Here is a 70,415-nt window from a genome sequence, read left to right as displayed (position 1 = left end):
ATAATTAACATACAAAAAAATGCGTGCTCCGTTAAAACTAACGGCGCCGTTTTAACCGCGGTGCACGATATAACGATCGAATGTGGTGCAACAATTATACTGTGGACCATGGTCCAAACCGATAGACACTACAGTGTATCTAAACTGAAAATGTCTCACGTATTATTTTTATTATATTATCAAATGAAACTGCAATTGAATTGAAATGAAACTGCAGTGTATACAAAATGGAACTCGATAACAATTTCACCTATTTGAATGTGTATTGTCCAACAAAACTGTAATTATGTCAAAATAATATTGTAATTGTGTTGAAATGAAACTTCAGTGCATATTTAATGCTTGGAGCACGTACAATGTATTGTGAAACGCAGTCCACAGTATAATTTGCCAATGTGGTTTATGGTAGGTACTTAAATGTATTTTCCATAGTTAGGAGATACCAAAAACAATTGTTCATATTTTCCTAAATAATCGGAGGGCCTCCATTATCGTTTGCGTATAAATTTTTAAAATCTAATTACCCTAGTTAAATATAGATTACTTTAACATTCGTTACTCACAATGTCGTCATAATTCAACGATCACCGTCCACTTGTCATTACTCTTTACCTTTTCGAGCATTGCATGTCTTTGCATGTCGCCATGCTACTACCACTTTTTAACAACTTAAATCACATACACAATCCTATATATATATATACACCGCTTCTTCTCAGACTAAATTCTACCGCTACAATTCTCCACTTTTTTTCTCCCTTAAATCTCTCTCCAGCAATGAAAAAGATTTTGGTTTTTGTGGGTTTGATCTTGTTAGTTAGTCCCATTCTCGTTTCCGCCGATGATGATGATTGCAGCGATTCCGGTTTGGATGATCGGAATAAGACCGAAGCGTTGAAATTCAAGTTGATTGCGGTGGCGTCGATTCTCGTCGCCGGAGCTTTGGGGGTTTCTTTGCCGTTCATTGGGAAGGTGGTTCCGGCGTTACGGCCGGAGAGCAACATGTTTTTCTTCATTAAGGCGTTTGCCGCCGGCGTGATTCTGGCTACCGGCTTCGTCCACATCTTGCCGAATGCTTTCGAGACCCTCTCCAGCCCCTGCCTGCCGGAGAAGCCGTGGCGGAGCTTCCCGTTTCCCGGCCTGGTGGCGATGCTCGCCGCCATCGGAACCATGATGGTGGACTTGGTGGCGACGAGTTGTTACCAGAAAGCCCACTCCGATCACAAGCCCAAACCCGTTGACGACGATGAGAAATTGGTCGAGCATCATGGTCACGTCCATGTTCATACGCACGCCACTCACGGGCATTCCCACGGCGCCGTGCCTTCTCCGGTGGTGGTTTCCGGCGAGCCCGATTTATCTCGGCGGCGCGTTATCTCACAGGTAATCTGCAGTATTAGCTTAATTAATTAGCTCGGATTAAGGGTTATAAAGTAAAATCAAGGTAATCTGCAGTATTAGCTTAATTAATTAGCTCGGATTAAGGGTTATTAAAGTAAAATCAAACTTAATTAGTTCGGATTAAGGGTTATTAAAGTAAAGTCCAGCTTGCATTCAAAAAAGTAAAGTCCAGATTAGTTAGCTCGGATTATTAAGGGGTATTAAAGTAAAAGCCAAATATTAATTAAATGATTAATTATTACTCGAAGTGGTCACTAACTTAGAAAGTACGCTATAAATAACTTGTTGACAATGCTTTCAAAGTCAATACGTTTTTAGTTTGATTAGCGTCACTAACCATGTACTCTTATCTTTAAGAGAGTTCGAACCATTTTTCGTATAAAAAAATTAATTTGGCCCTTAATAGGACCAGTTCGATGCAAATGGAATTAGTCTGAATATGATACGGGTGAAATTATCTAAATATGTACGAGCTTAAAGGTACTTCTTACTGTTAGGACCTTTAGGTGCCTTCTACCGCAAGGGTGTTTAGTATCTTCTTGATAAAATATACTTTTATTTTTAATTTAATGGTATAAAAATTAGTTATAAAAGTAATAAAAATCTATATACTGTTGATATTGCAGACACGTGACACTTAATACTTATAGGAAAGTGTGTTTGAATTTTACTTTTGTATTATTATAATGTTATTATATTATATTTGTTTTAATTTCTAGTTTTAAAAAATATTTTACTTTTAATTTACAGGTTCTGGAATTAGGGATTATGGTTCATTCGGTAATTATTGGGATTTCTTTGGGGGCATCTGTGTCTCCTAGTACAATTGAACCCCTTGTTGTGGCTTTGACTTTCCACCAGTTTTTTGAAGGCATGGGACTCGGAGGTTGCATTGCCGAGGTATACAAAATTACAAATTCAACCCCAAACTTCTCTAAGTTTCTTATTAAATCTTCCAATAAATGCCAAATAATTAATGATTTTGACTCTTTGTTTGAAAAATCTCTCTTTTCAACACCATATAAATACGGAGTAACATTTATGACAAAAAAGGTCAAATACTTGTGGGGCCATGTACTGTAGTGTTTTGTTCAATTTATAAGTTTCTTATTATCGTTAATTGTTTCACTTTTTGAAGTATATGGATTAAATTGAACAAAATTAAGGTAGAATGACTAAATTGAACAAAACACTATAGTACGGGAATCTCATAGATACTTTGACCCAAAATAACAGTACGTTTTGTAATTTATTTACTTGCTCGAAAAGGTTGAATCCCGACCACACTCTAGTTGACAAAGTATTTAAAAGGATGTAAATTACTGAAATTCAGTGGCTCAACATGTTAATGGATTTACTTACATTGACATAAACCTCATATTTATTACTGTCGAGTTCGAGTTTTAAATACTGTTGAATTTTGAATCCTAATCTCTTGTTTCAAATACTGTTTACTAAACCAGTGAGTTAGGCCTGTGTAGGCCACTTTATAATTTATTGAAACTCATAAATTGTGTTTTTGCAGGCTCGATTCGAAGCTCAAGCAACAACTATAATGGCGATATTCTTCTCCCTCACAACTCCGGTTGGAATTGCGATTGGTTTCGGGATCTCAAATATGTACAATGAAAACAGTCCCAGAGCCCTAATTGTGGAGGGCATTTTCAATTCTACATCTGCTGGTATACTGATATACATGGCTCTGGTAGACTTGATTGCTGCAGATTTCATGAGTGCAAGAATGCAACGTAGTTTCCAGTTGCAGATCGGAGCTAACGTTTCACTTTTACTGGGTGCGGGGTTGATGTCGCTCTTGGCAATTTGGGCATAATTATTAGAGCTACACAAAATTAGAATTTAGGACTTTAAAAAAAATTATGTGTCTTTTGAGGCTAGAGAAATCAATATAATTGCTACTTTAGTAGCACTTGTAACCATTATATTTTCTTTAATTTTGGAGAGGTATATTGTTCTAATGTGTTCTTTCAACTGCACTTTTAAGTGCAGTGAATACTAGTATTGGATGTAATAGCTTACCCCAAGGGAATCAAAATGGAAAATGCATATTAAATCAAGGTGATAAGTTGTAGGTCGGTAGGAAATTTTTAATTATGAAATATTCTTAAAATTCTTTTTTTTTTTTTTAAGTGGCAATTTTTTAGGATGAATACAAGAGTGTGTGATTTGGCAAACTCGCATCCAACTCAAATCACTTTTCAATATGGAATAAATGTTACGGAGCTAGTACTTAAAAAAATTTTCGAAGTCCATTTTTCTCAACTCGATGAGTAAAATTTGAGAATCAAACGTCTCTTTGGTTTGTTATTTATTCGAATCCATTTTGACCTAACACAAATTGAAAGTGGACTCTGAGGGAGGATATGGGACCCTAAGGGTCCATTTTATTGAGAAAGTCTTGACCCAACGGTCAAGCGGGGTGTCCATCTTTACGGGTAGAATTCTATTGGGCTAAGGAAATAAGGAAACTTGGAGCAAAATATTATTAAAATTAGTACTAGGGAGTATCAACAGTATAAATAGGCACCCTTCCCTCCTTTTTAAAGGCACTCTTAGCTTGCCAAACCCCTCTCGGTCCATTGGTCTAAGTCTTCAACCCCGTGTTGGCACACCAGGGTTCGAGTCTTATTGGTAACATATTTAGTTTTATTTTATTTATTAGTTCCCTTAACTTGTTTAGTTATTATTTTGGGACATATTCCATACGACATTATATCGTGCACGACACTACAGTGTGTCTAAATCGACACTGTCAAAATGACATCGTTTTATTTAATGAAAAGAAACAGAATCTTCGCAAAAAATAACTCTGTTCTTCAGTTTCATTTTGTATACATTGCAGTTTCAGTTGAACACAACTACATTTTCATTTCGATAACTATAGTTTCATTCAATATTTATACACTCAAATATGTGAAAATGTTATTTAATTTTATTTTATATACACTATAATTTCATTAAAACACAACTACATGATCATTTGAATATAATTACAGCTTCATTGTACAATATACACTCAAATATGTGAAATGTTATTCGGTTTCATTTTATATATACTGTAGTTTCATTTCACAACAACTACAATATCATTTTGATATAACTGTAGTTTCATTTGATAATATAAAAATAATACGTGAGCCAGTGTCGGTTTAGACACACTGTAGTGTCTGACGCGCGGTGCATAATCGATTATGCACCCGGTGCACGATATAACGACCCCTATTCCATTCATTGGGCCATGATCTTTGTATTTGGGCTGCCATTCTGGGCCTGTACCTCGTATTTTGTACGTACCATTTTGGGCCTAGCGCCACAGGTAATAAAACTATTATTTGCCTACCGCTGTTCTATATTCCTATATCTGGTTTATGTAGGACCCGGTCTCAATAAAACCATCAGACTCCACTAAAAATTATACCACAAAATGATCACTTAAAATATCAATTTATGTTAATTTTTTTAAAGAATTAATGCTCAAATATGTCATTGAACTATATGCGGAAACGCAATTGGACCATCTAACTAAAAAAGTTTCAATTGAACTCCTAAACAATCCAAAACCATACAACTAAACTAAAATTAACATGTTTACCTGGTGAATACTTATGTAGCGACGTCTCATTAAAAACTATTTTTAATTTATTATAATAATTTTAAATAAAATAAATTTAAAAAATACCCAACTCCTCATCTTCGTCTTCAAGCCGGAGATGAAGTCGTTTCCTTCATTTCCAACCGCAGACGAAGATAGAGAGGTGTGATTTTTTTTTTGTTTATTAAATGTATTTTATTTACAATTATTATAGTAAATTAGAAATAATAATTTTTAATGATATGACCGCCACATTAGTAGTAATCGGAACATTATGTCAATTTTGATTTAATTACAAGGTTTTGAATTGTTCAAAAGCTCAATTTTTTTTTAATTAGCACCTATTTGAGTATTATTATTATTATTATTATTATTATTATTATTATTATTATTATTATTATTATTATAATAAGTATGCTCATTAATTGGAGAGATTTGTTAAGAAGGATTGAAGCGAATGTAATCTCTTACGCCCTTAGATCGACACGTTAGAAAGAAAAGGAGACAAAAAGTTCAAAGAAAAAGATTGAATTCATATCATATCAAATCAATCTCCACAAGACAGTAAAAATAGTGATGCAGTAATCACATTTATTCAACCTCATTCAATGTAGCCCAACGAAGACTTGTTTTCCTCCAGCCATAGTGTTGCACTGCATATTCTCAATCCCGGGGTTCAGAGATGGGTATCCAAAGTGGGTAAAAGCCTAGTTTGGCTGCCTATTTACTAGCTGCTTTCAAGGATGATTGCCTAAATCTTGCAAAATCTTAAAAAGTGAAAAAGTATATCCATAATCCATGCTAGTGAAACATCATAAAAGGAAAATCGTATATGTATTTTTATTTTCTACACTTAACTTTTACTTTCACATACAATTTTTGAAGTAGACACTTATATTGGGATTTACATAGAAAAAATTTAACTTATCAGAGCCCACCATATCTGAGAGTAAAATTGAATGAGTAAGATTTGAGAGTACATGTAGTGAAACTCTAGTTAAAATTCAACACTATATTTATAACAACACGTTTGGTTCAAGGAATGAGAATATAAATGCTATTCCACAGGGAATGGAATAGGCAAGGAATAGAAAAGAAATTGTATTCTATTGTTTGGTTCGCTGAAAGAATAGATTTTAGAAATTGTATTACAGTATTTGGTTGGTTAAAGAAATATAAATGGAATATGTTTTAAAGATATAAATACCCTTATACAAAATAATAATAATAATGATGATTATGATTATGATATACTAAATGTTATATATATATATATATATATATATATATATATATATATATATATATATATGTGCATTCAAATACAAATCCCCTTAAAATACAAACTTGAGCTCGTGCACACATTAACATACTTACATGCACACAGGGCGCACAGCTAACAATTTTTTATATTAGCTCGTGCACACATTAACATACTTACATGCACACATCGCGTAGGATGAAAAATCACAACCATCCATCAAAGCTCGCACACACATTAACATAATTACATGCACACTAAGCACACTGCCAACAATATCTGGGATTAGCTCGTGCACACATTAACATACTTACAGGCACACAGTTTATATTTTAATGAGGGTTTGTATTTGAAAATAATCATATATATATATATATATATATATATATATATATATATATATATATATATATATATATATATATATATATATAGTCGAGTTCAGGTGCGGTCGCGCCTTCCCGTGGAGAGAGAATAACAACTACAACAACAATAATTATAATATAAAATTATTATTATTACTCCATATTATAATAAAAAATATATATTTATATTAAAGAGTTAATAATTAAGGACAACTCAAATATAAACAAGGGTGTTGCTATTTGCACCCCCCTTTGACCAAAATGGGGTAAAAAGTGCATTAAAAATATAAAAAGTTAAAAACTTATAATAAATACATAGGTGGTGCAAATAGCTTAATGAGTGGTCAAAATGCTATTTGCACAACCTTAATTAAATCACATTTATTAGGTTTAAATAATAATTAATTAATTCAATTTAAAAAAAAAACGAAAAAAAAAAGAAAAAAAAAAGAAATCCCGCCTTCTCCGGTGCCTTCTCACTGGAGAAGGCAACTGGGTTGCCTTCTCCAGAAGGCAACCCAGGGGTCGCCTTCTCACCGGAAGGCGAGAAGGCGACCCCTGGGTTGCCTTCTGGAGAAGGCAACCCAGTTGCCTTCTCCAGTGAGAAGACATGTCCATCGCCGGAAATCAGCACGAGCAGAAGGCGAAGAAACACAAGCCCGAGACAGTAACTGCTGCCGTTCCCATCTCCAGCGCAAAGATGGAAGATCCTTACCACGCCTCGCCCAAACCAATCATGTCGTCTGCCCCGTTGTTCCGCGCAGATAACTAGTCCGCGTTGCCCCAACCGACAGACTCTAGAAATAAATCCACTGACATTAATATCACACTGCCTGCATAAGGCTGAGTATTTTTGGATAGTAGGTGTAGATGGATAAATCATCCATATCATAAACCGTGCATGATATATCAATGAACATTAATTAACACAATATCGGAAAAGGAAAAAAATAGTTATTCACGGCCAGGCCTGGATAATGGAAACGACATCGGAAGTATGGGTGACAGTGTATGATTTGAATCCAGCGGCAGTAAGAACGTGCGACCATTGTTTTTCAGTCCTTTCCAAACCTTTCCCAGTGTGAGCCATCATCACCATATCTAACATCAACCCCACTTCATCACTATTATTATTATTAATATTATGGTCTTTCTCCTGCAGCTTCGAATTCTTAGTGTTGGTGTTGTTCTTCAGCTTCATCCTAGTGCCTTGATAATCATTGATCATTTCCGGGTGATCCGTGAGTATTACCTCCGCTATTATCACTTTCCCAGTTTCCTCTGGAATTGCCTCTCTGCACTTGCTCAATATCTGGACGCACTCTTGGTCTCCCCAATCATTCAACACCCACCGTACTCGACCGATCGATCAGCCCCAACATAACCGCCAGCCATGCAGCCATGAGGAAATTAAATTAAATTAAAACATCCAAATGATGAAACATCGGAGAAGGCGATAGATTCCATCGTAGAAGGTGACGGGAGGCTTGTTTGTTTGTTTTTTTAAAAATTTTTTTTTTTTTAATATTTTTAATTTAAAAAAAATGAAAAACAAATAATAATCTTTGACCATATTTAATGCTGGTGGTGTAAATAGTAAATTTACATTTACACCACCTATAAAGCTATTTGACCTACTAAATAGGTGGTGCAAATAATAAAATAGGTGGTGTAAATAGAATTTCCCATAAACAAACATACATGTGTGTATGTATGCATATATAGTGAAAATAACTATTGTTATTAATGTGTGTGTGTCTATAATATAGACACACACACACATTAATAACACTATATACATATATAATTTATTTAAATATATATATATTTATTAATAGATAAAAATTATAAGTAATTAAATATATATATATATATATATATATATATATATATATATATATATTTATATTTATATAATACATTATATTTATTAAATATAAATATTAAATAATGTGCAAATAATATTTTTCGTATTTGTGATATAAAAGATATTTCCAAGAGCGTTGAAATAACTAATACCAAATGTCCCCTTAGCCCCTACGAATGATTATTCCCCTTGCAAAAGTAATAACTCATTCCTATGAATGTTATTTCAATGATAAAATAATGAACCAAACAATGTAATAGGTCTATTTCAAGAAATGTTATTTCATTCTTGACCTATTCCATGAACCAAATATACCATAAGTAAAAATGGGCCCCGTATATGACTCATTCTTAAACTATTTATAAATTAAAACTTAAAAGTAAATTTCAAAAATTAAAACTTTAACAATTCATTTTATCCAAAAAAAAAAAAAAAAAAAAAGGTTAACAATTCATAATACAAATTATAAACATCTATACTGATATTTAAAATGCAAGTTAAAGTTTCAATTTTAGAGTTTGACTGAGGTTTTTTTTTTTTTTTTTGTTTTTTTTTTTTTAATTTTATTTTATTTGATTTAGTGGTTCATTTTTTTTACTACTTAGCGTTTAGCATTTACCAGATTAAAATTTTAATTTTTTTCATTGATTTTTTAAAGTTTATCAAGGTTTACATATTTAGTTATTACATATTACATATTTAAGTGTTCAAGTTCGCAAAGTGTAGTTGACAATAATTACGAATATACCACTACATTTAAAAAAAAAAAATCTAATATGATTCGTCTAATTTTTACAAATGTAAGACTAAATTTGTTCTTAGTTTTCTCTCGGGGTGTGCTCTACTACATATACTCTCAAATTCTAATCCCTCACTTTTACTCCATGATATGACAAATAAAAATTGGATATTTTCATCATGTGATTGTCAGAAAATGTGTCTACATCAAGAATTTGTGTGAGAGAGTAAAAATTGAGACTAAAAAATGGTAGTCCTTATAGTATTTTCCATATATATATATATATATATATATATATATAATGGACCAATACTCCAATGCTGTATTGGTTAAATTCTGCCAAAGCCCAATAACCCATGCCCATCTAAATATCCAATAGCCCAAATATACAAAACAAAATACGGAGTAGAAATTAAAAAATGCATAGCCCATAATCCCCAAACCCCTAATCCCAGAAATTCTGCCATTCATAATTCATTCCCTAATCGTCGGTTCTCCGGTTTGCTTCTCCTTCTGCAGTTCTGCTTTTCCGGTCTCCGCGACGCACGACGTTCTCCAGTTCTCCGGTCTCTTTGCTCGACGGTTCTCCGGTTTTGCCCGACGCAGTGACGCACGACGATCCTCCGGCCTCTCTCTATAGCCTCGTCCCAGACGCCCCTCAGCCAATCACTGTAAGGTAATTTTTTATTTTTTACATATTAAAATCAATAAGTATTTCATACAGCATATGCTGCCTGCCATTGATTTAATTTTTCATTAATATTTGCAATTTTAATGTGTTTGGATAATGTGTTATTGTAAAATTTATGTAATTTTTTGTACAGTGTGTTCTAAATATTTGGATGGTGTGTTTGAAATATTTTATGTAAAGTTTTGTACTGTGGGTTGAAATATTTGGAATTAGTGAATTACGAAGTATTTTAACTATTAATTGTTTTTTATTCAAATATGCTACCTAATACAAATTTAATTATCAATTTACTTGATCTCCATTGTTACTTTGTCTTTATTTTCATTTTTAAGGGATTTAGAAAGCTCTTTATATGAATTACAATTAGAGTGATTGGAATACTAAACTGCTCATATATATAATAGAAATTTTAACTGGAAAAGTAGAACTCGGTAAGAAGTATATCATGATATAATGAAAGTGATCTAACTTTTTCATTCTCACTACTCTCCCAAAGGCACAGTTGAAATTTGCAAGTTACTGACCACTCAAAAATGAACTGAAATTAGCACAATTTCCAGCGTTTATGACCACTTTGCTAGCTAGTTGGAAAAACTCATTACCTTAGAAGAAAAGGTGGTCGGAAATTTATACCAACAAAATAAATGTTACAATTTTAACTAATGTGATGCAAGTAACCACTTTGTTTGTTGTTGTTGTTTTTTTTGTTTTTGTTTTTTTTTTTTTTTTAATGGTTGGAAAGAGTAGTTGAAATTCCCCACGTTATATTAAGAAAATCCTACAAGGTTTTGATGGAATATTGTAACATTTTTATAAAAACTTGCATCACATTAGTTAACTTCAGAATACATGATATCTATGCTTTTCTTGCCCCTGATTTAGAATGTACAAAATTACTCTTCATTTTAGTAAACAATATATGTTGTGTGTGAACTTGAGTGTTGGTAATATTTTTAATATTTAAGGTATTTCCACATGATTTTAAGACTATCAAGCATGAGTTTAAGAAAAAACTTACATCATTTTTAAAAATTTAACACTATTATGTACTAATATATTCATGTCTTCATGTATTTAACCCACATCACCTGCCAAACCTACATACAAAAAAAAAAAAAAAAAAATACTAAATGGCTGGCTGTAAATCTGTAATGAAAGACTTGCGATAATACCTTTTAATGCTCCTAATCTGTAAATCTGGATTTTTCAGGGGCAAATGGCTACTGGCAAGCAAATATATGTTATATTATAGGGAGATACCCTAGCTTCAGCAAATTTCCCAAAAGAATCCGCTTGTGTATGCAACGAATTGGGATTTAGACATGAGACACAGCTGGGGAAAGCTTCCACGCTGCTACACAATCTCCGCCCGGCAATCTTTCATTTCTTCCTCATTCTCAACTTCCTCTGGCGGCGGCGGCGGATGGGGCCGAGGTCGTGGAGGTGGTGGATTTGGCTCCGACAACTCCCCCATCTTTGGATTTACTCCTAACAATGATGCGAAGGATGATAAGTCAGCTGCTGCCCCACAGCCACCGAGTGGAATTGGGCACGGCCGTGGAAGCGGTAAGCCCTTCCCCTCCTCCTTCTCCTCCTCAGATCAGTTTGTGGCGGATAATGCTTCTGCCGCCGCCCCCGCTGGCCGCGGCCGAGGTGTTCCCGGACCAATTTCTGTTCCATCACCATCCCAACAGCGGATGTCACTGCAACAACCGCAACATAAGTTCTTCGTGGCAGGAGAAGAGTCTTCGGATTCCCAAACCAAAGCGTCTGCGGATTCCAGTCTCCCTTCGAGTATCCTTTCTGTGCTATCCGGTGCTGGGCGTGGAAAGCCCACAGTAACACCTCCTGTTTCAGAAAAACCTAAGGAAGAAAACCGGCATCTAAGGGTGAGGAAAACTCCTCAAGCTGAATCTAGCAAGCCTCCCAGCCCGAGATTGAGTAGGGAGGAAGCAGTTAAAAAGGCAGTTGGGATACTGTCTAGAGGTGATGATGATGGTGGGGGGGGAAGAGGGGCAATGGCTCCACGGGGTGGACGCGGGTTCAGTGCACGAGGGAGAGGGGGAAGAGGAAGGGGGGAAGGAGGGGGAAGAGGAAGAGGAAGAATGGGAAGGGGAGAAGGTATACATCAAGATAGTGGTGATGAATATGGTGATGTCTTTGAAGTTGGTGATGATGCTGCTGCTGAGAAATTGGCTCAAGAGGTTGGTCCTGAAATCGCGAATCAATTGGCTGAAGGCATTGAAGAGATGGGTCCTAGGGTATTCCCATCTCTGATTGAGGATGCTTATCTCGATGCACTTGATACCAACCTAAAGGTACGACATTATTGTTTGATCACATTGTATTGGAATGGACCACATTTCTGCAGTTGTTTTTTGGTACTTAAATGGTTCTTGCTTTGTATGATTTTACCTTTAGATTGAATGTGAAGAAGAGTACATGATGGGGGAGTTTGACATGAATCCTGATATTGACGAGAAACCTCCAATTCCTCTTCGTGATGCTCTTGAGAAGATGAAACCATTCCTTATGGTGTATGAAGGAATCGAAAGCCAAGAAGAGTGGGAGGTAGGTCAAAGTAGTTTGCTTTTGTTAGCTTGCAATTATAATTTCGTAATGTTTCAAGTATCCTTGAGATTTGAGAATCATCACGATTGCTGATTGGAATTTCATTGTATGGCAGTATCATTTACATTTTTTCTGAGCCTGCCTTACTGGGATTTTTGTATTGTATGATAAGACTTAAGAGACTAACAAACACATAAAGTTGCAATTTTATGAATTCCTATCCACCCATGGCTGTAAGTCTGTATGATTTATTTCTCTGTCAGTTTGTTATGATTTGAACTGATTGTATCTTCCTAGATGGTACCAGTGGATTTAAGTTGCAAATTTTCTTATGAAGTACATGCTCTACTACTTAAGACTGCTTTATATGCCATTGTTTTTACATTATTTTATTATTATTGTTTCCCAGGAAGTCATGCAAGAAACCATGGAGGTGAGGCTCCCCATTATTAAAGAGATTGTTGATCACTACAGTGGCCCTGACAGAGTAACAGCAAAGCAGCAGCACGAGGAGTTGAACAGAGTTGCAGCAACTCTCCCACAAAGTGCACCCACTTCTGTGAAGCTGTTCACGGAGCGTGCTGTTCAGTCACTGCAGGTTAATTTCTACTTACACGATTCTTTTCTTTCTTTCGACTTTACTTGATCTTAAAAATGGAGTAGTCACCTACTGTTACAGGCCCGTGTTTATCATAATGATGAAGTGGCATCTCTTGGTGATTTCTCTAAATATAAATGTTGACAATTGAGCATAAACTATGTTTATGAAACCATTCGTGTTTATACCTAGAATAAGTAACCTTTTTTTTTTGAACACCCTAGAATAAGTAACCTAAGACACAGACATTTCTGGATTTGGAGAATCTATGTACACTTTTTACCATAACCAACATCTTTCACCAAAACCCTTCATTTGTGAAGAATGGGGTGGCTATGCAAAAATCTCAAATTTTCTGACATTGAAAAGGGAAATGTCTCTTGTAAGTTCAAGCAGTATAAGTCTTGAATAAAATCTAAAAAAGGAAGAATATAATAGTCAGTTGTTCATGTTTCGTTTGCTTTCTTCTTTCTGTCCATTTGTAAGCAAATATGCTTAATGAAACATACTACCGACCTACATAAGAATGCTTCTGAAATTGGATTTATAATAACATTCTTCAGACTTTGATTTGAGAGAGTTCTTTTCGTGGTTAAGCTCTCAGTCTCTTGTGTGTTTCCTTATATTTTCTTCAAGATTCAAAATTTTAACCTTTTCAATCCATTTACAGCAAGAACATATGTATTCTGATTTCTGACATTTATACATTTTCCCAAGAGCAATCCAAGTTGGGGATTCCACAAAAAATGCCAGTTCATGGATAAGCTTGTGTACCAGGTTTCCCAGCAATACAAGTGAACACGCGAGAACACTCGTAACCTTATGAGTTCCGAATTCTTATAAAGATCATAAGGTGAACCTCGGTTAAACATGCCAAGACAAGTCTTGCATTTTCTGGCAGAGTGAATGCTGCTTCATTTTTATGTTACCTCGAGCAAACACCATAACTTTTATAACAAGCTTTCTTTCCCGTTCAAAGCGATGGAATTGAATATATACATAATACAGTTTTCAGCTGAATCTTTTCAACTGTTTTGTTGTTTCCATTGCATGATTCTCATTTCTATTAACCATTTTATATGCTTTGAGACCCTGTTATTTTCCAACCTTGACTCTCTTCATTGTACTCTTCTAGCATCAATAAGGTTTCAAGCTCTCTTCCCCTTGATTCTAGCATATATCATATTCAAGAAAGCCATTTCAGTATCTCCATTGCCTCCATATATAGCTATACTACAATTAATCATTATGTATTGTCATTGAGAAAAAGGATTAATACTGTCTCTGTTCATTGTTATTTTTTGTATATATTCTTATACTATGTAGTCTATGTTCTAGTTCGTTGGATATATAGAAAATATCGTTGTCATTTGGTATCTTGAGAAAAATGATTATTTAATATTTATATATCAAGACAAAAAAAAAAAGTAATTTTTTTGTATCTTTTAACTAATTTTATATTGTTCTTACTTGAAGAAAGAAACAAATTGATATTTATTTTTAAAATAGGAAAAATTCTGGATAAATGATAATTGATAGGTATTTTGGTATTGGTGTATTTACAAATAAAAACTCGAAATATATATATATTAGAGTTAATAAGCATTTAGATCCCTCAATTATTTCTTTAGTTGTCAGTCCCTAGTTTCAATTTTGACTAATATGTAATTGGCAATTATCTAAGAAACAAAAGATTCGGGCGGAAGAAGTGTTCCTGGTTAACAATTCTCAAGTTGCGGAATAAGAGCAGCCACCTACAAAAGCAACAGAATCGGAACTTCTCAAAAGAAATGTATATCAGTATACCGTAATTGCGGAATTGAAAATGCCCTTCACAATTAGAGTTGTGAGGGAGACCCGAACCCAATCACGATTGAAAATTTGGAATTGCGATTTTACAATGAGAACAATCCCACAGCTCTAATTGTGGAAGACATTTTAAATTCTGCATCAGCCTGCAGTTTTGCTGATCGGAACTAACATTTCACTTCTATTAGGTGCGGGGTTGATGTGTTTCTTGGCACATAATTATAGCTGCACAAAATTAGGACTTTTGCTTTTAAAAAAATTATGTGTCTTTTGAGGGGACAAAGACTGTGATGGGAGAAAAAATAGAAGTGTTCACAAAAATATAACACTTTTACAAATTGGAAAAACAAAAATATATATTTTGGCGAATGCGTTTGTTGTCAGATGTTTGTATTTAATTTTTTGCAGTCAAACAGACACGCAAGTAGGACTTGTGTATCAGCCATTTTTTAGAAAAAAAAGTTTGGTCGCCAGATACCAACTTTTTTTTTTAAATGCTGATATGCAAGTCCCAATTGCTTGTCTGTTTCACGAAAAAAAAATCTGACAACATACGCATTTGTCAAAAGATCTTTTTTCTATTTTTGTCTAATTTTTAAAAGTGTCATATTTTTTTCAACACTTTTTGTTTTAGTTCCATTACAACCTGCGTCCCGTCCCGTCTTTTGAGCATGATTGCAGTAGGCGCTAGACGCTAGTTTGGTAGTAGAGTAAGGCCTTGCGACTAAATGGCCTATATATGACGAGTTAACTCAATCGAGTTCGCAGCCAACTTGGTCAAGATGGCCGTATTTGACGCTTAGACGACCGATCGCATAAACAGTCGTCTTGTGGGAAAATCGCCACAACTTAGGGGTGCCTAGCGCCTAGACAGCCCCTAAGTCGATTTTTTGCAACAGTACTTTTGAGGCACGAGAAATCAATATAATTGCTACTTTAGTTGCACTAATATTGTATTTTCTTTATTTTTGAGAGGTATATTGTTGTTATGTTGTAATGTGTTCTTTCAATTGCACTCTAAGAACAGTAAATACAAGTATCAGTTGTAATAGTTTAATTTTTCCAAGGACATCAATGGAAAATGCATATTAAACCAAGGTGATAAGTTGTAAGTCGGTAAGAAATTTTATTATGAAATATTCTTATTGACTCTATTATATTACAAGGTATAATATAATATACTTTCACTATCTAATTCAAATTATTTTTTATATTAGGAATGAATATTACTTAAAAAAACTTTTGGTCTTTTTCAAAAAAAAAAAAAAAAAAAAACTTTTCAGGGCCCATTTTTCTCAAGTGGATGAGTAAAATTTTAAAAATTAATTTATCTTTCATTCGTTTTCTATTTTGAACATATAATATATCAAACTCATAATCTCAACTAGGAAAATCTAAATCCATTTTAATTATGTTATTTTTAAAAAAATAATAATGCTCAAATAAGTCATTAAACTATATGAAAAAAATTTGCAATTGAGCTCTTAAGGTATACTAAGATATTTCGGCAAATTGGTGCACACGGTTGCAAAAACGGCGTCATTTTACTTTTAAAAAAATCATTTTCAATTGTTGTTAGTTACGTAAATATATGTTCATAATTTTATAATTTCACATTCTGAATGTATAGTTATAAAGTTATGAATGTGTGGTTATACAATTCTAAATATATAGTTATGAAGTTACGGATGTATAGTTCAAATTATACACAACATAACATCGTTAACAGTAATCGAAACCTAATTTTATTTTTATTATAATCGCTATACTTCTTATTTTGACACGTTATTATGATCAAGTCAGCGATATAAATATAGTACGTGTCATATATTTGAATTCTAAGTATTAGTAAATTAAAAGTTATGTCAAGCACATAACTTAACCACTCAGATCACCCCATTTTACCAACTCATCTGGTGGTTGCAAATGCAGTCTTTGCCACACTTTCTTTGTAAAAGTAAAATTACAAAAAGACTTAATTCCAGCAATGGTCTTCCGACTATATTGATTTTTCATAATTAGTCTTCAACTTTTAATTTGAAAACTTTAGGTTCCCTGACTTTTAATTTCTTCTCAATTGTGATCATTTCGTTAAATTACGGTAAAATGAACTTTAAATGAAGGTATTTATACTTTATTTTATTCTTACAATCAATTAAGTTGGCGTAGCTTTTTCTTCATTTTATCACACTCTTGTGGAGACGCAATATATAATATCTATATTTGGTTAGGCATTACTGTTGCCGTTACACGTCTCCTTCAGCATTGCATCATGCAATTTACATGGCTATGCATGTCGCCCTGCTATATATATATATATATATATATATATATATATATATATATATGCGATGCACAGTCATTAATTTTGTTTTTCTCACATTTCAAATAGTATCACTGTTATTTTTATAATGTACATAAATATTTTTAATATAATATATTTAACATGTATTAAAATTTAAATATATTATTTCAAAAAAAAAAGTAAATATATAATATTTTGAATTAAAATATACTCCGTATTATTTAAAGGGAAAACGGTACTTTTGACCTCTCAATTGTTTTACTTTTGAAAATTTAGCCCTTGTCAATTGATTTGAACAAATCTAATCCTTTAATTGTTCATAATGTGGTACATTTGGTCCCTCATATTATATCATTAGAATTGTTTTTCAATAATTTATATAATTTATTTATTCAAAATTAAAAATATTTTTTATTATAAATAAATACATAAATAATTTTTTTTTTTAAAAAAAAACCCACCGGCTGTCCTTGCCGAACAGCAGATGACTGTCTTCTTCACGGAGACGGCCATGGAACGAGGGCAGTGGCGGAGGCCGTAACCCTCGTTCCAAATCTAGAAGACGGCCATGGTCGTCTTCCTTCATCGGTCATGGCCGTCCTGTCAGACAGCCACGACTGTCCGTGAAGAAGACAGCCGGTGGCTGTTTTTTTTTTTTTTTTTTTTTTTTTTTTTTTCCATAAAGAATTGTTTATATTATGTATTATTTATAATAAAAAATATTTTTAATTTTAAATAAATAAATTATATAAATTATTAAAAACAATTCTAATTATATAACATGAGGGACCAAATGTGCTACATTATGAACAATTAAAGGGTTAGATTTGCTCATCAAATCAATTGACAGGGGCTAAATTTCTAAAAGTAAAACAATTGAGGTGTCAAAAGCGCCGTTTTCCCTTATTTAAATAAGTAACATCAGTTATATATATATATATATATATATATATATATATATATATATATATATATATATATATATATATATATATATATATATATATAATTGTAAAAAATGCTCCTCTATAATATGTCAATTATCAATGTCACCCTTGAATTATGAGTGGTGTAAATGTTGCCCCTCAATTATCAAAATAGTGCACATATAGACATGTGGTTCCCCACCGCTATCCATCGCTGGTACTTCGAATTGAGGGAAGGAAAAAACAACTAAATTACATATTTACTCCGACTTAACGGTGTCGTACACTAACGGGGAACCACATGTCCGTTACGGGAAGGGCTATATGTGCACCGTTTTGATAATTGAGGGCAACATTTACACCACCCATAATTCAGGGGTGACATTGATAATTGACATATTATAGAGGGATATTTTTTACAATTTTCCCATATATATATATATATATATATATATATATATATATATATATATATATATATGGCCATTAACTCCTAACTGTTGAACATTGCAGAATAAATGATATTGAAAAAGGAGATATATATATATATATATATATATATATATATATATATATATATATATATTTTGTTGTGGGAGATTATGCCCGATGGTCATTAACTCCTAACTGTTGAACATTGCAGAATAGATGATATTGAAAAAGGAGAAAGAGAAAAGAAAATATATATGTAGAGATAAAGTAACAATACTCATGACTTAACATTTAAAACTCGTGCATGCATGTCAAGCACATGACTTAACTACTCACCCCATTCTACCAACTGATCTGGTGGTTACAATTGTAAAAATACAATTATAAAAAACATGAAGCAAGGTCGTCTCAGGCTCCAGTCTACAAATAGGGCAATTAACTCTTCAACATCAACCCTTCTTTGTGTCAAGCACAATGTAGTACGAAGAACCTCCCTAGCACCTCTATCTCCATATAAAATTCCTACGCTTCTTCTAATACCAAATTCTAAAGGTCCATTTCTCCACTTTTTTTTTTCTTTTAAAAAATTTCAATTAAATCTATCTCGAGCTATAAATTGAAGTTGCTGGAGAGATAAGAGATTTAAGAACTTTTTTATGAGAAAACAGAAGTAGAGAAATGCAGCGAACATGCTTGCATATTAATAGGATAGTTGGTTAGGCTAATAATTGACTCAAGTGTTAGAGTCCTATTAGCTAATTAAATAGTTAGCTGGTAAGACTCTACACTTGAGTCAGTTATTAGCCTAACCAACTATCCTATTAATATGCAAGAGCTTCGCTCCATTTCTCTACTTTTGTTTTCTCATAAAAAGTTCTTAAATTTTATCTCTCCAGCAATGAAGTTTGTAGTCTTTTTGTGGGTTTAATGTTGTTTGCATGTTTATGGGGATGACTGCAACAATTCCGACATGATCGGAAGTTGATCACTCAGGCAACAATCTCAGGTATTTGCAGTATTAAGCTTAATTAATTAGCTTGGATTAAGGGTTATTAAAGTAAAACCCTTAAATTAATGTATATATATGTATATATTTTGGATTATACCAGATATTGTATAAACAGAGTATATAAGTGTTGATCAGTATCGGGATCGAGAATACCTGAGGGCCCAAATCAGACCAAGAAAACATGCATAAGTATTAGGGTTCTTGGAAAGTTTGATACAAACAACTTTCATCAACGCCGTGTACGACGGCCCAATATTCGTCGGAGCCGCCGGCGTTTCAACGGCGGCAGCGGCCTCCGCATTTCCCTCGAGATCTCTCCCTATCTCAATCGACGGCGGCGGCCGCGCATTTAAGTATTTATACTATAAGTAGTAAATTCATTCTAAATAATACGGTTATTAATTAGCTTGGATTAAGGGTTATTATAATTATAATTGTTTTAATTTTCTTTTTAAAAATATTATTTTTAATTTGCAGGTTCGGGAATTGGGGATTGTGGTTCATTCCATAATTATTGGGATTTCTTTGTGGGCATCTGTGTCTCCCTGGCGTTGAGTTTCCATCAACTTTTTGAAGGCATGGGGTTTTGTCAAGGTACCTTTTACTTTTCAAACATCTTATATAATTTATTGAAACTCAAAAAAATATAATTTATTGAAATGTCTCCATTTTTGTAGGCTCGATTTCAAACTCGAGCAACAATTTTAATGAAAATATTTTTCTCCCTCATAACTCTCCTGTCGGGATCTCAAATATTTATTTAGCCCAACTTTTAATTCCGCATCAGCTGGAATATTAATATACATGGCTCTTGTAGACCTTATCGCTGCAGATTTCATTAGTGCAAGAATGCAGAGCAGATCCCAGTTGCAAATTGGGCATAGTATAGACACACGGACTTTTATTTTATTATTATTATTATTATTTAGGTGTATTTTAGATTCAATCGAGAAATCAATGTAATTCCTACCATAGTAAAGTACTAAGACTATGTGGTTTAATGGTATCCGAGTTAGACTTTCATTTGAAAGGTTATATATGAACAGATACTACATTGTAATCGAGTTATTGGCATTAACAAAATTTATAAAATAGTACAATTAGTGGTATTCTCGTGTTTTTTCGAGGCTAGTCGGTAGAAAGGAAAGGAAGAGTCGGTAGAAAGGAAAGGAAGAGCCCAACAGAGCGTCTTTGTCGTGATGTTTGGAGTAAATGCATAGATAGTGTTGTAAATGAAATGGAATTGCAAAAGAATAATTTCTCCGTCGTGATGTTTGGAGTAAATGCATAGATAGTGTTGTAAATGAAATGGAATTGCATCAAGTGAAGTAGAATAATTTCTCCATTGTGTTGTAAATACTTGACATTTTAATTTTATTTCTGATCAGTTTCTCTTGGACCTTTAAATTATGCCCAAGCTATATTGGGCATTTTCTACAATATAATGCTTTATGGTATATTCATTTATGTAATCAAGTTGTATATTTGTTTCTTGAGATGTTTATGACTTAGTTCTCAATTGAAGAAGTACAAAAGGAAGAATTTACTAATCCAATTTATGAAGGAGTTACAAGATCAATTGATGGAGTTTAAGGTTTACAGTCACAAAGACAATAATTCTTGGCCAAGAAAAAACAAATATGGCTACTTGCACATTTGAATATGAGATCAAAATAATGCTTCAACAAGTAAAGGGGAAATCGTCTTCTATCAATACTCGTCGCCACGAACAATGATAATGGAACAATTGCAGACGATAATGGTATCATCTCTAACAAAATTAAAAGATTTTGGATAAAAAAAAAAAAGAACAATAACGATACCATTCATAAAAAAAAAAAAAAAAAAAAAAACAAACAAACAATTCTAATAATTTTTTGTACTTCTTTAGCATTTTCTAATTTAAATTTGAAATTTAGAATTTGTAATATGAATTCGATATAAATAGAACCAAGGGGCAATATCAAAAATCAACTCCAAAAATAATCCTAAAAAATCATACTCAAAGTTTGCTCTAATTTTGTATCATTAATTATTCTTCAATATCAAGACCATCTTTGGTTTTAAGTAGGATCTTTTCATTTCCTTTTACAAGTTTTGTTATGTTATTCTATTGTTATTATTTACCTACGAAGTAAAATTAAACAAGAAATACTCGTAACAGATTTAGAATAAAAAATAGAATTAAAATAAAATTATTAAAGAATGCAACCAAACACCGTGAATAAAAATATTTTTTGAAAAATGAGTCCAAAGCCATTTTCCTAATTTTCAAATTAAACATTCTTAATTTCCTAATCCCTAATTTCCTAAAGTAACAATGGAATTCCTTCACGGCTTCACTCCTTGAGCCCTTCGGTCTTCACCGCTTCACGCAAAATCACAAATACTGAAATATGCCTCTACATCCTCCCCAGCCCTTCTCCATTTCTCCGTGCTTGATGCTCGACTAGGCAGATCAGGCGACTTGGCTTCTCGTCGACCGGCAGTCATTTTGTCCGTCCGTCCAGCACAGTGTCCAGGAGCAGTGTCGTTTGTCTAGCAGCACAGTGCACAGCCTCCACTCTCCAGCGACCACTCCGACCAGCGTAGCAGAGAAAGGTTTCAATTTGATTTCTTGTAATTTAATTAATTTTGTTTCATTTTACATTTTAATTTTGATGCATTCACATTTTAATACTATGAACAGAATGGAGAATGAGGGGAAGGCGGAGCTTGGAAGTTTGCTTAAAATTCTACCACCAGTTGAATTCTGCTGTGTTTATGGCTCCACTCTTCATCCAAACAATAAAGATCAGGTTTTACTACCTACATTATTATTATTATTATTATTATTATTTTTTTTTTTATTTTTTTTTTTTTTTAAATATTATAATGCTCCTATCCTTGAACTTTGTGTCTTGAACTACATATATACTTGCCTGTTACATTGCTGCTGATTATAGTTGGTAATAATATTTTTGCTCCATTTTGTATATAAGTTCTTTAATAAATTTGCTCACTGCTATATACTGTGCTCCTTGTTTTGCAGTCTTCCAATCTGTTACATAATGTCACTTGTGGAATTAGTTACTAATATTTTTGGTGCTTACATGGTTCCCTCTTATTTTGTAGAAATCCATGGTAGATTACATTCTTGGTGTAGCTGATCCTATACAATGGCATACTGAGGTATTTCTTCAATTCCTTTGTGTTTGATGTTTGTTTTCTTTATTTTTTCCCCTTTATCCTTGCCATTTAAATGCTCTCTCTCTCTCTCTCTCTCTCTCTCTCTCTCTCTCAAGTAGAATTTAAAGACGAACAGTGATCACTATGCATCACGGCTTGTTCGCATTGGTGGAGGTAGGCTGGTACTCCTCTTGGTCTTGACATCTCTTTAGTTTCTTTTACTCTCAAATTATATCTAAATTCTAATTAATATAAATAATTCATTGTGCCTCTCACCAGATTAATGGTATTGCAAATAATGTTGGTGTTGGTATACACTTCAACCCCTTCGTTTCTTGGAATAACAAGGTAATGAGCATTTGTGATAACTGGTAAGGCGCATATATGAATTGTTCATTTGAAATCTTGTGTTGTACCTTTGGCAGATGTTCAAGTATGGAGTTGTTCAAGTCCATGACTTGATCGAGGATATTCAAGGATGGGAGAGGTTCTACATGAGTGGTCGTTTGCAGAAACCTGTATGCCTCTTTGAAGAATGCTATTCTTGCCCTACTTACATGTGGGATTTTCTTTTCTTCCATAGTCATGGTCCTATCCCAAATACATGCACCAAATTTATGGGTCTGTGTATCATAAAGTTTGCAGAACTATTAACTATAGTTTTCCTAACCTAGACACTGGCAGAACAATCAGATGCAAATATGAATATGGGCACATCAGGGGAAGGCTGAGATTATTTAGGCCTTTTAGTGTTTTTTTTTTTTTTTTTTTTTTTTTTTTTGGAGTATATCTGTGAATTTCCAATGATAAGAAGTTTTAGCTAAGCTTTGCTAAGGAAAAGTGTAAGGTTAAAAATAATTAAATGCCTTATAGTGATTCTTGATTTTAATTTTGGTGGCTAGTGATGTCATATCACATGAATTTGATCTTTTACTCATATTTTTGTTTTATAATTCTGGAAACATAGAATTGCTTTAGGTTCTTGCCTGTGAAACCAACTCATCTCTGCTACCTTCTTCTGGAATGCTAAATATATCTAGTTGATTGTATGGTCAGTGTTAATACTTAACATTTGAAATTTTCATCTCAGGTTAATATTATTGTGGATAATTTGAATGTTGAAAATGAAAATGCTGTCAATTTGAGAGCTGCTGCATCTGCTGCTCTCCTCCTTTTGCCGTCTGAATTCTGTGAGGTTAGCCATTATAATAATTCCCAAAACCTTGATGCATACCAAAAATGTCACTTAAGTCTGGTGCTCATGCAGGAAGATTTATATGCCAAAATATGTAGCCTGTCATATATGGGTGACTTGCGGATGCTTTTTGCAGAGGACAAAAATAAGGTATGGTTGATTGGACTTTGGAGAGGGTTTAGATTTCTGTTGAAAGGAGTATTTTTTGAGTATTACCTGACATGTAAGTTCCAGAATAAGAGGGTGTAGTTTACACTAGTCATATATGTATCACACCATCAGGCCTATCGAATAAATTAAAATTGAACTGTATTATCATGTGAAGCTATTGGGAGGTAAATAAAACTACTATTCAACATTTGGTATAGCGGCCCTTATTCTTTTTGGTCAGATTTGATTCTTTGTGATCTTTCTCCTCTCTCATTTCTACCTCACACTTATAACAAGGAGAATTAGTCAATTGGAAATTATTTTTTGATGGAGGCTTTGTGTCTTTCAACATTGTCGTGCCAATCTATTATAGTGCTCATAATTCCAAGTTCTGTTGCCAAAACCATTTTATTAGCTTTCAAGCAATTGTAGTGAAAGATTAAACTCCTTGATTGCTTCTTGTACTTGTTTTCTTTTAGTAGAACTAATATTCAACATTTAATTTATTAGATTATTATTATATCTAACTGATACATCAACTTTGTTATGCTATTAACATAAAATATCTTTAATTACCATATTTTATAGGTAAAAAATATTGTACAGGGACAATTTCACTTGTTCCAAAGAATTTATAGACCCTTTCTAGATGAATACGCTGCCAATGGCTTGCTGAGATTTTCATCAACTGGTGACAAGCAAGTAAATATAACTCAGGTCTCTCCACAATTCTCAAGCTTCTGAATTTATTTCATCTTCTTTTTATTGTTCATTGGGGTGGCCTGCTACTATTTGTTTACTACTATTGAATTATTGGATAATCTAGTGCCACAGGCCTAGTGCAACTATAGTTTTTCATCTATTAAATTAAAATTAATAAAGAAGGTGGTTTATACACAGGAAAATCAAATCATCATCTGGCGATCTCAAGTTGACAATTATTGCTCTTTTTAAATGTTTGACATCTTTACTGTTGTCAGGTCCATACTTTTGTCTAACAAATTACAAATTATTGGCTGGAGATTTCACCAATTTTTTTTTTTAAAAAAATTATTTTATTTTTATAACAAGTTCTTTCCTGGAGCTTAATTGCAAATTCTTAGCTGAAAATAATTTAAAAATTTCAGAGGATTCCTTAATTTTTATGGATTCTTGAGATTAACTTCTGGAGTTAATTCCACCCGAGGTCCCTTGTCTTTGGTGGCAATTTCAAATTTAGTCCCACACTATCGTTTTTTCCATTTAACATCCCAAACTATTGTTTTTTGGACACTTTTAGTCCGTCTCATAACTTTTCCTATTTTTAGTAAGGGCATTTTTGTCTTTTCATATTTTTCTTTTGTTATTTTTCGGGTTTCAACTGGTTTAAACGGTTTAGAACTTTAGGCAACCTCTGATTTTTAGTAACAATATTTTTCAACCGTTTTTCAGTAAAGTTCTAAACCAATTAAACCGATTGAAACCGAAAAAATATATTTCGTTTGTGACAAACAACAAACAACAGTTCACATACTAAAATCCAGGTTCTTGAATGCATGCATCTCTGCAATCAAAGTTTGCATAAAAGAGTTTGATGTGTCTTAGCATGTTAAACCAGGATTGCGGATTATCTGCTGCCACTTTCTTTGCATCACATCTTCCTCTGCCTATTAGAAGCAAAATGGATACAAATCGTGGAGAGATGAAACAATTGGATTACAGTGGTATGCGTTTCAATTTTATCAGTAAATTAACATTTTTTTCTTATACTTTTTAAATCTTTGCTAGTATTACTGAGTATTCCTTCTGAAACAAGTCCTTTAATATCCTCGTGTCTATTGTTGCAGGAAAAATTAGACAGGACATGATTATTGGTTCGAAAGAACAGGCTGCAAACTCCATGAGTAAGCTTCTTAGGCGAAAGGTTATGGTTTCAAGTGCGAGGCAGGCAGTTGCGGGTTTGCTGACTGCTGGTGCTGTTCACGGCGTCAAATATCTGGGGAAGAAGATGATCAAAGCTTGGAAATCTTGGACATAGACCGACCTCTGGCTCTTGACCATTTTACCCCTCAAGCATACATGACCTCTCGGGCGGTTTCCTGAGCAAGGGAAAAATTTTCAATGCACCCTCTGGCCGAGAAGACGAGAACTGATTTGGTTTTAACGCGAAAGAGTTTGGAAAGGGAGGACGGAGAATAAACCCAGGTTAACGAGAAACTTCTGAGCCATGTGTGCCCACTCCCCACAGGCTAAAACAGTTTGAAGAACATGATTAAATCTCTTAAATTTGGTAATTACTTCCATTACAGACAATGTTAAGTGCAATAGCTTAAAAGCTGTCTGAATAAGTCATAAAATACCAGTCATTTTATGATGTTTTTGTACTAAATCAATGCCATTTACATTTCTAATTTATTAGTGAATAAATCCTCGAATTTCAGCATACCTGTTATACAAAGTTACTGCAGATCAACAAGTTGGTCTTTTGATAGAAAAATAGAGAAACAGCATAAGGCACAATGTCTTACAATATTAGCATCATGTTGGGTGCAAAACAGGCGAGCCGAGCTCAAGCTTGAGTTCAATAAATAATATGTAGGCTCGAGTTTGAATTTGATCGAGCTTGAAAATTGAAGCTCGAGTTCGGTTCAATTATGAAACGAGTCGGTTGGAGTTTGACGAAGTTGACCGAACTGCTCTGCTCATTTACACCCTTAGTATAATGAATTTGCACTCTAATCTAGTAGTGAATACTTACAAAAAGGTTATATAACTTTAAGTAAAACTATTATTATCCCTGCAAGTATCTTTCACTTTCAAAAATGGGTCTCACTTTCACATCATTAAATTTATAAATTCTTCACTATTTATTCTAATCCTTGCAAATATCTTCCACTTTCAAAATTGGGTCCATTTTTATATTATATATTATAAATATAATAAAAAAATAATATTAAAAGAAATAATAAAATTTAAAAAAAAACAAAACAAAACAAAAGGTACAATGTTTGGAGCAAAAGGTGCGGCCCATCCAATCAAAGTACTTTTAAAAAAGTTACCAATTGCAAATTCTCTCTCCACTTGCTAAATTTGTTCGATTCTCTCTCCTCTTGCAATACATTTGACTTTAAATAAAAAAAAAAAAGATTTATTTCTTCTTGAGATGTCACATTGTCAATCCCAAATTTGCAGGGATGAGGTTAGTCTAAATGGTTATGTTTTTAACTATTAGCAGATTAGTGAATTACTGAATTATATTAATTGTTTGTAAAAAATGTTTAGTAAAATCTTAATTGTTTGTAAAAAATGTTTGGTAAAATTAACTTGTTAGAGTTAGTGGTTAATCGGTAAAAAGAACAGAAATACATTTTAATTTTTTTTTTATTACTAATAATAGTGTTATCATGGATTTTAATCAGTGTACTGACCGCACCTACGTAGGCTCTATCATCTTCAAAGTGCCGATACCTCATCTTTACTATTTTTGGTTATGAAATTTGATGTCTTTAAAGAGATAAAAATCAAGTCGCCCACTACCTTGCTAAAGCAAATGGGGTTTGGTTATCTCATTCGGAATGGTCGGATACTCTAGATTTCATAACCACTTTCGATTAATATTAGTTCGAGATTTATTACCCAAAAAAAAAAAAAGAAGAAGAGGTATAATGTCATAATTAGAATTACTTAGAAAATACAAATCATTCATATATATATATATATATATATATATATATATATAGTGTATAAATAATCTATTCCCTGTTTCATCTTCTTCTGTATCAGCCTTAGAAACTCTACTAACCCTTCTGGTTTTGGTTCTGATGGCTTCGGACTAATCTAATCTGCAAATAAGACTTTTGAAAGGGGTGAACAGAACTGCATAATGTACTTTCAATACTCAAATAATGTACCTTTAATATACAAATAATGTACATTTAGTATATTAAAAATGTAATTTTTATTCATGGTTCATACAGCTATGTTGACCATGGTCCACATAAAAATTTGCCATATTTGTGTGTATACTTGCATAGTTTGCAGCACCCTCCCCTCCAGAGTTGTTGAGAGGATGCAAATTACTCACTGTTCCCTCCCCCTAATGTTTCCAGTCATTTCAGTTTTTCTGAACTGAACACAAAGGCTCTTACAGTTTTATCTAAGCAACCAAAATTCGACCAACACTCTCCCCGTCCTCGATATGCATTCTCATCTAATGTCTGTCAGTTGGTTTTAGATTCGATGGAAAGCCGTAAGCAAGCAAGCCCCGATCCACAACAGAACAATGTTATGTTTTAGCGGGGAGTGAATGCGTCTTCGAATCAACTCAATCCCCGATGACTGCATGCTCGAGCAAATATGCATCATGGCTGCTGGCCTCATGTTTGGCGCCAAAAATGATACTTACCAAGAAAGCAGTTGTGATCAGCAAAGCAACCAGTTTCTTCTCAGAGGAATCTGGAAAGGAGATTGATATAACATTTCGAAACCCGACAGCAGCTTTCACATTTCGGTCCTCTAAGAATGCAGTCCTTTACTTCCTTCCAAGAAAAGATCAAGATATAAATAGATTTGATTAGGTAATGCTCAAGAACTTATTTAGCAACTAAATGTTGAAACAGTAATATTCTATTAACCAACCGAGATCAAGAAACCAACCTTGTTAGCAGAGCACCCGCTTGCCAGAGCCAAACAGCTAAAAGCTTGAGGTTGAAAGTGCTTTTTTCCCTTCAAAAGATAAACTCTTTGAGTCTTGATTTACAAGGAAATGGAATCCCACAGTTATCAGTGAAAAGAAAATAATACTAAGAAATAAAAGCCGCCAAAAAGTAAGTCATCTCACCGATAGAGTCACAGGAATAGGTCGTTCCAACACTTGTTGATGGCAACTTGAACCTTCTTAGGTTTGCACAGCTCTCGGACGATTTTTTCCCAAGTTGATAATTTAGGGTACAAAGCTTTCCGAAGCATCACTTCGATAATATTCGATGCTCCGAGAATTCTCTGTCGCTTGAGCAGTCGTAGCACGAGCTCATCCAAAAATTCTCCCCCACTTTGGGGTGGGTTCAACTTCTCGTTCAAAATTGTCAAGAAAATGTTACATGTAACCAAATTGGGGTCACAGCCTTGATCTAGCATGTTATTTAAAAGATCTATGGCACGGGAAATCCTATCCTGCTTGCACAAAGCGTTAAGAAGTATGTTATACGTTATTACGTCAGGTTGACTATTAGATTCCTTACATAACATCTCGTGGAAAAATTTTAGTCCCTGTTCCACCGACCCGGCATTGCAGAGGCCATAAATCATCGAAGTGTATGCCACAACGTCGGGGTTCCAACCATTAGTAATCATTTGCTTCCACACCATCATAGCCTCTTTCACTTTCCCGTCTCCACAAAGTCCGTGGATGAGTACACTATAGCAAACTTCGTTAGGTAAAATATTCCGATCCACCATATCTTTCCACGCCAATATCGCCTCGTTGGTTTTACCGGTTTTAAAAAAACCCTTCATCAGAGAGCTGTAAGTCCAAGCATTTGGAGTGCAATCCATATTAATCATCCGCAATAGAATCTCCCGGGCTTCATCGGGTCTGCCTTCCCGACACAAGCCATCTATAAGAGCGGAATACACGATTGTATTTGGCTTGCTTCCCTTCTCTATCATTTCGTTCCACAATTTTAACGCCTCCTCGGGTTTTCCCTCCTTGAACAACCCGCTAATTAGCGAAGAGTAAACATATTCATTTGCTCGATGTCCTCTTTCCTCCATTGCCCTAAATATACACGCGCCATCAACCGCTCTTCCTTGCTTGACAAGACCGTTGATGATAGTTCCATACGTTATATCATTAGGAACGTGTTTATTCAACACCATTCTATGCAACAAACTAATCGCCTTATCCAACTTCCCTTTAAGACACAAACCATGAATAAGCGTGTTATAAGTCACTTCATTAGGAACGCAACCTTTAAGAAACATATTTTCTACAAGCTTTGAAGCTCGACCCAAATCACCCTTCTTGCAAAGCCCGTTAATCAAAACATTAAAAGTCACCGGAATAGGAAAACATCCCTCTACCTGCATTTCATCCAACAAAGTCACGGCCTCATCGATCCTATCGTCCTTACACAACCCATCCATCAATGTGCAATACGTATACACATCCGGCTTGCATTCCCACTCGGGCATTTCCCTGAACACCTCCACCGCGCTATCTACCATCCCTACCTTACACATTGCTTTAACAATCAGGTTAAAAGTCAATACATTTGGCTTGACGCCCCTCCTATCAACAACATCGGAGTAAAACTTTAATGCTCGGTGATATAAACCCGATTGTATTATCACATTAAGAACTGAATTAAACGACCTAACGGTTCGTCTACACTGAAACTCATCCACCATTCTTTCAAAAAGTTCAACAGCTTTATCAGGCAAACGAGCTTTCCCATAAGCCCTAAACACTAGAATAAAACTCTTCTCCACAAACACTCTCTTCTCACGTTTCATCCTATCAAAAACCTTCTCCAGAGACCTGAAGTCCCCGGAATTGGCATAATTTTCTATGAGCGAATAAAACGTGGAGTCACCCTGTTTGTAAGAGCCCGAGTTGGGGGCAAGTTTAAACAGCTTATCAGCGATTGGGGGTTCTCTTCTAGTTCCATAACAATCTGATTTCGGGGAATCTTGAATTAAAGTTTCGTCCTTTTCGGGTTCCGAAGGCTGGGGAAGTGATGAAAAGCAAGGAGGAATGAGGTTGAAGTGGCAGAAAAACTTACATGGGTTTGGAGAGAGCCTTGAGCTGAGATGCTTGGAGGCACTGGCGTTAAAGGGCATTCCTTTATTGAACTCAACTCCGAGGAAGAAGTTAAAATCTCCGGGAATCAACAATCATTTTGATTTGCACTCTTAGAATGAACGTTGAATTGTTGAACCAAACTCTAACATCTAAGAAATTGAACCGAGAGAGAGAGAGAGTTTCCGCGAGAGAGGCGGCCGGCGTTAGGGGTGAGGACGGAGTTTATGCCGGCGTGCCGCCGTGAGGACACTGTGACTCTGGCAGAGAGGCGGAGAGGACTGAGAAAAAGAGAAGAAATAGGGGATTTGGGTTTAAATATATAAATGGGCTGAGTGGTGGGCCATGTCAAATGGCCTACTTAATTTATTTATTATACTTGGGCTGATTGGCAGTGTATATTTTTTTTATTGGATTTATCTTCGGTTTTATGGGCTGATGGCAGTGTAATATTACTGTGTAGACCATACATTTTTAATGTACTAAAAGTATATTATTTGTATACACTGAATATGCATTATATAAAATAATATATTTTATGTGAATATAAATTACATTTTTAATATTAAAAATACATTATTTGTATACTGAATATACATTATTTGATAGTATACAAAACAATATAAATTTTATTTATGGTCCACACAATAATGTCACCCCTATAAGCAACGGAGCGTTATGTTGTGCATCCATGGTGCACACGGATGCAAAAACGGCGTCGTTTTGACGTCGACTTAAAAAAAATCTATAACTCCATAACTATACATCCAGAATTGCATAATTACACATTCATAACTTCATAATTATACATCCAGAATTGCATAACTATACATCCATTACTTCATAACTATAAATCCAGAATTGCATGCATAACTACACATCTATAACTTCATAACTATACATTCAAAATTGCATAACTACACATCCATAACTTCATAACTATAAATCTAAAATTGCATAACTACACATCCATAACTTCATAACTATACATTCAGAATTGCATAACTATACATCCAGAATTTATTAACTATACATCCATAACTTCATAACTATAAATCCATAATTGCATAACTACACCATGCATAATTACACATCCATAACTTCATAACTATAAATCCAGAATTGCATAACTGCACATCCATAATTTCATAACTAAAAATCCAGAATGAATGAACTAAAAATCTAGAATGAATGAACAACATAATGTTGTTGCTGGGAACCGAAACTGATTTTTTTTTTTAAAGTGGAACAAACGTTTTTAGTCAAGACGACGTCGTATTTGCACCCGTGTACACCATGCATGGTGCACACAAATGCACAATATTGCACAACATAATTTGCCATAGGCAAGTGTAGGGTTCAATTAAATTGTAAAAAGGTGATATATCTTGTTGATTAGATCACAAGGTATCACTCGGACTAATCCACATTCTCACTGGGCCAGTCCAATCACAAGGTATCACTCAGACTAATCCACATTCTCACTAGGCCTGTCCAATTAAGGGGATAGGATTTTGAACTCCTATTAGTTTATGGTCGACACAATAATATCACCCCTATTAGTTTATGGTCCACACAATAATGTCACTCCCAATCGTTATATCCTACACCACGGCGCACATAGCACTGTGCGCCGCGCGCCTCCCAAAACGACGTCGTTTTGGGGTCGTGTTGGGAGGCGCGGTAGGAAGTTGCTGAGATTATGTGTATTCGTTCACAACGTTATGTGTATTCGTTCACAACGTTATGTGTATTGGTTCATACAGTTATGTGTATTTTTTATACAATTATGTACATTGTTTTTATACAATTATGTACATCCGAATCAGAAAATTTGTGTGTATTATGTTAAGAGTTGATGTGTATTATGTTAAAAGTTTATGTTTATTATGTATTATGTTAGATTATGTGTATTATCTTTTAAAAAGAGTATGTATGTTTTGTTATAACATTATGTGTATTCATGTATAACATTATGTGTATTCAAGTATAACATTATGTACATTCTTGAACAGCGGGTTTTATTTTAAAGAAAAGCCTACTGCCATTCACTGGGGCGGGAAATTTCAAAAAAAATAATAATTAAAACGACGTCGTTTTGCATCTGGGCGCATAGTGCAATGTACGCCGTGGTGTAGGATATAAATTGCTTGTCACTCCTATTAGTTTTTCCATACAAGATAAGATTTTAGTAGAAATTTAAAGCTGCTTCATACCCAATGTCAAAGATCGAACCCCTTTAGTTAAGTGTGAATGAGTCCCTCCCATTCAACCACACCTATCAGATTATGTCGTTTTTATATTAAATGTCAATTAATATATCATATTATATATTTAAATCGCGTTTTGAAGTGTTTTAATTTTATTTTACCTTTAATCAATAATATTTATTATTTCGGCCCTAATAACAAGTCAAAAACGAATTGCAATTATATTTAGAAATAAATATGTATCAAAGATGTATGTTGCTACATGTATTCTATTAAACATTGCATGTTACATTGCACAAGTGGCGGTGGGCATGCAAGCATGGGAGGATTTGTCAAAAAAGAATCTCAGAAAAAGGAAATCACACTGATAAAATAAAAAATAAAAAATAAAAAACAAAAAGCTATGCATGTGGTGACAACCATCTTCCTGTTTAATCATCTCAGTATCCTTCCATAAGGTGTCTGCACGGGCTTAACTCACTGATTTAATAAGCAGTATTTAGAAAAAGAGATTAATTTTCGAATCTCGGCAACGACTCTGTTATGATTATGCCCAAAATAAACAGATTCCTTATATACACCGGCATTTGATTATGTCGATTTGTTGAGCCATTGAGTCACCATGATTTTCATCTCTCAATGCTTTGTCGCGTCAGGATGTGAGGGACCCTTGGGTTGGTGATTCAACCTTTTGGAAGAAGAATCTCTGTATCCATTCATTAACTAATTTTTTTATTTTATTATTATTTTTATATAAATATGGTTGATGCATTCTTCCTTTTTTTTTTTTTTTTTTATAACAAAAATTAAATTAAAATCGCTTCTCTCTTGTAATTTGAAATCCGATCCAGTGTCATACAATCGTCAGACGCGATTTTTTTAGACCCAAAAAAGAAAAAAAAAATTACTTTGATAGAGAATCTGTGAGAATGTCATTATAAAGTTTTTGAGATTATAGGTTTATATACTATTTCATTGTACTTTTTACTATTTAAATGTTAATTTAAATATTTTATATATTCTTTTTAAAAATTTTATAATTTTTGAATTTGACTTTTCACCTTTTATGAAATTTCAGGGCTCCTACATTGTTTTTAATAAACTATGATAAAATATTTGATGGTGTACAAGTGATATACATTAAAAGCAAATTACAGCTCGTCACATTATTTTAAAAAATAAATATTATTTAATCTAAGCACCTATTAACCCTAATTATTATGTACTGACTACATTTAAAAAGAAAAAAAAAATGATAAGGGTCCATTTGGCCCTTTAAACTATAAGCTAAAATGCAATTGAATCCTTAAAATTAAAAGGTTTCAATTAGGGATCGATATGCTGTGAGCACGGTTTTATATTCATAATTTTTATACTGTAGATTCATAATTTCTATACTGTAGATTCATAATTTCTATACTGTAAATTCATAAAATTTATACTTTAGATTCATAATTTCTAAACAGTAGATTTATAATTTAAATACAGTAGATTCATAATTTTTATTCAATAGATTCATAATTTCTATACTGCAGATTCATAATATCTGTACTGTAGATTCATAATTTATGTACTGTAAATTCATAATTTTTAAACTGTATAGTTATCAATTATGAACATATAGTTCTCTGATTTGTGGAAACATAGTTCAACAATTGGAATCTAAAGTATAAATTTTATGAATCTACAGACTATAGAAATTATGGATCTACAGTATAGAAATTATGAATCTACAATATAGAAATTATGGATATGAAACCGTGCCCACCTTGGGATAATTTACCTTTAATTAGACACTTTAAATTCTCATTTTATGTAATTTAGACAATGATCTTTTAAATTCGTGCAATTAGATCAATTTACAAGTAAGCTCAAGTTTAGATAATAATGTGTATATATTATTAACATATAACTCAAATATTTAATGTGTATATATTATTATTAATGAAGAAGATAAAAAAAATATATGGTGGATGCATGTGCATGGTAACAATAGTGGAAAAGATAACGGAAGTTATAACGATAGTGGTATGTTTGTCTAAAATATTTTAATGTACAACTTTTATAGCATAATGTACAAAAAAACTTAACGGAAAAAACGGACATAAATCAAGGGTATAACTTTCATTCACACTTACTATGTTTTTAGATAATATAAAAGTGGTACTCAATTTTAAAAGTGAGAGAGATTTGTAGGGATGTAGAATAAATAGTGGAGAACTTGTAAATGTGATGATGTGGAAGTAAGACCCATTTTAGAAAGTGAGAAAGATTTGTTGGGATAAGGATAGCCTAATAGTAGGTAAAATTATTATTATTTTTAAATAATTTAAATATAATTTTTTTTTAAAAAAATCATAATTGGACAAAGAAGCTAACCGGTTATTCGGCTTCTCTGTATAGAGAAGTCGACTTCCTCGTCCAATTGGATAGAGAAGCCAATTAGGCTTCTATGTCGTTCGACGGAGAAGTCATGGTTGGCTTCTCCGTTAGGTTGGACGAAGATAACTCTACAATTTTTTTTAATGTTAATTAATTTATTTTCATTAAAAAATACTTTAAAGATTTTTAATTTTTTTTAAACAAATTTTAATTAATATTTTTTGAATTACAACAATAAATTTTTACCGGTTTCCTCAAGGTAACATGTTAATCAACCTAATTGCATAAAAAAGATGAGTTAAAAGTGTCTATGTGGAGCTTTTTTTTGTTTTTCAAATTTAAGATTTTCATTGTATTTTGGCCTATAGTTAAGTATTACGGGTTAAGAGTTGTCGTTCTGCAGGGGATTGACACTATGGCACGTACTTGTATAACTATTAAACTTTTAGACACTAAAACCTTTAACCTGCAAGAATCCAAGCACACTCATAAACATGGATAAATATATGATATATCAACACTAATTAAAACACTTAAAGTATGATGTAAACACAATAAGAAAAGATCATATAGGATTCAAGTTAGATAATATCACCTTCTATATGCTACAATAGCCTATGGGATTAAGGAGATCAGAGTCATACTCAACTTTGGGTTCCAAGATTGTCAACACCAATTTAGTGGACTAACACACCACTTTTGTGATCCATTATTAGGCCAAATTGAAGAACGAGGATTGTCCCACTTTCGTGACTGATAATGCATATAATGAACAACTTTTGCTCATATTTGTTTATTAAGTCTTGGCTTGCCTTCGTGATTTTTTGTGCTTAAATGATTGAATTTCTTATATGTTAATGGAAGGATATCCTATTAATATTAAGTTTAGAGTAAAAGACATTTTTAGTCCTAAATTTATAGTGGCTTGGACAATTTTAGTCCTTTATAAAAAAATTTGCCATTTTATGGACAGAGTTATTGTGGCGAGGACATTTTTGGTCCTCCGTCTATATTTCTGTTAGATAACCGTCTGAGAGAGGGGTAATTACGTCAATTTAGGCTATCTCCTTCTATCTATTATATCTATGTGTGTTTTGTTTTCTTCTCAGTCATAATTCAAAGGAGTCGGAGAGTCCAAGTTGCAGTTGTACGAAGAAATTGACGGAGAATCGAAGCCGCCAAACAGGTTACTAATCAAATAGATAGAAGGAGAATCGAAGCCGCCAAACACACATAGATATAATAGATAGAAGGAGATAGCCTAAATTGACGTAATTGCCCCTCTCTCATACGGTTATCTAACAGAAATATAGACGGAGGACCAAAAATGTCCTCGCCACAATAACTCTGTCCATAAAATGGCAAATTTTTTTATAAAAGACTAAAATTGTCCAAGCCACTATAAGTCTAGGAACAAAAATGTCTTTTACTCTTAAGTTTAGTATTATGATACAAAATTTATATATTCAGAAACTACACAAAAAATATTACTTTGTATTAAACATTAAAAAAATCAAATTCAAAAAATATGTAAAAGATACTAAGACCGTTAAAATGGGATAGTGTGAGTAATTAATAATAATAATAATAATAATAATAATAATAATAATAATAATAATAATAACTAATAACTAATAATAATAGCATATAGTAACCCAACAGGGTAGCTCAAGTGGCAAATAGCTCTCTTTGTGGGAGAGAATTTCGAGATCGCAAATTATGTTGTGGAAACGTGTTCACCATGCGCATGGTGAACACAGGGGTAGATCCATAATTTCTATACTGTAGATTCATAATTTTGTTTTCATTTGTTGTTAACGACGTTTCTCTCTTCGCAATCGCATTATTTCGTCTTCGCAGTACAGAAATTATGGATCTACAGTATAGAAATTATGAATCTACAGTACAGAAATTATGAATCTATAGTATATAAATTATGAATCTACAGTATAGATGTTATGAATCTACAGTATAGAAATGATGAACCTACAGCTTAGAAATTATGGATCTATCTCGTGTTCACCATGCGCACGGTGAACACGGTTCCACAGCATAACTATTGATTTCGGGATAACCGGGGCTCGATTCTCACAAGTGACGATGATTCCCTTTGGGCCAGCTCCTGTGTGAACCGGGTCAAAATAATAGCATATAGTAATAATAATCAATCGTTATGTTGTGCAACCGTGGTTGCAAAACGACGCCGTTTCATTAAAAAAAAAAATCCCGTTCGAATTGTAGTTAACGGCGTTAGATGGTTTCATTTCGTATTCAAACAGTAGGATATATCCATAAATTCATAACTATATATCCGCAAATTCATAACTATATATCCAGATCGAATTACATAACTATATATTCATAATTTGACAACAGTACATTCAGAAATAATAACTACACATTCATAATTTCATATCCATATATTCATAATTTCACAACTAGACATTTATAATTACATAACTCCATATTCAGAATTCTTAAAGTGATTGTTCACAGAGAACTATATCCATAATTTCAAAACAATATATCCACAATTTCATAACTTCATAACTATATATTCACAACTTCACAACTATATATCCATAACTTCATAACTATATATTCAGAATTGCACGTCGATTGGAGTTTTTGTAAAAAAAGAAAAAAAAAATTGATTGGTGGAGTTAAACGGTGTCACTAATGACACCATTACTCCATCATATTAAAATGATATCGTTTTGCAACCGTGTGCACCATGCATGGTGCACATGGTTGCACAGCATAATTTGCGAATAACAATAGAAGTAGTAGCTTGTTAATTTAAGAGTTAATTCCACTCGAGGTCCATTGTCTTTGGTGGCAATTCTAAATTTAGTCCCAGATTATCGTTTTTGTCATTTTACATCCCAGACTATTATGTTTTGGACACTTTTAGTTCTTGTCATGATTTTTTTTATTTTTTAGTAAGGGCATTTTTGTCTCTTCATATTTTTCTTTTGTTATTTTTCCAATTTCAACCAGTTTAATTTGTTTAGAACTTTAGGTAACCTCTGATTTTTAGTAACCATATTTTTCAACCAATTTTTAATAAAGTCCTAAACTAATTAAACTGGTTGAAATTGAAAAAATAACAAAAGAAAAATATGAAGAGACAAAAATGCCCTTATTAAAAATAGAAAAAATCATGAAAAGGACTAAAAGTGTCCAAAAACGATAATCTGGAATGTAAAATGACAAAAACGATAGTCTGATACTAAATTTGGAATTGTTGACAAGGACCTCCGGTGGAATTAACTCTTAATTTAATAATAATAATAATAATAATAATAATAATAATAATAATAATAATAATAATAGAAGTTTCTTTGATGGATGGGTGTTGAATTAAGTGTGAGAGGTTAGTACAACATGTGCAAATGTGCAATTGCAAACCACTCATATAAAAGGAGGATAAGAGCTGCTCCACCGGTCCCTTTCCTTCCAATTAACAACCAAACATACTAATTTAATATAAAAACCGGCAACCATTCCCAAACCTGAATTGTCTGTATGACTCTCTTTCGGCTGCTGCTGCTAATAACCCTTCTTCAAATTCATCTCATTTCCGTGCCCACATCTACCATTGTAGCCCAGCTGATTGAATGGCCAAAACAGTCGCCCACCACCGCCACGGCGGCCTGCGACGCCACCTCGTACCCTCATTCCTGTTCCAGCAGCCTTGTCGCCGGCATCAGAGACATCCCGAGCTGGTTGCCTTCCAAGGAGAGGAAGTTGCTTCAAATGTCACGCGGGAACATGCGAATCGACGCCGTGGTGGCGAACGATGGGTCCGGTCAATTCACCAGGATTAGCGACGCCTTGAAGGCCGCGCCGGATAACGGCGGTACGAGGTTCGTGATTTATGTTAAGGAGGGGGTTTATGTGGAGAACGTCGTGGTTGAGACGACCAAGTCGAATGTGATGATTATCGGCGACGGCATGGATGCCACGGTTGTTTCCGGCAGCTTGAGCACCGCTGAAGAAAGTTCCATGTTCAGTACTGCAACATTTGGTATGTTTTACACTTTTACTAGACTTTACCTTTACTCTCAAATATTACTTCCTCAAATTTATTCTCTGATGTAATAAGTTTTGATAGATTATTTTCTTTATCTGACAAAGTGTTTACGTCAAAATTTTAAGTAACAAGCCCCTTTCACATGAGTTAACTGCTTTCAATGTGTGTCATAACTTTCAAATAGTACTAATTAAAAACAAAATTTTGGTTGGTTAGTTTGTGAGCACTGATAAATTGTGGGTGACTCTTTGTGAGCACAGATAATTTTACTTAAAAGAGATGTTAAGTCACCTTGTAATCTAGTGGCACCAAGGTCGTTGCACTTCCATATGAGAGGTTGTAGGTTTGAGCCTCACTCTTTGTGCTTCAGTAGGTTTATAAAGTAGTTATGAACAGATACTACATTGTAACAGAGTCAGTAATATTACAATTAAAAAGTCATCTTGATTTAATTTAGCTATAATTTTTGTAGAATTAAAGTATGAGACATTTCACCTATATATATGCATTGAAGTGGGTAAATGGTTCCTCAACACTCCATTATTAATTACATTTAAACTCTAGTGAAGAAAATCCAGTAATCAGTTTGCTGTCTTTCATGTTTTTTAAATTTTGAAATTGATGTTTCAGCGTATTGGTTTGTGTACAGCTTCTAGGCCAGTTGGCTTCACGTTTTTGTAGTTTTACCATTGCATATAATATTGTCCAAAAACTTATTTTATAATTATTATAATAGTAGGGGCTCTACCGACTTTTGACTTTTGCACCACAAAATTTTGGACTATTGTTTATTGTATATATTTTGTGCACAAGTTGTAATATGTACATATATTCAATCTTGTGGAATATTACTCTTTATTCGTTTCAATAAAGATTTTTTTTAAAAGACTGCTATATATGAAACTTTGAGAAACTTTTCCACTTTTAGAAAAAGTTTTCTTCATTCGGAAATAAAGATGTTATTTTAATCTTTTCTTTGTTATTTTATTATTTCGAGTAAACAAAATTCTTCTTTTATTATTTCTAATATCATAAAATTATATAAAAGTTATAAGATTTTAATTGAAAAAAAAATGGTGTAATTGTAAAATTTTAACTGATACATTATATTTTCTCTTTTATATATTTGTAATTTTTTTTTTTAAATTTTACCATCTTTATTTTCTCGCTAATAATTAACCTTATATTAAATATAATTTGTATGTTATGTTTATTTAATTATATATGTTAGGCTGCCCCAGTCTAGCATACTATTGAAGTGTGACGCGGCTGCTACACAAATCTAAAAAAAATAAATTGTACCTTTAATTTATTATTAATTACGGAGTATAACTTTTAACTTAGTGGTAAGAGTTTGATTTAATTTGACAATTGATATCAGTAGAACAAAAAGCATATTGTGTAATTTGCTATAGCTTTTATATATAGTGACGGTATAGTTAAATTTTGTTGTTAGTGTGAAAAAAGAATTAATGATCGTTTTGGTCTATGGACTATGCCGTAATTACCAAATTGATTATTGGCTATCAATTTTGACCAATTAAATTATTAACTATTAATTTCGTAATTAATTTGGTCATTCGTAATTACCAAATTGATTCTTGATCAGTTTGACAGAGAGTCAAATCGGTTACGAATTCAATAGTTAAGAATTTATAATCGATGACTAATTTAATAATTATGACATAGTCGATGGACCAAAACTGTCATTAATTTGTGAAAAAATGGTTGTGAGCTCATGGAATATAATCCGTGGTTTAATTTGCAGGTGTGTTGGCCACAGATTTCATTGCTTCCGACATTGGGTTCCAGAACACCGCCGGAGCAGCCAAGAATCAAGCGGTGGCGCTAGCCGTAGCCGGCGACCGGGGAGTCTTCTACCGGTGCAAAATGGTGGGGTTCCAGGACACGCTGTACGCGCAAGCCAACCGTCAATTCTTCCGCGACTGCGCCATCTACGGCACAATCGACTTCATCTGCGGAGACTCCGCCGCCGTGTTCCAGAACTGCGACATCCGCCCCCGGCGACCACTGCCGGGGCAGTTCAACAGCATCACCGCCCAGAGCCGCGCCGACCCGAGTAGCGAAACCGGGTTTTCGTTCCAGGACTGTCGCATTACGCCGGCGGAGGATCTCTCCGGCGTCCAGACGTTCTTGGGGCGGCCATGGATGAGCTATTCAAGGACGATTTTCATGCACACGTATATGGATTCTCTGATCGATCCCCGAGGATGGGTGGGGTGGACGAGCACCGCCGCCCCCGACACCGTTTACTACGCCGAGTTCGGAAACTACGGCCCCGGCGCCGCCACGGCGAACAGAGTTGAGTGGAGGGGATTGCATTTGGGGATTAGTAGTGCAGAAGCTGGCAGATTTAGCGTTGACTCTTTTATCGGCGGAAGCTCTTGGCTTCCCGGAACCGGTGTTTCCTTCAACCCTGGTATATCATCATCTATCAAATCTCCAATTTTGTTTTAACCCTCAAAAAGTTTTCTAAATGCCAATCAACACCCATACTTTTTATATAGGTTTAGGAAAACTGGAAAAGCGTCAAATAGGCCATCGAACTTTACCTTAAAAGTTAATTAGGTCCCTAAACTTTTTAATTGTGCAATTACACTCATCAACAATTTATTTAGGTGCAATGAAGCCCAAAAACAAGTTAATGACCTACTATCACTGATCATTAGAGTTAAGGCCACCTTCCGACAAAAAAAAGTGACCAACGACCGAGCAACGAAATTTCATGCAAAAAGAGTGACCGACGAACGGTCGCTGGTCACAAAGAAGGCACCAAGGTTGCCTTCTCCGTGGGGATGGCGACCACTGGGTCACCTTCAGAAGCAACCCAGATTTGGGTCGCCTTTTCGCTAGAGAAGGCAACCTAGATGTGGTGCCTTCTCCGGTTGAGAAGGCGACCATCTGAGTCGCCTTCTCTACAGAGAAGGCGATCGATCTAGATCTGACCCGTTTCCCTATAGGATATATACGAAAATACATGATATGTTTGCACGAGCTCCTTGTGCGCAGTAAACAAGGATCTAACATCTGTAGTTCAGTTAAATTATCATGATTTACCTCCTCCCAGATACTTTGTAGGGCCGAGATGTGGGACCCTTGAGGTCAAGAATTCAACCTTTTGAAAAGAATGATATGCATGTCTAGTTGCATCAAATAATTTAATTAACTATACTCAATATATTCGAAAATCAAACAGAGTGTATCTTCAACATGTACTATAAAAATTTATTTCTATTATATTTGATTATCTATTCGGACAAACTTTGATGTGGGATTTAACAACAATTAGAAAATCAATTATATTGTCTAAATTTAGTATATACTTTTATATAGATTGTACATATGTCTGTAACAAACATGAAATACTATTATAGTTAAAATATGTGTAATATAATAATGTAAAGTTATAATCTTTTATTTGGTTTTTATTTAGTTGATGTAACTTATTACTTATGTTTGGTTATACATATGTAATATGTTGAGCAGGAACGGAAGCGGGGAATGGAATGGATGTTTTTGTAGGGAGTTGCGACAACAGAAAACTGAACATGGCTGTATTGCTCATATGTTTGTTGATTGTTACGTTGTTGCGTGGGGTATTTGAGGAGTGAAGGTTTAGAATACTTTATTTATTATTATTATTTATTCTTAAATTCTTATTAATTTAGGAGGAAACACGTACATTTTTTATTTTATTTTTTTTATAACAACAATAATTCATTAATCATAAATAGGAACGTTTACAGCAAAGCTCGATATCCTTACAATTTGACATAAAAATAACTTCCCTAGCTAAGCTATAAAAAACTTGAATCCCAGATTGTTTTAATCATAAATAGGAAACATGTACATTTATTTTCTCTAACTAGTCTTTTTTATGTGCGATGCGCAAAATTAAGTGCACAACATTAGTATTCAATATTAAAATCATAGTTATACTTTTTTTAAAAATAAAATTTTATATACTTTTTTTAAATTCATAAAATTTATATTTGTAGAATTCATATTATATATTAAAAAGTATATTAATAATTATGGTATGATTATAATTTATTTATTACATATTCTAATATAATATCTACATATATTATTACAATTAAAAAATGTAAGAAAATATATGGTGGATACAAGTGCAATGGTAATAGTAATGGAAATAGATAACGGAAGTTACAACGGTAGGGACATTGTTGTCCAAAAAATTATATAGTACAACATTTATAATTTAATGTATCAAAAAAGATAACAGAAAAACGGACATAAATGAAGGGTACCAACCTTCATTCACACTTATTAGATTACTAGTTTTTTACGCGCATTGCGCGATTGGGATAATGCCCAATGTTTTTTTTTTTTTAAATAAGTACTTTAAAGTATATTAAGGCAATATTATATTGAAATTGTTCATGCATAGATAATTGAAGGTTGAATTTGCATATTTAAATAGGTAATTCTTCTCCCAAAGGTTGAGTCCCCAACCCCAAGGGTCCCCCACACTCCGACCCGACAGAGCATTGTGGGAAGTTGTAAATCACGGTGACTCAATGGTTCAGCAGACAGGACCAAATGCCGGTGCGAACAAGGAATCTGCCCACTTTGGACATAATTCCCGCACTGCCGCCGCCGAGGTTCAAACCTTGGTCTCTTCTCCCAAATACTGCCCACTAAACTATTGAGCTAAGCCCGTGCAGGTTAAATAGGTAATTCTAAGTTTACAAATGCAAGATAATATAGTCAAGATTGATTATAATTGTCAATAAAATAATTGTATAGGTATGGTTGAAACCAAATACGGGACATAAGGGAGAACAAATAAAAATTAGGGTATAAAATATTAAATATATACTAATATTGTTTGAGGAGATTTCGACATTAGGATTTGTGGTTAAGTTCTATTAAGACTAATATTAGAATTAGATTAATGGTGTAATTATAATTCTATATTAGATGTTAATATTAGAATTAGACTAACGGTGAATTAACGGTATTTAACGGAAAAGTTAAATGGATAATCATATAATTAAGGATAAATTAGAAAAACTTTTAAAAAAAATTAAAACCTGAACAATTTGAACCATTCATTTGATTTAATAATTTGGCGATCATTTTTTCTACCCAATGTTAATAATTAAATAAATTCGTTGGTCAAATCCGCTAATATAATCCGCTAACTGCTGATTGTCAAACAAGGACATTGCAAGGTTGGCTTTATTAATTATATATATATTTTTTTATTTTTTCATGGTATTAATAAAATACTTGGTAAATAAATATATAGCATTATTTTGTATTATAACTTTGATATTTAATTAGAAAAATAGTGCACAAAAAAGATAATAGACAATGTAGTGAATATAATCAATTGATGACTTTGAATGTAAAAATTTTTACATTTGAAAAAAATAAAGACAATATAACTAATGAAAATATTTCTCTTAATTAATTTATTGATAATGAATAATTTTTTTTCACTGAATTAAGACATTGTAAAGACAATGTAGCGAATATAATCAATTAATAAATTTGAATATAAAGAATTTTTATATGGTAGAAAAATAAAGACAATATAACTAATACAATTATTTCTCTTATTTAATTTATTGATAATGAATAATTTTTTTTTGAATAAAGGCATTGTGGACACATAATTCTAAATTTTTTTTTTGAATGTTACTGGCCCTATTACATATCTATAATTTTTTGTTGTAGCTACTAAATTATTATTTATATAATTTAATAAGAGTAAAATAGAGTACTAATTATGCCAACTTTGATTGGGATGAGGTTTGAACCTAAGACATTTTTTTTATTGAAATCAATGAGTAAGTTAACGGTGAACTAACGGCAATTCTTAAAATTTTAACGGAATTAGTAACGGTGTGTGGGTATTTTAGGAAATTTTAGTGTAAAATTTAAATCTTATTAATCTTTTAATCAATCTGAGCCATTCATTTAATTAAAATCTGTGACCGCCATTTTTTCTACCCATTATAGGCCTAACTCTCTTGGGCTCTTATTAGTATATATAGTAGATATAGTAGATTAGATTATTAGATATTAGATATTAGATATAAAAGTTTTTTTTTTTTTTAAAAGGTAACAAATTGAGCATTAATTAATATATAATAATAAAGAATTATTTGAAAGAACCGCCCCAAGATCAACACTGGACCAGATCGACCGCAGATTCAAACATCATGAGTTCATGACAGCATAAATCGAAATGGCTATTTCCAAAAAAAAAAAAAAAAAAAAAAAATCTAAATGGCTTTGGTTGTCAGAATACAATGAATTCCACGTTTTTTTTTTTTTTTTTTTTTTTTTTTTAAGTACCACGGTTGGAATTAATTATTAGAAAATGTTATATGTACTCACATTTTCAACTCTTAAATTTTACTTACACTCACACATAAAATTTTAATTTAGATACTTGTATAGGGACACATGAAAGAAATAGTTTATCAAAGCTCACCATATCATAGAGTAAAATTAAGAGAGTAAAATTTGAGAATACATGTAGTAACACTTTTAATTATATATAGGAGATAATCAAAATATTTTGATTTGTTTAAAATTTTAAAATATTATTTTTTAAGATTTTTTAATATTTAGTGATTCAATAAAAATATTTAGTTTTGACAATTTAGTGTACTTTTTAAAGAATATTATACTCTATTACCTTAACTTATAAATTTTAATATTTGTTATTAAGATATATATAATTTTTTGAGTTAATGTTCAAAATGGTTATCGACTTTTTTTTTTTTTTCAACCTAATTTAGTCATAGATTTGTGTGTTTTTATTCAATAATATAGTTCTCTTTTTGTTATTTCATTCAATAGCGGTTAAATAAAAGGACATTTTGGTAATTGCAACTTACCCAAAGTGAATAGTGGGCAAGAAAGAAGAAGCGCAGATCTGCAAATCTTGATTGATGATGGATTTGGGGTTGAAGAAATGGTGTAATGATAATGCATTTAATTCGGCGAGTAGCGACCCCAACTACATTCCCTAATAAGGAAAGTTAAGCCACCTTACAAAAGAAAACAAGAAATGGCAACCACATCCTTAATTAGCTCATTAACAAACTTCAATGGCTATTATTTGAAGGAGAAAATGGTATTACAGATTTTAATTTGCAAATGGTTGTTAGCACTTAGGAAGTAAATGAAAGAGGGCCGGGTGAAATATTTCCATTACCAAAATCTCCTTCTATTTAATCGTTATTGTTCACGGAATAACAAACGGATAACGTATTACATTAAGCAAAAATACGTAAATTTGACACTAAATTATGTCACAAAAGTCACTGAGAACGAAATTGAGAAAGATCATTATTGCCGAGAACTATTTTCAGTATTAAAACATTTTTTTAAACGAATATAATATCATACTCCCTATGCAAATATACTATGTATGCTAGGTGCAGCGGTGCGGTTAATTGTAGGCCATTAGATTAAAAAAAATCCAACAAATCACATTCATGGGGCTTTTCCGATATTTTTGCGCACGTTCTCACACTACGCGAACTGCAAGGTTAAAGTCGTCATTGGGCACCAGAATAGATCAAATCATAGTGTTGTGTGTTTTATGTTCGTTATTGGTGCATTATTAACCTTACTGTGGTGTATTTGAGGATTCGTGTTAGTGTCAAGTTCAGGTGTGCCCGTGCCTTTTCATGCGGTCAGTGCGGGCACACTAATAGTTATTCAAATATACACCATCCATGTTAGAAAATTCACATAAAAAAACATGCACATATTAGATATGCATCACCAGAACGCACCATTAAGTTTGAATAAAAGCATCACATAGTGTTTTGAAATACACCATTGGGGTAGTGAGTTATATGGTGTATTTTTTGAGTGTGTTGTGTGTTTTTTGGTGTATTTGTGCATTTCATTGTGGTGCTTTTTCCTAACACTATTGGTGTCTTTTGTTAACACTGTTGATGTATTCTGACAAGCGACCGATATAAATGACTACTACAATTACCATAACACCCCCAACTTACCAGGACGCGCTTAAATCTTTAAATCTTCAGAAATTAGTCGCTGCCGTTAGATTAAGCAGAATGGACGATGCTGATATGGCCGCACCGCCGCACCTAAGGCCACTGCCGCATTTGAGCGCTAATATATATATATATATATATATATATATATATATATATATATATATATATATATATATATACACGGAAGGGATCAGGTGCGGGGAGGACTTCCCGGGCAGTTGTGCGGGTGGATACACATTAAGTATTAAACTGACGCACTTTAAATACACAATGCACGCACATTAAGCACACAAACAAAACACCTTAAGAAAACAAACTCACGCACATTAAGCACAAAACTCACGCACATTAAGCACAAAACTCACGCACCTTAAACACAAAACACACGCACATACATTAAGTTTCAACAACTACTCACATTAAGCACAAAACTCACGCAACTTAAGCACAAGACTCACGCACCTTAAGCACTAGACTCACACACATTAAGTACAAAACCCACGCACCTTAAGTACAAAACTCGCGTACCTTAAGTTTCAACAACTACTCACATTAAGCACAAAACTCACGCACTTTAAGTACAAGACTCACGCACTTTAAGTACAAAACTCACGCACCTTAAGTTTCAACAACTATTAACATTAAGTACACACCCATGCTCCTTAAGCACAAAACTCACACACCTTAAGCACAAAACTTACGCACCTTAAGTATAAAACTCACGCACATTACTCACCGCACAACCACACGGGAACTTAATTATATATATATATATATATATATATATATATATATATATATATATAATTGAAGTGTGGAATGATAATTAAAAGCTAGAGATCAATGGTCTCTTTAAAAAAAAAAAAAAAAAAAAAAAGATAAAATATAAGTCATTCATAATACAAAGATCAATGGACATAATTTGACCACACAGACTCATGGAAAATGGTAGACTCACCTGAATAGTGACATATATATTTACAACTTTAATAAGAGCCAATATTGTTAGACCCTTAACGGGAACTAAAAAAATGTCGGTACACCAATATGCTCTAAATGATTGTACTTTGCGCTCTTCTAATTGTACAATGCCCAAGTAAAATCCTAATATACCCTCATTCTTCTTAGATTTAGCAAGTTTAGAATGTTAAATTTAACAGATTCTGTCAATTGAAATTGCGGTGGCAAATTTGTAGTTTAACTGAAGTTGAATGGCAGTTAGGAGAAGCACATTTGTAAATTGAGAACGAACTTTAGGGCAAACTACTGTCCTCAGCGTATGGTAAAGCACTGGTACTTTTCACGGCAGCAACACAAGCGAGGAAAATCACAGCTAAAGCAAAATTGCGAAATTCGAAAGGAGGGGAGCCGATTTGGTCTCCGTGTGTATGGTATGACGCATACGGTAAGTCGCTCCTAGAACTCCATTTTCCTTCGATTTGAACTCTGTTTTTTTTTTTTTTTTTTTGTTGTGCCAAAACCATCGTACAATCCAATTCCTCAGTGAATATGATCAACACATTCCTTTCATCTAGAGATCCATATGTGTTGTGCCAGTGAAAGGGAACATCTTCTGAAATTTCGCCCTAATCACACTGGTTGGGAGCATCTCTTTCAATAATTTCCCAAGCAATGTTGATTTCATCTCCTTTTCTGCTAATTTTGATATGATATGTTTATTCTTGTGTTTATCAACACATTCCTTGCATCTAGAGAGGGAATGTATATATGTGTGTATTATCTACTTCTATCTCCTTGTGTTGTGTCCACTCATTATCTGCTTCACATTTTTGCTTATTTATTAGTGTCTTGAATTATTTTTTAGTTACTCTTTCACACAGCCAATATAAGCAAAAACATTAATAAATCTGAACTTATTTCATGCATTTCATTAGTAAATTTAGTGAGCCTTATCTTAGGTGTTGGTATGTTTACATTATTCATATACCAGAACACATTGATGTAAAGGCACTTTGGGAAACTATTGCTTCTGATGGTTGGAGGCCAACATCAGCTCATCTAATACTTATTGAATGAGGGGTAGTCATTGGTGGAATGGGGTATGGTGGAGCATAATGACAGCTGCTTGCTGCTGCATCACCAACACATTATGACTGCAACAGTACAAACAGAAAACGTAAGTTCAACCTTGTTCCAATTAGCAGGATGGATCTTCTGATCCTGTTACTTCATTTAATTCATGGCAAGACACCATTATTCATTAAGTTCAAACTTCAATCATCAATTGATAAATAGCAGAATAAAAGGAATGAATGTATAAAGAGTCAAAGGATCAAGCTAAGAAATCAAACCACATGCCACCCTTATTAATCCTACAATAATAGCTTTACTATTTCATGTTTTTGTTCCTTCACAAAATGCTAAATCCTTAAATTTCTGTCTTTTTTTTTTTTTTTTTTTTTCACAGCATCCAAGGACTTGGCCGGGAAGCTTAGTTTCGATATGGTATTAAGGTTTAATTTGTCTTCATAAAACTAATTACCCAAATACCAACTTTAATAATATATACTTTTTTTTCTAAAAAATATATTTTGTTTCTGACCATAGCTTTGATTGCTGTTAGAGAATGAGTTATTCAGTTGGGAGTTATTCATAAGGTTGATCATATTCTATTATTCACAGCTATAATTTAATATAATAAATTGTTTTTTCCGTTTTGTATTGCAAACTCCTTTATTTATTTATTTTAATGTAGACATTTATTTTTGATAATGTAGAAAGATCAGAATTCATAATTGTATTCTCATTCATGGGTTTGAATTTATTGTTTTTAAATAGCTCTGTTATGGAGTCTCACGATTCTGAAATCCCTGAATCCAGTATGCAACAATGGTTCCTGCTAAGAAACGACAAATGCTAGATGATCTTAACGAAAAGCGTCAACAGAAAATTAATGTAGCCAAGTCTACACTAACTCACGACGTCAATGCTGGTATGCTTTTGAATAGTTAAATTTGTCTTACTATGAATTCAATTCTTCAACTTATGTACACTAGAACTAACTTGTTTACATGCATTTGATTATACATCAGTTGATTATGCAATTTTAAAAAATATTCTATGATATTTCAAAATGAATAAAGGTCCTTCAGAAGTAGTACTCAGAGAAACTTCTCAAGAATGTTTGCAACACAACAATACTCTTTCTTCTAAAATATGTAATGATCAATTTCAAAAGATTTAAAGATGTGTACAACATGAATAATGATGTATCTTTGCTGACTTTAAAAAGTTTGTAAATGGAGTTTTAGTTCTGAATTTGCATGAGCATTTTATTATTAAGATTATTATTATTTATTATTATTATTATTATTATTATTATTATTATTATTAGGTTCAAACTCAGTCAGAGTGTTCTGAAGATGAGCTCATGAGCTGCTTTCTGTTGTGAATTGTGATTATGAAGGTAGGTATCATTTTGCTAATTATATTATTTGTTTTTGGCTTTAGCATTTCAATCATGTCAGAGCAGCAGGCTGTTTAAATAATTGCCCGTATTTAATAATGCAACTCTATTTCTCATTAGAATGGTAGAAAAGTTATATGTGGAACTCTGCTATTGTACTCATGGGCTTGTTTAAGGATTGCAGGTATTTCATATTCAGGAAGAATAAGTGAATTAGAATGGAAATATTGGATCTCTCATCTAATTGTTGAACTTGTTTGGACTCATTTTAATTTTCTTGGCTTTTATTTTCCAGTGATCGATTTTTCGATTTGTCACCAAACTCGGGTTCAATCAATAGTGTTTGATCATGACATTAGAATGCATAATCTTACTCTACAGACCAACATGTAGTAAATCATCTCAAATGCCATTGTCAAACCTCTCTGTACAAACTATAAAGTAGTTAATCACAAATTACTGATAGAAGTGGATGCCTTGTTGCATTCGTGTTTGGAAAATGTGCTGAACAACTATTATTCTTAACCAGTAAACAAGTTATGTAATTAGCACAACAGGTACTACTCCACTTCCAGCCACAAGCACTCATGTTTTACATTAAATTAACCTATGACTAACTACATATGAATCTTGCAGGGTCAACAACTAAGAATTCAACATATCAATAACTACTTACAAGATGAAGACTACTAATACAATTGAGATCTCAATCCTATACACAAGGCAAAACACATGGTATCATATACCATAACATCATTGCACGAATCATTCTCATTGACTACCACAAGTAAACAAGATGGAGAAGATGAAGACAATTTTGAGCCTCAACAAAAGCGCACAAAGAAAAATTAATTTAATTTTCTTGTACTCTTTATCCAATTGTTTTATTCTAGTGGTTGATCATGATAGACAGTTAGCTTTAGTTAGTCATTTATTTGTTTTTACTTGTAGTAATTTAATTATTTTCAATTTCTTTATTTCGTTTTTTTATTAAAATAAGAGATTTTATCATTTTTTCTCTCATTATTATATAACTACTTTAACCAATTCAAGAACACTAATTTAAAAATATACATTGGGCATTAGTTTAATTGCGCAACGCGCATGTGATAACTAGTATATATATATAGTAGAGTAGAGTTTAGGCGGACGCACAAATAGTTATGCAAATATGCAGTAACAATAGTAGAAAATGCACAACACAAATATGCACCATTAGGTACGCATCACCAAACAAAGCACCATTAGGTATGCATATAAGCACTACACAACGTTCGAAAATGCACAATTAGGTGTGGAGAGTTATGGTGCATTATTTTGGATGTGTAGTGCGTTTTTTTTTTTTTTTTTTTGTATTTGTGCATTTCATTGTTGTACGTTTTTCTTTAACACTATTGGTGCTTTTTTCAAGCCGCCACCCCAACCGTACGGGAAGGCACAACTGCATACCTCTATATGAAGAATTTATTGAATGACAGCGCACCACAAGTTAAATGGTTTTGTTCTAATAAATTCTTTAATATTGTCACAACATTTTCATAAATATGTTGCACAACCAAATTTTCAATAATTTGAATATATATATATATATATATATATATATATATATATATATATATATATATATATATATATATATATATATATATATATATATATATCCAGCTGTGTATAATATTTAGAGAACTAGCCCATGTTTAAACATGAAAACCACTAAACTAAAACATTCGCATACATCTTCGATCACACCCAAAACCCTTCATGCCTTGCACGTAATCTTGCGATTTATATACATATATATAAACAATAAACCTCCAAACCCATTCTAAAGAAGAGCTGCTGCAAATTAAAACCCAGTGAAATGGCGGCAGCACCTCCAAACAAAACGGCGCGACTCAGCATCATCATAGGATTATCCTGCGTCGTTCTTGTCGCATGTGTTGTGGGCGTTGCTGTCGGAGTCGCCAAAAACCAAAACGGAAAATCTAAACCCTCCGGCGACCGGAGCCTGTCCGCCACCTTCAAAGCCATCTGCGACGCCACATTGTACCCTGATTCCTGTTACGCCAGCCTAGGACCCGCCGCCATGTCCGACAACCTAAGACCTCAAGACATCTACAAGCTGTCTGTCCGTATCGCCGTCGGCGAGCTCTCCAGGGCCTCCGACGCCTTCTTCAACGGCGATGCGTTCAGGAAAATCTCCGATCCCATGGCTGCCAGGGCTCTGGAGACCTGCCGCGATCTATTGTCTCTCGCCATGGAAAATCTCAACGACTCTCTGGCCATTCCTGAGAAAACACTGTTCCAGTCATTCTCCGATCTCAAAACGTGGCTTAGCTCCGCCGGGACTAACATGGAAACCTGCGCCGACAGTTTCAGTAACACAACGCATGAATTAAGTACGATGGTTTTGAAAAACCTCAAGAATTCGAGCGAGTTGACGAGTAACAGCTTAGCCATCTTGAGCGAAGTAGAAAAGTCGATTGAATATTCTGTGGGCATCTTGGGTTCTGTCGGAAAACGGCGGCGGTTAATGAATCTTGACCCGCCGACCTGGTTGTCGAGCCATGATCGGAGATTATTGGTTGAGAGTTCAAGTTGGGGTTTGAAGATTGATTTTGTGGTGGCGAAAGATGGGTCCGGAAAATATAAGACGATTAAGGATGCCCTGGAGGCGGTACCTGATAAAAGCGACAAGAGGTTCGTCATCTACGTGAAGAAAGGAATGTACTTCGAGAATGTTAAGGTTGAGAAGTCGAAGTGGAATGTTATGATGATCGGCGATGGAAAGGATGCCACTGTCGTTTCCGGCAACCTCAACTTCGTCGACGGCACTCCCACCTTCCAAACTGCAACATTTGGCAAGTTCATCCTTCCTATCATATATATATCACTCACTTTTTTCCACGTATAGTCTCACAACCCACATTTGATTTTAGGACATTTAAATTCATATCATATCTGTTTTTTTTTTTTTTTTATCTAATTTTTTTATCACTAATGATCAAATTTTAGGCAAATAACTTTATCTTGCATGAAGGCCAACAAAATTATCATTTCCAATCCCCTCCGGAGAAATTTAAGAAAAAAGTTATGAAAAAATGACAATTTTATAGTCTAAAATAAATTATGGGTTATAAAAAAATTAGGTCGAATAGACCAAATGTGACAATGATTTAAAAGTTCTCAGATCAAATGTAAAAAAAAAAAAAAAAAAAAAAAAATAGTCAAAGGCTAAATGAAGAAATTGTCTCATAGTCGTGGAACCAAGAGAATAAATAATCTCATAGTCGATCGTTAGGGATGACAATGTACCCCGTCCCCGTCCGGGATCCCCGTCCCTGTAGGGGATGAGGACGGAGACGGGAAAAAATACCGGGAATCAGGGACGGGGACGTGGAGGTTTTTAAATTCCCCGCCGGGGATGGGGACAAGGATACTCCTCCCCGCCCCGCCCCTTCCCCGAAAATTTAAAAAATATTATATATATTAGAAATTAGGAATTATATTATTAGTTATTTAATTTTAGTAGATTACTTCACTGCCAAAATAATCCACTTAATTTAATTTATAAAATTAAAATCTAAAACATAAACAATTAAACATCACTAAGTACTCAGTATTATACTATAGTTTTAAAAATAACTCTATTAGGACTTTGAATTTCATTTTTTCCTTTTGTATTTTTAAAAATTGTCTTAATTTGAGACTTCGACTATAGGTTGATCGGGGATTCCCATCCCAGTCAAATTTCTCACGGAACGGGGACAGGGTCGAGATAGCGGGAACGGAGACAGGGTCGAGATAGCGGGGACGGGGTACTCTCTGTCCCCGTCCCCGCCCCCCCCCCCCACCCCACCCCGTTGCCATCCCTGAGGTCCCAAATAAATGACTACTTGAATCGGGGTTTTGAGCATAAAGATTCCACTGACCTGTAAAAAGTGGGTTAGTCATGGACCGAAAGTGAAAAATAAAACTCTATATCACTAGTAATTTTTTTTGAGAAAATATTACTAGCTAGTAATTAATTCTTCATTTTCATGCATGCATAATATGCACTAAATTAGTAATCATAAGTATAATTTATATATAATTACATATAAAATTCTTTTTGCTTGCGGTGTAGCTGTGTTTGGAAAAGGATTCATTGCACGGGACATGGGATTCCGGAACACCGCCGGCGCGGCCAAGCATCAGGCGGTGGCGCTAATGTCGGCGGCGGACCTCTCCGTCTTCTTCCGCTGCAAAATGGAGGCCTTCCAGGACACGCTGTACGCCCATTCCAACCGCCAATTCTACAGAGACTGCGACATCTCCGGCACGGTGGACTTCATATTCGGCAACTCCGCCGCCGTCCTCCAGAACTGCAACATCCTCCCCAGAAAGCCCCTCCCCGGCCAGCAGAACACCATCACAGCCCAGGGCAAAACCGACCCGAACCAAAACACCGGAATCTCCATCCATAACTGCACGGTTCGGGCCGCGGAGGACCTCGCCGGAGCGCCGACGTTCTTGGGGCGGCCGTGGAAGAATTATTCCACGACGGTGGTGATGCGGTCCAGTATGGGGAGTTTGGTTGATCCCAAAGGGTGGTTGCCGTGGGTCGGAGATTCTGCGCCGGACACCATTTTCTACGGCGAGTACCAGAACTTTGGGCCCGGTGCGGTGACCGGAGGTAGGGTTAACTGGAAGGGGTTGAAGGTGAACATTACTAGTCAAATTGCCAGGAAGTTTTCAGTTAAGCAGTTTATTCAAGGTGATAAGTGGATTCAGGCCACCGGAGCAAGGTTCAAACCAGATATTTGAGAGAAAACAATTCAAAGATTTCCGTTTCAATACAAATTTATTTCAAAATTCCGTTTGTTGAAGGACCCTTGAGACATATTTTACATTATTATTAAACAATGACGGAACCCAAATTTCTATTTGTTGTATTATGGTTACATAAAATTATAAAATACCTTTTCTTTAAAAAAAATATTTTGGTTAGATATACATATACACACATATATTAACCGAGGAAAATGTGTCAAATATGCCACAGAACTTATAGTTTCGACGCTATTAAACCAGCAAAATATGTGCAATTAAGATATTTTTCTAATAACGGCATGAGTAATTGTGTACTCTTATCCTTTTAAGAAATGTTGGGAGTTTAAAACCTCATCTTATTATATGAAAAATCAATATGACTAGCATTTTACTCAACCTAGTGCGAACATAGATTAGTCTGAGTATGATATAGATTTAAATGTGGTACTTATAGTTAGGATCTACTCATAACATTTCATGGTTTAACAAAAAAGAAGAAGATATTTTTCTATTTTTTCTTAGTAGAATCGACTCACAATGCTTACATATGGTACATACTAATAGTTTTTCTTTCCTATGTCGTTCTTTCAAATTTCTTTCCTATGTCATGTTAGTTAGGGTGGGGGACATGCATAGATTGAAATGTTTTTAACTCAAATTACACAGAAAGATATCAAAGAAAATGTCTCAGTTACACATTAATCAAATATAACTTCTAAATTAGATATTTGTAAATTGGAATAGTTGATAAACAAAATGTTAATATAACTGCATATACCAATTAACATCCGATACAACTACATAAATATGTCCTTTTGTATCGGGCACTATAATTATCCATAAGATTAGTCAATTGTTTATTGTTATATGGTAGACCATAGTTCACACAACTATGTGGATTATGGTTCAAACGGCGTTGTTTTTTTAAGTAAAAAAAAAAAAAGACGATCAGTATATTTAACAAATTTCGTATTTATAATGTGCTCAGAATAAAATGAAAGTAGAGTGTATCTAAAATTAAAATGAATAACTTGTCTCATATATTGAGTGTATATTGTCAAATGAAATTATAGTTGAATTAGAATAATACTTTAGTTGTACATGTAATGTTGCGATGAGACTATAGTGTATCTAAAATGAAATTGAATAACATGTCTCATATATTGAGTGCATATTGTCAAATAAAACTGTAGTTGAATTAAAATGATACTCTAGTTGTGTTGAAATGAAACTACAATGTGTATAAAATGAAACTAAATAACATGCCTCACATATTGATAATATATGTCGAATGAAACTATAGTTATATCAAAATGATACTTTAATTTAGTTGTGTTAGTTGTAATGAAACTACAGTGTATATAAAATGAAACCGAGTAACAATTTCACATATTTGAGTGTATATTGTCCAATAAAATCGTAGTTGAATTAGAATTATACTTTAATGGTGTTGCAATAAAACTACTGTGCGTATAAAATGAAATTCAATAATTAGTTCTACTACATGTATTCTCGAATCTTACTCCCTAAATTTACTCTCTTATGTAGCGGATTCTGATAAGTTATTTTCTTCATATGGGTCTCAATACATGTGTCTACATCAATATTTTGTGTGTGGGAGTACAAAATGAGGAGTACATGTAGCATTTTCCTTCAATATTAGATTTCACATATTGAGTGTATAATGTCAAATAAAACTGTAGTTGAAATAAAATGATACTTTAGTTCTGCTGAAATGAAACTAATATATATATATATATATATATATATATATATATATATATAATGAAACTGAATACATCATACAAACAGAATTAATTGGATAGAATGTGGGCTGGTTTTGTCATTAAAAGAAACGGCACAATTTTGAACCATGGCCACAGTAAAATTTGCCAGCCGTTATATTGTGGACCGCGGTGCACGTACTATTTCTTTAAGTAAAGAAACGACGCATCGTTACTGTTAACAGATGGCGCATTTTTTTGTGTGTTAATTACCAACTCAAATTACAGTGTATCTAAACTGACACTACAGTGTATCTAAAGCGACACTGGCTCACATATTATTTTATTATCCAATGAAAATGCAGTTATATCAAAATGATACTGTAGTTGTGGTGAAATGAAACTGCAGTATATATAAAATGAAACTGAATAACATTTCACATATTTGAGTGTATATTATATTAACATTTCACATATTTGAGTGTATATTATGTTGTGCAATGAAGCTGTAGTTATATCGAAATGATCATGTAGTTGTGTTTTAATGAAACTATAGTTTATAAAAAATAAAATTAAATAACATTTTCACATATTTGAGTGTATAAATATTGAGTTCAACTGTAGTTATATCGAAATGAAATTGTTGTTGTGTTGAATTGAAACTGTAGTGTATACAAATTGAAACTGAATAATATAGTTATTTTTGCGAAACAACACAAAATGAGTGCCTTTCTTTGCATTAAACAAAACGACGTCGTTTTGAAACTCGGTGCATAATTGATTATGCACCGCGATTCACGATATAATTTGCCAAGATTTGCCTACATAACCAAAGGCCGTGTACGGATTCTGGATTTCTTTCATTACTCGGATTTTAAAGCCCAAGCCCGTATAGGCATTATCTTGGGTTCATATGCTAAGCCCAGTAACATTTTATGTTAATTTTAGGGTAATTTATGAAGTACTTTTTTGGACAATTAATAACGCATTAATTTATTATTTTTTTTTTTTGTTACGATTAAAATTTATCATCACTACTCCTCGAGGATGTGCACTAGGTAACTTTACTTCTGTGTAAATTGTAATAGCGTACAAACTACACATGAGAGGTAATTAAAATTCTTCTATTAGCCGGTAAAATGGGACATAAAGACTAAGTGTATGTTTGGTTCATGAGTTTACACAGCAGGAATAAGAATTAAAATCATAGTTAGTGTTTGGTTGACAACTTTTTAAAACACAACTATTAGATTTGATTACCCTTTCAATTAAAAACTTCATTTCCTGGAAGTGATATTTTTTTCTTAATGGAGAACGCTCTCGAGAAACTTACGGATCAACGCTCGTCGGAAGATCAAGATCTTCTCGAACGGAGCACAAAGAAATCTAAACGTGACGTTGGAGATCAAGCAGCCCATGCTGAGAGAACCTTAGAGGTGGTGCCGGAGACGCCGATGGATGAGACGGGCGAATGCGACGTTCCGCCGGAACGGCCAAGCCGAGATCGGCCACCTCTGTCCTTCCGTGATGCTGTTGCTGGAAATATGATGGCGAACATTGATTTGACTTTGGGAGATCTGGAGGGAGATGACTGCTACTCCGATGACGAGAACCAAGATGAGCCAGACGACCCACTCTGTCCAACCATCCGACTTACCAGAAAGGAGAAGGAGATAATCAGAGCACCTTGGAGGCAGGCGTTAATTGTCAAGGTATGGGGAAAACAGGTGGGGTATTCCTTCCTGATGCGTAAGCTCTGCGCTTTATGGAGATCGAAGGGGAGCTTTGAGATGGTGGCGATCGACAACGGCTATTTCCTCGTGAAATTTGGTTCGACGGATGATATCAACTTTGCAAAATACGAGGGGCCATGGATGATCCTAGATCACTACTTGATCGTTAAGGAGTGGGAGCCCAACTTCGATCCAATGGCGGACAAAACACAAAAAGTTTTGGTATGGGTACGATTCCCATGCCTTCCCATTGAATATTACAGCGGCGTTTTCTTCGAAAAATCGGTGACAAGATCGGACGACCGGTGCGGGTAGATCATGCAACGAGCCATGCATCCAGAGGGCGCTTCGCCCGGATTTGCGTGGAGGTGGAAATAACGAAACCTTTGCTGTCGAAGTTCACGCTGGAAGGGCGCCGCCGGTTCATCGCATATGAAGGCCTCCATCTGGTGTGTTTCCAATGCGGGATGTACGGCCATTATGCTGAGGCTTGTCCGACCATGAAGAACACTGGAGCATCCAGCGAACCTGAACAAAGTCGTGCTCTAGTGGAAAAGGCAGTGGCTACCAAGGCCGCGAAGGTTGCTGATACAGCGCTGAAACCATACGGATCATGGATAGTGGTCACGAAGCCGGAGAGGAGACGCCAACAAAAACCGGATCAAAGCAGGCAACGCAAGGATGGACCTCCGGGGAGTCACAGTCAATCTCGTTACAAACCTTTGGGGATTTTACAGGAAGATGATAGCTTGGATGGGGAGGCAGCAGAGGAATCGACGGATGCCGATGGTGGAAGGCCGACAGATAAGGCCGGAGAGCAGGATGGAGGTCGAAACACAATTGTTGCCAGAACCCAACGCAGAGCTAACATGGTGGTTAATGAGAAGCAGATAGAGAATCAGAAAGAGACCAGACAAACGAAGGAGGCCAAGGGGAAGGAAAAAGTAGCATGAACGCAAGCTGGCCAGAAGGAAAGACCTTGCCGGGCGGCGGAGGAGGACGAGCATGTCGTGGTTCGGGGTTCGCAAGGGGGCAAGCACATCCAGACGGAACGTGTGACCTTAATTCAGAGAGAAAACCCAACACCTTCGGAGGCCGTAGATGGCGATGGAGAACACCATAATGATGATCCGGACGCCATGGATGAAGATGGAGATGCAGTCATGGAGGTCGAAGGTGATCCAGGGGGAGAAACTGGAGAAGTGGACGGTGATGTATCCTTGGGTTAGCCGTTTGGTTTTCTTGTCTTTCGTTAGCTAGTTTGTTTCCCCTTTTTTGCAGGTTTTTATGATTAGTATCATCTGGAATTGTCAAGGCGCAGGAGGACGGGATTTCCACCGCGTCTTAAAGCACCTCATAAAAGTTCACAAACCGAACCTTGTCGGATTGGTAGAGCCGAAGGTGTCAGGATCACATGCGAACACCATATGTACCAAACTTGGTTTTGATGAATGGGTTCGAGTTGAAGCCGTGGGGTTTAGCGGGGGCATATGGATTCTTTGGAACAAGCCCCTAATCATTGAAGTGACTTACACTCACCCACAGTTTGTCCTTGTGCAGGTGCGGGAAGGATCCGAGGTACCTTGGCACCTCGCGATAGTCTATGGAAGCCCGGTGCATCACATAAGGAAACGCCTTTGGGAGGAGCTCCGAGCCATCAAAAGAGGGATGTCCGATGCTTGGATGGTAACGCCTTTGGGGATTTTAACGCGGTGACCTGCCAGGCGGAAACGATAAACTACACCGCATATTCGACGCAAAGAAGCACCGACTTTGTTAATTGGATTAGCAGCGAAGGCTTGATCGATTTGGGGTTTAGCGGACCTCGCCTCACTTGGTTCAGAGGAACTGAGGAGTCGTCAGCGAAAGAAGCTAGGCTCGATAGGGCGCTTTGTACTGTGGAATGGAGGCAGCGCTTTCCCGATGCCTCAGTCCAACACCTGCCGAGAATCTGCTCAGATCACGCACCTCTCTTAATCCGACTTGATACAGGGAGCAGAAGGGGATCAAGTGCACATTTTAAGCTACAGGCGGCTTGGCTCGCTGATGGTGGTTTCAGGGACGTGGTAATTCAAGCCTGGAATCCAGCTCGGAGCATGCCCGAAAGTGTAAAAGCTGTCCAAACCGAGCTTACGGCGTGGAACAAGGATGTGTTTGGTAGCATAGCCGTACGGAAGAAAATCTTGCTTGCCAGAATTGGAGGAATTCAGAGGCTCATGGCAGAGTCTATACACAGAGGCTTGTACAAGCTGGAAAAAAAGTTAAAAGCTGATCTGGAAGACGTCCTCTATCAGGAAGAGTTACTTTGGTTCCAACGATCTCGGGAGGAGTGGATTGTCTCGGGCGACCGAAACACCAAGTTCTACCATGCAGCGACGATGGTCCGGAGGGCCCGTAATTAAATAAGGGGCCTCAAAACGGGAGCTGGTGACTGGATTTTCGAAGAAGAACACCTCCAAAGGCATGTCCAGGACTTCTATACGACCCTTTTCAGAAGCAAACCAGATGCAAATCACGAGAGTGCTCCACGAGGCCTTTTTCCCACTCTCACGACGGAAACTTGGCGTCGTTTCAATAGAATGGTGACAAAGGACGAGGTCAAGGCAGCCGTCTTTGACATGAACCCCCTGAAGGCGCCAGGGCCGGATGGACTTCACGCGGCGTTCTACCAGCGGATGTGGGACACAGTGGGGGATGATGTCTTTAAAATGGTGAAAACAGCCGTGGAAATTGGCAAGCTTCCCGAAACAGTTAACGAGACCTTGATTGTGCTTATCCCAAAAGTCCAGATGCCGGAGTCTATAAAACAATTTAGGCCTATAAGCCTGTGCAACGTTTCTTATAAATTGATTACAAAGACGATTACTAATCGACTTAAATTTGTCCTTCCAGGCCTTGTGGGACCATGTCAGAGCTCGTTTGTTCCAGGCAGGCAAATCACGGACAACGTGATTGTGTACCAGGAAGTCATGCACACTATGCGGTCTAAGAAAGGAAAGCTGGGCATGATGGCTATTAAAATAGACTTGGAAAAGGCATACGATAGACTTTCTTGGAACTTTATTAGTGATACTCTTATTGATGCAGGGTTCTCTGAACAGTGGGCTCGAGTCATTATGGAATGTGTCACCACACCTACTATGTCTATTGTCTGGAATGGAACTCGCATGGAGCGCTTCAAGCCGGGAAGGGGTGTCAGACAAAGAGACGCCATGTCCCCAGCTTTGTTTGTACTCTGTCTGGAAAGGCTTTGCCAATTAATCTTGACCGAGGTTACTAATGGTTCGTGGAAAGGAGTCCGACTAACTCCGTCGGGCCCGGTGCTGTCCCACTTATGCTTTGCCGATGACATGGTCCTTTTTTCGGAAGCGACCATGGACCAAGTTGCTGTTATCAAAAGATGCCTGGAGTTTTTTTGTGGAGCCTCTGGGCAGAAAGTGAGCTTTGAAAAGTCACAAGTCTTATTTTCCAATAACACGAGTGCGGAGCTGGCCGTGCAAATATCTAATGCTCTTGGTGTCACACGAACGGAGGACCTAGGCCGGTATCTCGGGGTGCCATCGATTCATGGCCGTGTCACACACGGAACCTTCAATGACCTACTAGATAGAGTGAAGATCAAACTGGATGGTTGGAAATCAAGAACCCTTTCGCTTGCTGGAAGGGTTACGCTGACCAAAGCTGTCATCAGTGCCATGCCCACATACACCATGCAAACTATGTGGCTGCCAAAAGGCGTATGCGATGAGCTCGAAAGGATTATGCGAAGGTTTATGTGGGGCGGTGTGGATGCTAACAAGTCCGTGAGCCTCGTCAGATGGGGGCAAGTCACGCAGGGCAAGCAAGACGGGGGACTGGGGATTAGGAAAGTCCACGATGTCAACCTGGCCTTCATGGCGAAGCTTCGTTGGCGCATGCTCATGGAACCGGAAAGTGTTTGGGTCAAAGTGCTGAAGAACAAATATGAACCGAAAGAAGATGGCAGACGTGGAACAACGGGAAGGTGTGTTTCTAACGCATGGAAAGGCATTCAAAGTGCTTCCCATATCCTGGACAGTGGCATCCGGAGAGTCATACGAAATGGCCGGAGTACGAAGTTCTGGTTAGACGTTTGGGCGACAGACCAGAGGCTTTATAATTACAGATGCAAACACATTCCGTTAACAGAGCTTTATGCGTGCGTGGCGGATTATTGGGAGAAAGGAAGTGGGTGGAACTGGGAGCTACTTGATGAAGCCCTCCCAGTTGAATGGAAAGCAAGGATTAATGCCTTTGTTGTTTTAGAGGATGAAGCAGAAAAGGACACTTGGGGATAGGGGTGTTCAATCGGTTAACCGTTCAGTTAACCGAACCATTTTAACCGAACCGAATTAACCGAAGTTTTTTTTCCTTTAACCCTTAACCGAACCGAAGTTTGCTCTACTGAATTCACCGAACCGAAATTTTTTTCGGTTAATCGGTCGGTTAACCGATTAACCGAACTTTTTAAAGCTAAAATTTAAAATTCAAAAAATAACACCTAAAATAATAAATCTAATTAAAATAAAATACATATCATAATAAATTCATAACAAAATATACAAAAACATTAATTAGAAACTTCAAACATCCATAACTTCAAATTAGTATTTATATTTATATTATTATTTATATATATATTAAAAACTTCGGTTAACCGTTCGGTTAATTCGGTTAACCGACCTTTCGAACCGAATTAACCGTTAACCGAAGTTTTAAAATTCCTTTAACCATTAACCGAACCGAAAAAGTTCGGTTCGAAAACGGTTAACCGAACTTTGTCGGTTCGGTCGGTTAACCAAAAATTATCCGAAGTTTGCACACCCCTACTTGGGGACGACGCAGAGAGCTTAATGGATCCTTCTCAATTAAATCAGCCTACGACGCCATTCAGGACGAGCCGCCAGGGATGACTGATTTCGATTGGAAGAGCATATGGAGAATTAAGATCCCAAATAAAATGCTTCATTTTATGTGGCTAGTTAAACATGGCAAAGTGATGTCTAACTAGGAACGCTTTAAGAGGCACTTTACTGCTGATAAATCTTGTTCTGTTTGTGCAGGTACAACGGAGAGTTTGCTCCATATCTTTCGGGATTGCCTGCAGATGGAGGGGGTTTGGGAGTCGTTTCTCCCTGCGGCGACAGTCCTCGCACTCAAAGCCAAAAACTGGGACGACTTGCTGACTACGAACTTGAGGGCAAACTGCAAACTGGGCTTCCCGGAAGGGTGGCAGGCAACTTTCGGAATTGCCCTATGGTGGAGCTGGAGATGGCGCAACGCGAGAGTCTTCGAGGGCAAGTCGGCGAACTTGGCTTTTCGCAGGCAGTGGTTACGAGATCAACGTGTTGAGGTGAAGGCGGCCTTCAAGAATAGGTGGTCACCAGCGGCAGCTCGAGTAGGCCTGGGCGAAATAACCTCTGTGTGGAAGAAACCGCGCATGGGATGGCTTAAGCTTAACGTTGATGGGTGTTGCAAAGGCAATGTCAGGAGGGCAGGCTGTGGGGGTGTCCTCAGCGATAGCCAGGGGCTTTGGCAAAGAGGATTCTCACATAATATTGGTTTGTGCTCGGCGGAGGAAGCTGAAGCGTGGGCTGTCTTGGAGGGGCTTCGCATGGCAGCAGCGCACGGGACTCGAAGGTTGATCATTGAAAGCGACTCGATTGGGGTAATTCGAGCTCTTCAGATGGACGGCCAGGAAGTGGGGAGAGCTCATAACGTGGTGCGGGCGTGCGTGTCTGAGTGCAGCAAGTTTGAGGAGATTGAGTATAGTCATGTCGTTCGCAAACAGAACAGAGTTGCGGATTGGCTAGCTGCTTCCGCCCTTGAGTATAACTTAGGCAACCGGAGTTTAGTTTATCCTCCGAATCCCGTTCAGGCTTTGCTGTGGGAAGATAAGAATGGCGCACGCATACAGCGTGGTGCCTCTGTTTACTTTTCCACCCGGGTTTCTTACCCTCATTATATTCCAAAAAAAAAAAAAAAAAACCTCATTTCCTAATTAAAAACCAGTATCATTTCATCTTATTGGTAATTTGACTTTTAAGTTTGGATTAGTGTTTTTTAGATTTTTGTTTTTATTTTTTGTTCATATTGATGCTTTGGATATCATTATATTAAGATCAATTGCCTTGATTTTTTGTTTTGTTTTTTTGTTTTGTTTTGTTTTTGTTTTTTTTTTTTGGTTTTGTTTTGTTTTTTTTTGGTTTTGTTTTTTTTTTTTGTTTTTTTGTTTTTTTTTTGTTTTTGTATTTATAAAACCTTTATTCCCATTATAGGCTAATACATAATCAAACATCAATATTAGTAATCATTCCAATTGCGCCCTACAACCAAAGATGTAAAATACTTTTACAAAACCTCATTACCGTTACCAAGTATTTCATTCCCATATGAGGCTAATACATAATCAAACATCAATATTAGTAATCATTCCAATTGCGCCCTACAACCAAAGATGTAAAATACTTTTACAAAACCCCATTACCGTTACCAAGTATTTCATTCCCATATGCGAACCAAACACACCTTAAAAAATCAATCAAGTTAATTAAATTTCCATCTTTACACTAACTCATCATGTATAATGTTATGGGGACATTTGTTTGTTTTATTAAGGACAATCATTCTTTTGGCAAGCTTGTTGAGTCAAAGCACATTTATTCTAATCATGTATACATCACCAGTATTTTTTAGAACTGCAATTCCACTTCATGATTCTACAAAATCTACTCAGTGTTTTGATCACGATGGGACTTAAACCCACAATCTCCCGCTCCGGAGGCGAGCGCCTTATCCATTAGGCCACGTGATCTCATTATTTATTTGTTCTTACATTGAAAATTTATGTCTAAACATGCATGGCGGTGCCATTATACTGAGAGGACCCCAAGTGGTATTAATTCTATATGGAAATATGAGTTTCTAATTATTCCAACCTTCAAAAATAAGAGTACTCTTTTAACTCACAATTTAGAGAAGTTGGTAAGTGTGTTGCAAAATACAACTACAAGGTTGGATATTGACTCTTGTATATATGTCATATTAAAAATTTTTAATTAAATATTCTTCGAATAGGCAAAATCTCATATGAGATCATCTCACAGATCTTCATCGGTGAGAAGGGTCAATTTTTTCATAAGTATATATTACACTTCTCCTCATAATAAGTAATACAAAATTTCTCATAACTCTTCAACCACTAATATTACATTTTTTATTTATTTTTAATCTAGAAGGAGGGGTGAAACCCCAGAAAGACCATTACGGACGATCAACACCCCCATTATGCCCCGGGGAACTCATTTGGAGACGTTTGCCCCCAGTTTATCAAGCCGGATTGCATCTCTTAAACTCTGGGGTGTGTCAATGAGGACCCAAAGTCCAAGTTGGTGAGTGAGCGCCGCCGTTGCCAGGTTATCCGCAACCATGTTACCTTTTGGAAGAGTGCAATGAGAGTTTCGTTTAAACCTTCTGGAAGAGTGCCCGTCGCGAAAGCCTGTCTGACCATACTGTAAATGTCCTCTCGAGTTTTAACCCACATGTGTTGATAGAAACCTGCTTGGAAGCCATCTGGTCCCGGTGCCTAAAACGGTTTCATGTCCTTGAGAGCATTATGAACCTCTTCATTTGAAACCGCCATATTGAAACAAGCCCATAAGTCAAGGTTACGTAAGTGGGAAAAGTTCGCGCCTAGTTGAAAGTTCGTGTCCCCGCCGGTCCCTTCCGCAAAGAGTTGGACATAGAAATTTCGAATGTGTTCCCGAAGCTCATCCCCTTTCGAGCTAGAGCCACATTCCATTATCATCCATTAGCCGTTGGACGGAATTGTGAGACTTGCGAACTGTCGCAGCTGCATGGTAGTAAGCTGTGTTCCTATCGCTAGAGCTTATCCATTCGTCCTTGGACCTCTGGAACCAAATAAGCTCTTCCTGTCGTAGAATGTCTTCGAGATTCTCCCTGAGCTTCAGCTCAAGCTTTGCCAGGCCTCCATGGTACTTGAATGCCATGGTCTTCTGAACACCACTTAGCCGATTCATAAGGACCCTTTTGCGTTTAAAAACGTAGCCAAAAAACTCCGTATTCCAGGGGTCGCTAGCAAGATTCCGGGTATTCTCCAAAAAGCTTCAGTCTGATCTCCAAGTGCGCTCAACCACACCGTGCACATCATCAGGGGTAAGCCAAGCTGCCTGAAATATGAATAGTGTCGGCGGCCGCTTTTGCCCCTCCCCCTCTATCTGTATTAATAAAGGCGCATGGTCAGAAGCAATCTGGGCTAAATGAGTTACGCACGCACCTGGGAACCTATTGCGCCAATCGGTGTAGCACATGGCCCGGTCGAGGCGTGCTCCTTTAAAGGCGTCATTGTTACTGCCTTTCACCCAAGTAAGTTTTGGCCCCGAAAAGCCCATAACGATAAGTCCCTCTTCTTAGATCCAGTTGACAAAATCGGAGCTTCTATGCAATGAGAAGGAACTGTAGTTGCTCGTCTCATCTCTATTCAGAACTGAATTGAAATCCTCGGCCACGTGCCTGGGTCCCATGATGCCACGCTTCGAGTGGGTAATATCCTTCCACAATCACCAGCGCAAGTGGTGAGTCGGGCACCCGTAAACCGGGGCTAGATACTAGGGCGGCTGATTGTCTGTCTCCACCTGCATAAGAATGAACTAGGGATGAGTACGTTGGATCGAATTCCGCACCAGGTTCTTCCAAAAGACCCAGATGCCACCACTGAAGCCCACGACTTCCACCCGAACCCAATCCGAGAAACCAATCTTCCTGCAAATTGCGTTAGCTTGGACACCCGAGACCTTTGGTTCAAAAAGGCCCAAGATACAAGGTCTATACATCTTGAGGAGATGTTTGAGGGCGCGAAGGAACAACTTGCCACCCGCACCTTGAAAATTCCAGAAAATGCAATCCATAAACAAACAGACAGAGAGAAAAAAGGCCTGACACAACACAAAACAAAACCAAAACAAGAAAAACCAGCAAGGCAAAAATCAAAACAAGAAAAAACCACACGCGGGGGCGCTTATTGAACTCCCCCGTTACAAAAACTCATTACCGTTACCAAGTATTTGATTTCCATATACGAACCAAATACACCTTAAAAAATCAATCAAGTTAATTAAATTTCCATCTTTACACTAACTCATCATGTATAATTGAAAAGTTAATAGAAATGTTATGAGTGGTTAACTTGAGAGTTAAATGATCATGGGTCGTGTAACTTGAGGTTAGCTTACGACCACAAGTGTTTTTTTTTTTTTTTTTTTTTTTTTTTTGCAAAGAAGTGATATATATATATATATATATATATATATATATATATATATATATATATATATATATTGCAGAGAACTTAAATTTGATTCATAAATTTCGCAAGCTTGTTGTATTCTGATGATGCATGCATCATACGTATTTTTTAGAAATGCAATTCCACTCCATGATTCTACAAAATCTAAAATTATTTTGATCACAGTGGGACTTGAACCCACAATCTCTCGCTCCGGAGGCAAGCGCCTTATCCATTAAGCCACGCAACCACATTATTTGTTTTTTTTTTTTAATTTAAAAGTTATGACTAAACGTGGTGGTGCCATTATATTCAGAGGACCCCAACTGGTATTAACTCTATATGGAAATATGAGTTTCTTTTTTTTTTTTTTGAAAGCGGAAATATGAGTTTCTAATTATTCCAACCTTCAAAAATAAGAGTATCTTTTAACTCACAATTTAGAGAAGTTGGTAAGTGTGTTACAAAATACAACTGCAAGGTTGGATATTAACTCTTGTATATATGTCATATTAAATTTTTTTAGAGAAAATGGTCAAATGGACCCCTAAACATTTCGCGAAAAATCAATTTGCCCCACGAACTTTTAAAAAGGTCAATTGAACACATGAACACACTATTTTTAGTCAATTGACCCTATTAACCGGTAACTTTTCCGGTAAAAGTCGGTAATTGCCCTCATGGCGCGCCACATAAGCGTTGGAGTGGGTACTTGACTGCCACATAAGCATAAATTAAAAAAATAATAAAGAAATAAAAATTAAAATCATGATTCTTCTTCTTCTTCTTCTTCTTCTTCTTCTTCTTCTTTGTACTCCATATGGGTCATAACTCATAATAATAACCTATCCGCAGAAAGGAATTCACACACGCATATTATTCTTTGGTTTCCACTCTCCCATCAACCCTTTTAGGAACCCTAAATACTACGTAACACTCAAAAATATACAAAAACACAAACTAAAAATCAGACGCTCCCTTCTTGAAAATAGATAGGGAAATTTGATTATTTTGACATTGTTAGTTATTTTCGAAACACAACAGTACAGTAGCAGCGAGCGTAGCAGGCATACCATTGAAACCCAGAACAAGATCAGAATATATATAACGCTCATAGTTTATTAATTAAGTACATTCAAGTCAACCTTAAGTACAAGGTTTCAAGTTGCATACCATCATTAACCAAATCCAGCAACCTTAAATAGAACCAAAAAATTGTAAGAAAGTTGAAAAGGTTTCTAAAGTTGAAAAGTATTTATCTGAACATAGGTGGGATGGTGGTCTGGAATTTCAGATGATTATGATGACCCATATGGAGTACAAAGAAGAAGAAGAAGAAGAAGAAGAAGAAGAAGAAACCAGGATGAAGAAGACACAGAGGAAGAAGACGATGGGCTGAATGGTAATTTTAATTTTTATTTCTTTAATTTAATTTTTTTAATTTAGGCTTATGTGGCAGCCAAGTACCCACTCCAACGCTTATGTGGCGCGCCACGGGGGCAATTACCGGCTTTTATCAGAGAAGTTACCGGCTAATGGGGTTAATTGACTAAAAATCGTGTGTTCATGTGTTCAATTGACCTTTTAAAAGTTCGTGGGGCTAATTGACTTTTCACAAAATGTTTAGGGATCTATTTGACCCTTTTCTCAAAATTTTAATTAAATATTCTTCGAATAGGCAAAATCTCCTATGAGATCATCTCACAGATCTTCATCGGTGAGAATGGTCAATTTTTTCATAAGTATATATCACACTTCTCCTCATAATAAGTAATACAAATTTTCTCACAACTCTTCAACCACTAATATTACATTTTTCATCAAAAGTATAACATTTTTCCTTATAAGTATTACATTT

The 70,415-nt window shown here is 35.2% G+C and overlaps 8 protein-coding genes, 2 long non-coding RNA genes and 2 other non-coding genes across 27 annotated transcripts; 9 read left to right on the top strand and 3 right to left on the bottom strand.

Annotated features, from left to right (window-relative positions):
* Positions 1 to 734: 734 nt before the first annotated feature.
* Positions 735 to 3,476, top strand: LOC109157110 (zinc transporter 8-like). Its single transcript, XM_019304989.1, has 3 exons — positions 735 to 1,383; positions 2,152 to 2,301; positions 2,927 to 3,476. The coding sequence occupies exons 1-3, from the start codon at positions 778 to 780 to the stop codon at positions 3,230 to 3,232; spliced, it is 1,062 nt and encodes a 353-aa protein (XP_019160534.1). The 5' UTR covers positions 735 to 777; the 3' UTR covers positions 3,233 to 3,476.
* A 6,204-nt stretch (positions 3,477 to 9,680) lies between these two features.
* On the top strand, positions 9,681 to 14,149 carry LOC109157109 (translation initiation factor IF-2-like). The gene is made up of 5 exons (XM_019304988.1): positions 9,681 to 9,919; positions 11,145 to 12,252; positions 12,356 to 12,505; positions 12,915 to 13,103; positions 13,821 to 14,149. The coding sequence occupies exons 2-5, from the start codon at positions 11,257 to 11,259 to the stop codon at positions 13,899 to 13,901; spliced, it is 1,416 nt and encodes a 471-aa protein (XP_019160533.1). The 5' UTR covers positions 9,681 to 9,919; positions 11,145 to 11,256; the 3' UTR covers positions 13,902 to 14,149.
* A 1,940-nt stretch (positions 14,150 to 16,089) lies between these two features.
* LOC109157108 (pentatricopeptide repeat-containing protein At4g20090) lies at positions 16,090 to 31,166 on the bottom strand. 4 transcript variants are annotated; one of them, XM_019304984.1, is made up of 4 exons: positions 28,917 to 31,166; positions 28,733 to 28,801; positions 28,103 to 28,614; positions 16,090 to 16,099 (listed from the first exon to the last, which is right to left on the bottom strand). In XM_019304984.1, the coding sequence occupies exon 1, from the start codon at positions 30,914 to 30,916 to the stop codon at positions 28,925 to 28,927; it is 1,992 nt and encodes a 663-aa protein (XP_019160529.1). In that variant the 5' UTR covers positions 30,917 to 31,166; the 3' UTR covers positions 16,090 to 16,099; positions 28,103 to 28,614; positions 28,733 to 28,801; positions 28,917 to 28,924. The 4 variants fall into 4 exon arrangements, with proteins under 4 accessions (XP_019160529.1, XP_019160530.1, XP_019160528.1 ...); XM_019304985.1 differs by lacking the exon at positions 16,090 to 16,099 and having other exon boundaries at positions 28,072 to 28,614; positions 28,733 to 28,825; XM_019304983.1 differs by lacking the exon at positions 16,090 to 16,099 and having other exon boundaries at positions 28,072 to 28,614.
* Positions 20,783 to 20,929, top strand: LOC109157112. The gene is made up of 2 exons (XR_002050177.1): positions 20,783 to 20,812; positions 20,880 to 20,929. It is a non-coding gene; the product is annotated as an uncharacterized LOC109157112 (long non-coding RNA).
* Positions 21,922 to 26,358, top strand: LOC109157111 (phosphatidate cytidylyltransferase, mitochondrial-like). Of its 6 annotated transcripts, XM_019304992.1 has the most exons (12): positions 21,923 to 22,076; positions 22,138 to 22,185; positions 22,274 to 22,382; positions 22,699 to 22,755; positions 22,872 to 22,934; positions 23,032 to 23,100; positions 23,178 to 23,270; positions 23,843 to 23,947; positions 24,020 to 24,097; positions 24,686 to 24,814; positions 25,695 to 25,800; positions 25,924 to 26,358. In XM_019304992.1, the coding sequence occupies exons 3-12, from the start codon at positions 22,275 to 22,277 to the stop codon at positions 26,112 to 26,114; spliced, it is 999 nt and encodes a 332-aa protein (XP_019160537.1). In that variant the 5' UTR covers positions 21,923 to 22,076; positions 22,138 to 22,185; position 22,274; the 3' UTR covers positions 26,115 to 26,358. The 6 variants fall into 6 exon arrangements, with proteins under 6 accessions (XP_019160538.1, XP_019160537.1, XP_019160536.1 ...); XM_019304991.1 differs by having other exon boundaries at positions 21,923 to 22,185; XM_019304990.1 differs by having other exon boundaries at positions 21,923 to 22,185; positions 22,265 to 22,382.
* Positions 31,167 to 38,894: 7,728 nt separating the features above from the next.
* On the top strand, positions 38,895 to 43,177 carry LOC109156987 (pectinesterase-like). The gene is made up of 3 exons (XM_019304868.1): positions 38,895 to 39,497; positions 41,272 to 41,943; positions 43,011 to 43,177. The coding sequence occupies exons 1-3, from the start codon at positions 38,996 to 38,998 to the stop codon at positions 43,133 to 43,135; spliced, it is 1,299 nt and encodes a 432-aa protein (XP_019160413.1). The 5' UTR covers positions 38,895 to 38,995; the 3' UTR covers positions 43,136 to 43,177.
* Positions 43,178 to 48,827: 5,650 nt separating this feature from the next.
* Positions 48,828 to 51,905, top strand: LOC109157075. 8 transcript variants are annotated; one of them, XR_002050164.1, is made up of 8 exons: positions 48,828 to 48,944; positions 49,491 to 49,676; positions 49,968 to 50,005; positions 50,108 to 50,157; positions 50,339 to 50,492; positions 50,895 to 50,966; positions 51,087 to 51,150; positions 51,262 to 51,905. It is a non-coding gene; the product is annotated as an uncharacterized LOC109157075 (long non-coding RNA). The 8 variants fall into 8 exon arrangements; XR_002050166.1 differs by lacking the exon at positions 51,087 to 51,150 and having other exon boundaries at positions 51,603 to 51,905; XR_002050165.1 differs by having other exon boundaries at positions 50,895 to 51,150; positions 51,603 to 51,905.
* Positions 51,906 to 52,827: 922 nt separating this feature from the next.
* On the top strand, positions 52,828 to 55,798 carry LOC109157060 (pectinesterase-like). Its single transcript, XM_019304940.1, has 2 exons — positions 52,828 to 53,827; positions 55,093 to 55,798. Exons 1-2 carry the CDS (start codon positions 52,828 to 52,830, stop codon positions 55,770 to 55,772), a joined length of 1,680 nt encoding a protein of 559 aa, XP_019160485.1. The 3' UTR covers positions 55,773 to 55,798.
* Positions 55,799 to 58,809: 3,011 nt separating this feature from the next.
* On the top strand, positions 58,810 to 60,188 carry LOC109157058. The gene is made up of 2 exons (XM_019304939.1): positions 58,810 to 59,457; positions 59,499 to 60,188. The coding sequence occupies exons 1-2, from the start codon at positions 58,810 to 58,812 to the stop codon at positions 60,186 to 60,188; spliced, it is 1,338 nt and encodes a 445-aa protein (XP_019160484.1).
* Positions 60,189 to 60,336: 148 nt separating this feature from the next.
* Positions 60,337 to 61,637, top strand: LOC109157057. Its single transcript, XM_019304938.1, has 3 exons — positions 60,337 to 60,459; positions 60,517 to 60,664; positions 60,796 to 61,637. Exons 1-3 carry the CDS (start codon positions 60,337 to 60,339, stop codon positions 61,635 to 61,637), a joined length of 1,113 nt encoding a protein of 370 aa, XP_019160483.1.
* Positions 61,638 to 65,994: 4,357 nt separating this feature from the next.
* Positions 65,995 to 66,067, bottom strand: TRNAR-CCG. Its single transcript has one exon. It is a non-coding gene; the product is annotated as a tRNA-Arg (tRNA).
* A 2,667-nt stretch (positions 66,068 to 68,734) lies between these two features.
* TRNAR-CCG lies at positions 68,735 to 68,807 on the bottom strand. The gene has a single exon. It is a non-coding gene; the product is annotated as a tRNA-Arg (tRNA).
* Positions 68,808 to 70,415: the final 1,608 nt, after the last annotated feature.

This window comes from Ipomoea nil, unplaced genomic scaffold (assembly GCF_001879475.1).
Source record: "Ipomoea nil cultivar Tokyo-kokei standard unplaced genomic scaffold, Asagao_1.1 scaffold2761, whole genome shotgun sequence".
Lineage (NCBI taxonomy): Eukaryota > Viridiplantae > Streptophyta > Magnoliopsida > Solanales > Convolvulaceae > Ipomoea > Ipomoea nil.
This window is presented reverse-complemented; position numbering and strand designations above follow the sequence as displayed.

Bases quoted from the DNA above. Each gene is read 5' to 3' on its own strand.
- LOC109157110 (XM_019304989.1), top strand. From the start codon at position 778: ATGAAAAAGATTTTGGTTTTTGTGGGTTTGATCTTGTTAGTTAGTCCC. The intron at 1,384-2,151 runs GTAATCTGCAGT...TTTAATTTACAG, and splicing joins GGCGGCGCGTTATCTCACAG to GTTCTGGAATTAGGGATTAT. The intron at 2,302-2,926 runs GTATACAAAATT...GTGTTTTTGCAG, and splicing joins TCGGAGGTTGCATTGCCGAG to GCTCGATTCGAAGCTCAAGC.
- LOC109157109 (XM_019304988.1), top strand. From the start codon at position 11,257: ATGAGACACAGCTGGGGAAAGCTTCCACGCTGCTACACAATCTCCGCC. The intron at 12,253-12,355 runs GTACGACATTAT...TTTTACCTTTAG, and splicing joins CACTTGATACCAACCTAAAG to ATTGAATGTGAAGAAGAGTA. The intron at 13,104-13,820 runs GTTAATTTCTAC...CATTTTCCCAAG, and splicing joins GTGCTGTTCAGTCACTGCAG to AGCAATCCAAGTTGGGGATT.
- LOC109157111 (XM_019304990.1), top strand. From the start codon at position 22,266: ATGAACAGAATGGAGAATGAGGGGAAGGCGGAGCTTGGAAGTTTGCTT. The intron at 23,271-23,842 runs GTATGCCTCTTT...TTTTCATCTCAG, and splicing joins GTGGTCGTTTGCAGAAACCT to GTTAATATTATTGTGGATAA. The intron at 25,801-25,923 runs GTATGCGTTTCA...CTATTGTTGCAG, and splicing joins GAAACAATTGGATTACAGTG to GAAAAATTAGACAGGACATG.
- LOC109157108 (XM_019304984.1), bottom strand. From the start codon at position 30,916: ATGCCCTTTAACGCCAGTGCCTCCAAGCATCTCAGCTCAAGGCTCTCT.
- LOC109156987 (XM_019304868.1), top strand. From the start codon at position 38,996: ATGACTCTCTTTCGGCTGCTGCTGCTAATAACCCTTCTTCAAATTCAT. The intron at 39,498-41,271 runs GTATGTTTTACA...TTTAATTTGCAG, and splicing joins GTTCAGTACTGCAACATTTG to GTGTGTTGGCCACAGATTTC. The intron at 41,944-43,010 runs GTATATCATCAT...TATGTTGAGCAG, and splicing joins CGGTGTTTCCTTCAACCCTG to GAACGGAAGCGGGGAATGGA.
- LOC109157060 (XM_019304940.1), top strand. From the start codon at position 52,828: ATGGCGGCAGCACCTCCAAACAAAACGGCGCGACTCAGCATCATCATA. The intron at 53,828-55,092 runs GCAAGTTCATCC...CTTGCGGTGTAG, and splicing joins CTTCCAAACTGCAACATTTG to CTGTGTTTGGAAAAGGATTC.
- LOC109157058 (XM_019304939.1), top strand. From the start codon at position 58,810: ATGGAGAACGCTCTCGAGAAACTTACGGATCAACGCTCGTCGGAAGAT. The intron at 59,458-59,498 runs GTATGGGTACGA...TGAATATTACAG, and splicing joins ACAAAACACAAAAAGTTTTG to CGGCGTTTTCTTCGAAAAAT.
- LOC109157057 (XM_019304938.1), top strand. From the start codon at position 60,337: ATGGCGATGGAGAACACCATAATGATGATCCGGACGCCATGGATGAAG. The intron at 60,460-60,516 runs GTTAGCCGTTTG...CCTTTTTTGCAG, and splicing joins GGACGGTGATGTATCCTTGG to GTTTTTATGATTAGTATCAT. The intron at 60,665-60,795 runs GTACCAAACTTG...GTCCTTGTGCAG, and splicing joins ATCACATGCGAACACCATAT to GTGCGGGAAGGATCCGAGGT.